Genomic DNA, 72,089 nt, shown 5'->3' on the forward strand with positions numbered 1-72,089 from the left:
CTCGTTTTGGAGGTAGGTCCATAGGGATATCATCGATGAAAACATCTTGGAATCCATTTAGAAAAGTAGACAAGTCTAACTCTTCTTGATTCCTACCATTTTCATTTGATAAATTATTAGCATCATTAGTGGATTCTTTGACAAAAATTATGTACGCAAAAATCGAGCTTTTCATTGACTTATCAAAAGCTGGTGAATTTACAAGTGGTGTAATACGACCAGACTCATTAGCATCTATATACATGCTCTTTTCCCTGTAGGTGAAGTAGATTCTCCTTTCAGGGAACTTCATGTTGGCAGCCATGCGATTAAAATATGGCGCCCCTAGGATAGAATCCTCATGTTGGAGAGGAGAGATGAAAAAGTCTTCTTTGTCGAAATAGCTTTGGACATGAAGCCTCAACTTCCCAATCAAGGGAGAAACGGAGGCTTGTTGTCCCTTGAAAGCCGTGTCAACCATTACAATATCTCCCATCTGGAAATCTTGAATGCTCAGCTTGGTGGCCAACTCCATTGATATGAAGTTGTGAGTAGAGTCTGGGTCAAACAAGATGAACACATCATGCTCCCTTACCTTTCCCCAAACATAGGAGAGAGATGATCCTTTACAATGAGCATCCTCTTTTGGAGCTTCGATGGTGGAAGCCCTAGGAGTCTCATTGTGAGCAGTTTTCTTGGGGCAAGAACAATAGCCATGTCCTTGCTCCCCACACTTAAAACACTTATGGTCCTTGCGAAAAGCTTCAAGCTCTTCATGAGAGAGTTTTTTTTTACCTTTGTAAACTTCCTTCTCCTTGGACCTATTGTTGTTGTTGTTGTAGGAAGTGCCTTGGGAAGAATTTTGGGCATTGGTTTTTCCCTTTGCATCATTTTTGTCTTTGTTTTCCATGGGTTTGACATTCCGTCTAGCCCCTTGTTGGAAATTGATGCGGGAAGCAACCATGGTGTGGTGGATTACTTCGGTGATAGAACCAAGCTGTTGGGAGTTGACATACTCGGCCATTTCTTTAGGTAATCCCGCACAGAATTGTTGCTTTTTCTCGGCAAAGTGTATCTTTTGGAAGATGAGATGTAAATCCAAAAACTTGTCCACATATTTGTGAATAGACTCATGTGAGAGAAGCTTCAAATTGTGCCTTTCGATAATTACTTTGTCCTTTGCATTGCTTGCAAGGAGTTGCTTCATGATGGAAACTCGTAGAGTTTCCATGTCTTTGGGGCTTCACCGTTGCCACGAAGGCTAGACCACCATTGACGAGCCAATTTTTGGAAGTGCATAGCTACATGGCGTAGCTTGGAGGACTCTGTGAAGCCCTCATCTCCAAAGGCCACATCAAATTGTTGGATGAAGGCCAATACTTTGTCGGTGGCATCAAAGGTGCCATGATAGGTGAGAAAAGAGATACTCTTTCCTCCCTCTTTGAACTTCTTGAGCTTTTGTGATATTTGCCATGCAGGGTATGATTTGCGATGTCCTCCCCTCTTGTATTCTCTAGGAGAATAGCCATAGCTTTCGTCGGGAGAGGAGGAAGGTGAAGAAGAAGGAGAAGAGGGTGAACTCTTTCTTGACCTTTTCTTCCTCTGTTTCCTCTCTTCTCTTCCAGAGTGACAAGGAGAAGGAATGCGTGTTGACCGTTTCCTCATGGGAGGAGTTGGCGATCGTCTAGACCGTCGTCTTCGTGCAACCACATCTTCAGAGGAACTTAGGGATTCATTAATTTCTTGTTCTTTGGATTCTTCCTCTCGTATGGGAGAGATTCTTCTTTTGGGGGTCTCATCAAGAGGCCTCCTAATCTCTCTCTCCTCTTGGAGAGGAAGCGAAATCCCATAAGCATGAAGTTGTTGAGTAACTTAGGCTTGCAAAGTAGGGTTGCCCATAGCTTGATGCAATGTAGTAACAAGATAATTGATAAACATGGGGGCATCATCATTAGCACCTTCATGTGCAAAATCAAAGTTATCAATGTTCATTCTACTCTCTTGGTTATTGTCAGCCATGCTATTTATACTTATGTGTTTACTTAGTGTATTCTTTGGCAATTCAAAACCTTAGTTGCTACTCCTCTTAGCCTTTGAAAATAAGCACTTAAGTATCTACACCCACGGATCGAATTGGTTAATGGTAAATCCGTAGGCAAGTCTAAAAAGACCCCATTACTAAGACCAAAGCTCTTGCGGTGTGCACCATATCCCACATAGTGGGCTCAACAAAATCGATAATAGATCCCAATCACACTTAACCTAATATAATTAACAAAATAAACCATTAATAGGCTACTTAAGGACCTCTCTTCTTAAGCAAGAAAAAAGAAACCAAATGCTTTGATACCAATGTAATGTAAATGGCCTATGAACTTTGAGAATAACAAAATTAAGAGAATTAGAGTGAGCATTTTTGTGAGATTACTTTGAGAACATAGAGGGTGAACTTAGTTGATGGTAGAAACATAAACATAGTACTTAATTAACTTGGCATGAACAATACTTTTGCAAGAGCGAGAGTATTAGAGAACATGACAATAGTTGAGGACCGGATTTACTTGGAGCCGGTCCCCCCTCCAAAAGGCATTTGTATTATAGATTCTCCCATCAAGAGAGACTTGGTACAATACAATATTTGTGTTCCTTGTGACCTAGGTGATGCAATGAAGATGGAAATCTTCATGCATCACAAACATAACATAAACTTTGAAATATGAATTAACTACTAGTCCCAAGGCCTCAAACACCTTCGAAGGTGGAGAGAGCTAGTGGGGAATGAGGGTAGGGAAGAGGAAGAAGAATCATCCATAGGAGAAAGAAATAGTCCCTCACTTATCATCACTCTTCTTGCTTAGCATAGCATAATAGCATAGTAATGAAGATGAAGAAGATGGCAAGCTTAAGCATTGAAGCATGGCTCTTGGTTGGATTTGCATTCCATAGCCAAGAGTGTTGGTGTAGGCTCTCCACTTCTCAACAAGCTTGGAGAAGGAGATGGAGCTCTTGCACTTTGCACTCCACACAATGAGAAAATGTGTGTGTGTGTGGGAGAGTATACCCTCCCTCTCATGCTTGGTCCACCTCTCTCTCTCTCTAATTATTTATTTTTATGCGTCTAAATTCTCATTGGACCCCTTTTAAATCCTATCCCATAGGATTCAAGCACATCATGAGGGCCACATGATGTGGAGGATTTTGACATGTGTCTTCTATACTTCTTAAGTCATTTGTTTGAATTGAACACTTCAAGCACTTAGTCAATTAAGCATGGAAACCGTTTATGCCTCTTGAGAGTTTATCTTTGAATTGAACACTTCAAGAACCTTAGTCGTTTAAGCATGTAAGAAGCACCTCAAGCTTGGGCAAGGTTCCCACAAACACTTAGCAAGCCGACAAGAACCTCATGCTTGGGTAGGATTCCCACCTCAAGGTCAGCCCTAGCTTGCGTAAGGTCAAAGGACTTTTTAACACTAACTTTTGGAGGTCTTTAATGAAGATAACCCTAAGGTCTTTAAGCTCCATTAGGTAGCATTTCTCTTTAACATACCATCTCTCATTTGGACCCCTTTAACCTTGGCCCCATGTTGAGACAGATCCATAAGCACATGTCTATATTCTAGCCCTTGTTCCCGTTTATTCTCCCACATTAAATGATCAATTTAATATGAGAAAATCATTTGGATTGGTTAGATATTAGATTTTATGATATATTTAGCTTTTGTGTGTGTGTGTGTGTGTGTGTGTGTGTTTGTATTTGGGGGATCATAGGTTGTCTCGCAATAACCGTCATTTTGCAACTGTAGCATGTTGGAGACGGGCTGCTCCCAATGGTGCAAGTAGCTAAATGGGGGGTCGTAGGTTGTCTTGCATCAACCATCTCTACAATTGTAGCATGTTGGAGACAGGCTGCTACTAGTGATGCAAGTGGTTTCCATGACTACCTACACGTTGCGAGGCTCACCTTTAGGAGGAGCAATACAAAGTCAACAACCCTTCCACAACAACGCATCCTCCTCCTTTTCATATGCACCTTCATCAACTTGCATTTTTTTTAGTGGAGGCCTCTATATGCTTGGAGGCTCCCCGCCCCCCGCCCCGCCTCGCGACATGGAGACCACCTACCCAACATGGCTGAAAGACTAGCTAGTGAGGCACTTCAGGTCACTGCCACATGACATTTTGCACAAATTAGAGAGAGACGGCATCGACATAGGTGATGGAAGCTCACGTGGCTGCTACATCCAGATGAAGATGAAGCGCTTGCATACACGGTACGGTCACTGCCCAAAAGGCACTGAGAAGGGACTGAGAGAGGTAGGCACGGAGTTCAATCTTACTTGGCTGCTTGAGAGAGAGAGCTGCCCCAAGCGTAGATTGTCTCACCCTTCTCGAGTTTGAAAAAGGCTTTCCCTAAATGGCCCGAGTGTAGTCTGTCCCAACCTTCACAAAGTCTGTAGCAAGTCTCTCTCTCCCCCCCCCCCCCCCCCCCCCCCCCAGGCCCATGATTACATTGGTCTCATGGCATTGCTTTACAACATAAAAAATTCCAACATGGTTCATCAAGGAATGGTGATAAAAGTTACTTATATAAGGCATTCTTTCATGTGTGCATTGGGATTGATTTGCTAACAAGTAAATTACTATAAAGATGCTATGTCAATAGTATCCACTTTTAGGTGTTGTATGCTCTTGGATACTTAGGTGAAGCATGTATCCTTACTTGACTGAGCTTTGATTTTCCTTGAAGATAAAAATGCAAAAAATTGGGTAATATTTAATTATATAAGCTAGCGCGACTCGCCTACAATGGGTCTCATGGCATTGCTTTACAACATAAAAAATTCCAACATGGTTCATCAAGGAATGGTGATAAAAGTTACTTATATATGGCATTCTTTCATGTGTGCATTGGGATTGATTTGCTAACAAGTAAATTACTATAAAGATGCTATGTCAATAGTATCCACTTTTAGGTGTTGTATGCTCTTGGATACTTAGGTGAAGCATGTATCCTTACTTGACTGAGCTTTGATTTTCCTTGAAGATAAAAACGCAAAAAATCGGGTAATCTTTAATTATATAAGCTAGCGCGACTCGCCTACAATGGGTCTCACTCACTCTTATCAATGGGGGAATTCTATACACTTTCTCAAGCTCACTCATGAGCACACATAGAAACACTCACATTATAACTCTCTCATGTCTTTATTCTCGCCTTCAAATGTCTCTATGTACCTATGTATGCATGTAGGTCATAGGCTTGGGCTCCAATTAGCAAGCATGCTTAAGTGGCTACTCTCAAGCTCCTCAAGTGAAATCAAAACTTGAAAATTAGGTCAACCTTGCTCATTTTTTGCGACAGAATGACAATGATATGCACTAATATAAGTGGCTGCTTTCAAGCTCCTCAGAGAAACGATAACTTAAAAATTAGGTCGACCATGCTCATTTTTCTTGACAAAATGAGATTTATGTGCACTTAAACACCACCTTGCCCCTTTTGAGCATCTCCTACAACACCAATATATGCAGTTCAAGAGGTAACATTCTTGATAGGAATCTCATGAATGATTTCTCATGCTTTTGAAAGGGCATTACATTTAGCATATAGTTCCACCAATGCATTGCAATGTACCACATTTTGCAACATACACTAAAGTGACAGTACAAAGCTTTATAAAATTGAGCCGTTGTCTATTATCAACACATTCTAATGTAATTTGAATGTCCAGTTGGGATGAGTTTCTAATAGATTTAGGGTTAATAGCTTGTAGATGGGGTAGTGCTATGGGTTTTGGGGTATGCCAACAACATTGGTAGGCGGCGTGAAGGGTTCACAGTTTGATGGGAAGGTGTTGTGAAGCTAGAGTTAGAGAGGGGGTTGGGGGGTTTCGATGCGATAAGCACCACTATGGGCCAAGTGCATTGGTGTCTAGGGATTATTCAATTTCGATGTAAACTTTCAACAGATGAAGCAAGGTCCATGGTGCTCAAGAGAAGGGGACGCCATAGCAAAAGGTACAAGCGACAAAGAAGGAAAATATCTTGGTATCTATGGCGAGGTTGCTACAGACTTGCAAGAAAGATTGTTTAAGGCACCATCAGCAATAGAGGACATGATGGCTTTGGGAAAGAAGCAACTATCAGAGCATACATGCAACATGGCACAAAAGGTGAAGCAAGGGATCCTCTCCAAATGCTATCGACATCTTGATGGCACGAAGTTGACATGAGGAACAAATGTATGATGAGAGGGTTAATCCATTGCTCTTGGTGGTACTTTGCAATGCTTTGGTTGACCTATATGCTAAACGTAATTCCCTTTCAAAAGAATAAGAAGTTATTCACGAGATTTCTATGGAGAATGTTGCCTCTTGGACCACATATATTGGTGTTTTAGGAAAAGGGGTAAGGTCAAGATGTTAGGTGTATTAGTGCACATAATTCTTATTCTGTAAAAAAATATGAGCAAGGTTGATCTAATTTTCAACTTATCATTTCTCATGAGGAGCTTGAAAGTAGCCAATTATATTAGTGCACATCATTGTCATTTTGTCACAAGAAATGAGCAATGTGGATCCTATTTCCAAGTTATGATTTCACTTGAGGAGCTTGACAATAGCACTTAAGCATACTTGCTAATCGGAGTCCAAGCATATGACTTACATGCATACATAAATACATAGAGACATTCTAAAAAGAAACATAGATATGAGAGATCTATGTGTGTTCATGAGTGAACTTGAGAAAGTGTATACGACTGGCCTATTCGTAAGAGCGAGCAAGACTTGGGTGACGAACTTTGCAGATACGGCCGGGAGTGCAGCCGATTTTGTAATGCAGGCTTCCGTCTGAAGGGAGGCTCGGCCTAGACGTTATGCTCCAGCTGAGTAGAGGCATCTTGTCGAGGTTTCAAGCGCCCATCAGGTACGACACGCAACTTCAAGTTTGAGAGAGAGAGAGAGAGAGAGAGAGAGAGAGAGCAATCCCGGGCACGAAACACTGCGACCCAGACAGAGAGGCACACACACAGAACTAGGGGAAAGACATGGAGCATAGAGGTGACTTGTGATCAGAGTTGACCTTCCATTTAAAATTGAAGTTAATGCAGAGAGGGGGTGCGAAACTGGCGAGTCACCTGACAAGACGGCAAAACTGACAGAAAAACACAGCAAACTGATCTGAAAGAGAACATTTGTGTCAAGACACAATGGGACAAATTTCCCTACTGAGAGATGGGCCCCTTAATAGGTGCCCTTTGTGGTATTTAAAAAAAATGAACAAGCAGTTCTAATTGTAGAACTACAGCTGCTATGTCGATGGTAACAACCTGTAGGAGGATTACATGAGAAGATGTGCCGAAGCGCACAAAGAATCTCCGGACTGGAACAAACGGCCTTCCAAGAGCAAGGGCCAAGAAAAAGAACTCTCTCTCATATCTTTCATGAAGATCTCCGACGATGAAAAGATGCGGAAATTCGAAGCAGGCCTTCAACCACCACTTCGAAAGAGCATGAAGGTGTATCTCTACGATACCCTTTAGTGGATGATCGAGTCGGCAATCATTGCCGATGATCTACATTCCACTGGTACCCCTAGACGGATGGAACATAGCATGTACCGTATAAGGCAAAATGTGTCTCCCTAAGAAGCTAGAGGGTACCGGTTCAAGTATCTCACGCCGAACCAAGTACAAACCTTCAAAGAGCAAGGAAGGTGTTTCTACTGTGGCGAGAAAGAACACCTGAAGACCGACTGCCCTGTTAGACAGTAACGACAAGAACAAACATCTTCGAAGAAGGAACAATTGTAGAAGGAACTTGCTCCACCGAGCTTGAATTCTATTCCTGATGTGCAAGGAAATACGGAAACAGAAAAAGAGGAAGCATCAGCTCCTAAAAGGCTGGGGATTTGTGAATAAACAACGGGTATTGATCCTCTATGATCTTGGATCAACGGATAACTTTATCTCATTGAGACTGCGAAACATTTGGGCATCACACCGGCTCAACTTGAAACTGCGGTCACTTCCGGATTGGCATTCGAGAGGTTGACCACCAATGCAACTCTCGTGCAAGGACAACTCAATCTTCGGATTTGCAAGTACAAGGACCGCGAATTATTTCGAAAAGACCCTTGCTTTTTAGCATGAGGACAAGAACATTAAAATATTTGCCGACGCAGGGGATTGGCTATTCTCTTTTGTAAGCCATATCTCCATTAAAAAGTTTGTAAGCTCTATCAAAGAAAAGAGAGTGAGCTCCTTATGTTTCTGCTTACTTGATTTTCGCACGGGAAAAGGATAACACTAATGAGGGCTTGCTCTCTAGTTTGGAAATTAAACGTTTTCAATTTATTGAAAGCTATAAGGATTACTTGCCGTTTCCTTGAGGTGCATCCCCACATGGCGTAATTTGGATCACATATTGTCAAGTTTGGTTCTTTGCTCTTCATAGGTTTGTAGTAGTATTCATTTTTCGATTTCATATTTAGCTTACTTGAGGACTTAAGAATGTTTTCCGTTATAGGTTGTTGTGTGAAGTTTGATTTCTAGGATTAAGTTTTTAAGATGTCTTATCCTTTTTTTTTTTTTTTCCCTTAAAGTTGAGTACTTGTTTTAAGCCAAGTAAGTTGCGTCAACTTATTTTACACATGCCTTTTCTGAAAATATTTTTAAGTTAATAATGTTTTGTTTTATCTAGTTTTGTTTCGAAGCAATCAAAGTGATTTAGTTAGTTAGTTTGTTTGTTTTTGTTTTTCTTTTCTTTTCGTGTGTCCCTTGCTTTTATAGTTTTATGAGTGCTTTATTCCCTCTTATAATTCGTGAGTTTAGACTATTCTGAACTTATGAAGGTATATAAGGATTGTTTTAGAGACACTCTTGCAGAGACTGGAGGTGCAGATTTCCGACTCTTTTCTCGAGGGTGTACTTTAGAGTTGGAAAATGATCCGGATACCAATAGTTTATGCTTTTATGTAACAGACTTGGACACTCCAAGTCCAGAATCTACCGCTACACCACAAGAGTTTACTTCAAAACAGTTCACAGTTCACAATTGATTCGACACTGCCCGGCGGAGTTCCGTGTCTAGAGATATTGGCCCCAAAGATTGGCGCCCCTTTCGGTATTTCTTTTTATATTAATCTATGTTCAAAGTATAAGAGAGTAGGCAGGCACTCACTCTCAGACTCTGCGTCTAGATGCTCTGCAGAGTGGGAGGCCTGCCCACTTATTTAAAGGGTTTACAAGGGATGCCAAAAGCAGAGCCCCAAAAGCTGAAAATCAAAAGCCTTGCCACAATAAAGCAAAAACTATTGTCTCTCACAAGCTCTCTCTCTCTCTCTCTCTCTTTTATTGTAAATTAAGCAGAGCTTTTTAGCTCTCTCTCTCTCTCTCTCTCTCTCTCTCTCTCTCTCTCTCTCTCTCTCTCCTCTTTTGCGTAGAAAAAGCAAGGCTGAATTGCGTAGCCAAAAACAGCCAGAAAAAGCAAACTGCTGCAATTTTTGCTTTTTGCCGTACGCTGCTGCCATGTTAGCACTCCGCAATCTGCACCGTGATTTCCGGACAGGCCTGCTACGTCATCATTTTTGCAGTCGGCAGTTCAGCTAGCCCTAGCCAGAGAGTGTGTACCATGGGCAGCCACGTCACCAGTTTGTGACATACCCCCCTCTTGAAAGCATTGTAATCGTCCTCGATTACGCTTGCAAAACAGACAGAAGCCATCAATTGTCTTAGCAGACACTGATTGTTAGTACCGACGCACTAGGAACACACATCTAGCACATGTACTAATCGACAGTCACATCACACGACATTACAGGACATCACTTGACATCACAGGACACACATCTAGCACATGTACTAATCGACAGTCACATCACACGACATCACTGGACATCACTTGACATCACAGGACATCACATGACAAATCACATTCAACATTCATTCGGATCTCAGACCATGATTTATCGGCAATGCAATTAGCAATCGCATCTAGATCCACTCAGGACCTCATAGATGCCCGATTGTCACTTCTGTGGATCCCCACGAGAAAAGGACTCCTTTCCATGTCGATAAATGCAAAGGGGTAAACAACCTTTGCAAACTTTCTGATGAACCGCCGGTAGGAAGAACATAAGCCCAAGAAGCTTTCAACTTCATGGACATTCCCTAAATCGGGCCAATCACGGATAATCTCTATCTTGGCAGGGTCCATCTGCACTCGTGCTGTTGAGACAGTGTCCCGAACATGTGTATCTCTGGCATAGCAGCCACGGTGTGGGACAGGACGTTCAATACGCGGTGTACAATACGTGTACTAAATGTATTTTTGAAAATCAAAAATAAAATACGTCAACTTTTTTAGATATGATACTTTAATAAGGACAAATGAAGCGGGTCATGCATGTCCTCAATGACTCTTCAATGTTTAGTCATGGCATACATAAACAAGCACCATGAAGCTCTAAAACACACTTAATCAACTAGCAAAAAGACACTAGAATAGAATATGTTTTGAGCAAAAGAACGCTAGAATAGAAAACGTTATGAGACGTACTATACGTTTCAATACGGGACGTCCCGTATTCTAAATAAAGTACGTATATTATAGCTGCTATGATCTCTGGGCTCGGCTCACACGGTAAGGTGGCCGGTTCGGTGGTGTGATTCCAAGTAAACTCGCTTGGTAGGGCCTCTGAAAAGCAATGAGTGTGGAGAAAAATCTTGGCGTTCTTTGTTCAGGTCAAAACATATTCGATCTTCATTCATCGTTCAGTTCTCTTCCCCCCCAAAAGTGAATAAAGAAACTGAAGTTCATCAAGTACAATCTCTGAGCCCTTCTTTTGTCAAAGTTGTTTTCTCGGACCGTTAGTCAACCACGGCGTTGTTCTTGTGGTACCAAGGGATTTCGAGTAGGACGTCACAATCTCCAAAGGAAATTACGTAGAAATCCTGGTGCCCTAAACACCCCTATCATTGCAAACGAAGTTTGCCAATGACCGTGTAATGGCAACATCCCGTCCGGGTGCCACTCAACTACCTCCGCTTGTGGCCTCAACCTGTCGAGCGTAATTCCAAATCGAGGCGCCAATTCCAAGTGGAAAGAAGTTGGCCTTAGCTCCTTCATCAAAGAAAAAGAGGGCTTCCTGATACTTCACTTTGCCCTAAAAGCGGCAAAGTTTGTACTTTCATTCATTTGATTCGGTTCAGGCCCCACGCAATGTGGTACCAATTCTGCTTTTTATCTGCCTTTTCTTCCATGTCCCTCAGCTGCTTTGGAACTTTCTGGCCTTTCTTCATCCTGTTCATTCGGTGCCTTGTTAGGGCACTTTGCGGAGATATGCCCAATTTCCCCGCATTCAAAACACTTCCCCTCTTTGATATAGTTGATCCTCTCTCGACGAGTGAGCTGGGGTCGTGCATCCTTTTCTTTCGTTTCTGGGGTGCTCTTCTTCTTTCTACTTTCATTTCCGGAAGTTTGTTTAGTTCTCTGCGTCATGATCTCATCTGTGGGGTAAGTCAAACTGCCTAAGTGAATGGCAAAACCCCGTTTCGCGTGACTCATCAGCTCTTGAATGGAAGCTGACTTTTGTTCTAAGGAGTGATCTCGGATCTCTGTAGGAAGACCCAAGGTAAACCGCTCAATCTGTTCTTTGAACAAGATCTTCTTAAATGAAGAGGCGAGTAGAAAAGAGCTCCAAAATCTCTTGCAATAAGCATCCACTGTATCTGTTGCTAAATTGGCTTTATCTGACAGAAAAATAATTCTAAATGAATTATTGGATTTATAAGTGAGAGGGTTTTCTCGCTTGGAACATCAAGGAAAAATAATTCTAAATGAATTATCGGAATTTTAAGTGAGGGTTTTTCTCACTGGAGACATCCGAGTACAGAATATTCCTAGTGCGTCATTCAGAGTAATGACGGGAGCACTGTGAAAGGGAATATTTGTAAGGCCACCAAGAACGGGTACTTCTGATGCGTCACATCGGATGGGTGACAGGGAGCATCGGGAAGAAGTATCCGACCATCCGGGAACGGACATCTCTGATGTGTCATAGGATGGGTGACATAGAGCATCGTGAAGGGGATTGTACCGTAAGTTCGGTAGGAAAGGACTAGGTGATGGGTATTCCTGATGCGTCACAAGGTGGGTGACGGGTGCATCAGAAAGGGGATATCCATAGTCGAGAGGAAATCCGAACTGAAAGAGGAATACGCGTAAAGACGCAAGCACAAGAATAAAGATGGGTTCTGAGAAGCTTTTCTTAAAAAGCGGAAAATTTGAACGAGTTTTCCGAGAAGAGCAAACGCTTTCTCGTGAGGAATCTATGTTTGCATTGCATTCGTGCATGTGGTTGCGTCCAGGGACGCCTGGGAAGTGCTGTGAAAGCATTGATTTTAACTTATAAGGTTTTATTGAGTTTTTGGGCAGGTTCAGACCAATTTTAAAAATATGCCGGCCGTCCACTTAATAAGTGGGCAGCCACTTAGAAAATAAAGCAACAAAACCAGCCAGCGAATTCTCTCTCCCTATTTCGGGTATTAAAAAATGAAAAAAAAAAAAAAAAAAAAAAACGGCCGTGATCTCTCCGCGAGTAGCTATTCGTGCCGTGGTGAAGGAGCTATAAAAGCACCACATGCCCTCACCGAAGGGAGGTTGCCAGCGCCAGTAAGAGAAGACTCTGCCGCCAGAAGACGCGAGAGATCGCGAGACTACGAAGCACTGAAGTCGCTTTTCTCGCGCAAGAGCGACAGGTACCTATTGTGGATTCGCCATACGAATTGTTGTCGTGTGTTTGCGTGTGTGTTTGCAGGTACTTCATCGCGAAGGAGAAGCGAGAAGGCTTCGGCCTGGGAATTCCTGAAACGGAATTCGGAAATTGTCTGCGAAGTCTCAACTCTGAGTACAGACGGAAAAAGGATTGAGAGCTTGTCTCTCGGATTTCCCTTACGGGAAGGAACGACCATCGAGTCAGAGATTTAGAACGGAGGGGTTTTCTCCGGTTCTTGTGCTTGTAAAAAGATTCTCCCTAATAAAGAATTCTCTTTAAGGGGGGGGACCAGCCCATCTTCTGGGCCCCAGTACTGTGTCGATCTTCTCACTCTCTCTCTCGCTCTATCTATTTCTCTCTATATCCTTTGGCTTCAATAATAAGAAATCTGAGTATATTTTATATTGTTATGCGCTCCCGTTTGTGACAGTGGTATCAGAGCATGGTCTCCTCTCTTTCTCTGTAAAGGAGGACGACTCTGGGAAGATACGGGAAGAAGCCATGACAAGCCAAGAGAGAAGTAAGCAGTCCTGCAGGAGAAAGCTTGCAGAGTTGGAATTTTTTTTCTCTCTGCAAGAAGTCGACACAAGACTTGGGATTCTTTGAGAAGGCAACAAGAGCATGATGCTGAAGAACCTAGAGAATCCAAGGAGCGGAATGCTCAAGATCCTTCAGAATTCAGAAGATATCCATGAACATCAATCCAGAACCATAGCCAAGAAATCCCGTCATCTCGGGAAGGATATGAAGAAGGTCTTTAGACCTCAGAACCCTTCGATCAAGTTTGATACATTTGACGGAAGAGAATATGCCCCGAAAGCTACCGCTTTCATTTGACAGTATGAAGTTGCCTTTGCAAACGGCAATTTCCGAGAAGCGTCAAAGGTAAGGCATGTGACCAAACACCTCAAGGGGATTGCAAGTACTTGGTGGTATACCAAAGCTTTGCAAGGAACTTACAACAAGACTTGGATTCAATTCAAGGCTGAATTTTTTTCCTCTACGCTTTGAGGAAGGCATCCAAGAAGATTGGGATCGGTTTGCCCAATAGAAATACGAGCAAGTCCAAGCAAGTAGTGGTTCACTCTTGCCAAGGTAGCTCCACTCTTGACCCTCTTTGAGGAAGGAAAGATGAAGAAATTCAACGAAGTACTTTTGCCGAATTTTGTAAACCCATCTGCAAGATACTTTGCAGCAGATGGTGGAGTCAACCATGAAAGCTGAAAGTGTACACCTTGATGTACATAGAATACAATCCCCACAGTGGGACGAGAACCATTGAACACAGAAACAACGAATTTTTGTTACCTCTCCTCGAAGGATACATTGCTAGCCTGAGAAAGTTTGGAGTAAGGGAATTCAATCTAACTCCCGAGTTTTTGACCCTCAAACTTTAAGTGAGAGGGCAGGTCTTGGATCAAAGTTAAATCTTTGAGGAACTCATAAAATGCGTATTGCTTTTATGCACGAGATATGCATGTGTCTGACCAGGACAATCACTCTCGCGTATTTATGAGAGTAGGATCAATTTGAAACATTGTTTTCTGAGATGAATTGGTTTGCTCAACTATCCGAAAGGTCAACTATTGATCTCGTATCCGGTAGCTCACAAACAAATTACCTGCTATTGCGGGTAGGATTGCAGAAAGGAAGGAACCATTCAGATCTTTCAACCAAGAAAAGCTTTCACTAAGCTTGAATACTCTTTAAGCCCACACCCCCTACCCGGTAAGGGAAGATATGGTAGTGCTTTTCGCACAAGTGAATGAACACTCTTTACGAGGGAAGGAACAAGCGACGACTACGGCCTGTGCTCGAGGAATCCAAGGATTGAAATCCTAGATTATTTGATGAGCGGGTTTTGCTCTAAGATCGAGCCAAGGGATCGTCAAGTTGAGCGTCTTTGCTCTAAGGATCTTCCGAAGGGAAGGTAATTTCCCAGGTTCACTGAAACTTTAACACAGCTTAAGAATTATGTACACTTTTGAGTACATGGATAACACACGAAGATGCAGACCTATGCCAAGGAACTGGACGAGAGTTTGTTATACTCTCTTGAGCGCCTTTTTGCGCGCAAGAATATTCTGACACGAGAATCTCTATTTGAGATGTGTTTGGTAGAAGGAATTTGAGTTTCTCTACGGAGAAGAGGTTTTTCGATGGTCGTTGATCATTGAGTACGCTATGTGCTTTTACCATTACAGTAGCAACTTTTGGTTGCGGTATATGTTTCTCCATGAGCAGGTCAAGTAGCATTTACACGTTGCTGGAATAAATTCGAACTATTATGTTCGTAAGAATATAGTTCGCAAACCGTTTCAAAATGGTAAGAATTACATATGGGAGAACATCCCTGAGAATCAAAGAGGGTTCGCTCTATTGTGAACCGGGTTTGAACGTACGTTCAGAAAATGCTATGGCTAGAATCCTATATGCCTGAGATTTTGCAAGTCGTCATTGATGCTCGCAAGGTGAATCATTTTTTATGATTTCGTAAGCAAGAGACGCTAATGGGCGTCGGGAAATCACTGTTGGTGGTAATAACTCGCAGGAGGAAACGATTGGAAGGAAGTGTTGTCGTGCACAAGGAATCTTCGGCCCGGAACCGTCCGCCTACGTTGAGCGACGGCCTGGAACAAGAACCTTCTTTAAGGTGATCGCAAATTGTGGAAGAAAGACATCGAGCTTATATGACTTGAGCATTCCCTATGTGGGAGGACACAAGAGGTTTAATACCCTCTAGACTAACAGCGCAGGATTATGCGCAAAGACAGACACCTAGATTGATTTCTAGGAGGATTATTCTTCTCGGGATTGAGAAGGTGGAATTGAGTTAACAGATTCTCGGATGAGGAAACTTCCAATCTGTTGGAAAGACGCGAATGACGAGTTCTTACATGGCTCGTAAGTTTGATGAATGGTGAAGGATATCCTCGAGGTACTAGAGGAAGGACATGAAGCCGTAAGGTAAGTATTGAATTCTTGAATTTTTGTTTAATTTAATTTTTAAGTTCTCTTTTGAGAAAGGACTAGCTCAACTCACCATTGAGCAAGATTTGGAATCTTTCCGGTTTCTCCCCGGCAGTTCAGTTGGACCTCTACAGTTGAGGACAACTGTTTATAAGTGAGAGGGATGTTGCTAAATTGGCTTTATCTGACAGAAAAATAATTCTAAATGAATTATTGGATTTATAAGTGAGAGGGTTTTCTTGCTTGGAACATCAAGGAAAAATAATTCTAAATGAATTATTGGAATTTTAAGTGAGGGTTTTTCTCACTGGAGACATCCGAGTACAGAATATTCCTAGTGCGTCATTCAGAGTAATGACGGGAGCACTGTGAAAGGGAATATCTGTAAGGCCACCAGGAACGGGTACTTCTGATGCGTCACATCGGATGGGTGACAGGGAGCATCGGGAAGAAGTATCCGACCATCCGGGAACGGACATCTCTGATGCGTCATAGGATGGGTGACATAGAGCATCGTGAAGGGGATTGTACCGTAAGTTCGGTAGGAAAGGACTAGGTGATGGGTATTCCTGATGCGTCACAAGGTGGGTGACGGGTGCATCAGAAAGGGGATATCCATAGTCGAGAGGAAATCCGAACTGGAAAGAGGAATACGCGTAAAGACGCAAGCACAAGAATAAAGATGGGTTCTGAGAAGCTTTTCTTAAAAAGCGGAAATTTGAACGAGTTTTCCGGGAAGAGCAAACGCTTTCCCGCGAGGAATCTATGTTTGCATTGCATTCGTAAATGTGGTTGCGTCCAGGGACACGCCTGGGAAGTGCTGTGAAAGCATTGATTTTAACTTATAAGGTTTTATTGAGTTTTTGGGCAGGTTCAGACCAATTTTAAAAATATGCCGGCCGTCCACTTAATAAGTGGGTAGCCACTTAGAAAATAAAGCAACAAAACCAGCCAATGAATTCTCTCTCTCTATTTCGGGTATTAAAAAATGAAAAAAAAAAGAAAAAAAAAGAAAAAAAAAAGGCCGCGATCTCTCCGCGAGCAGCTACCGTGGTGAAGGAGCTATAAAAGCACCACATGCCCTCACCGAAGGGAGGTTGCCAGCTCCAGCAAGAGAAGACTCTGCCGCCAGAAGACGCGAGAGATCGCGAGACTACGAAGCACGGAAGTTGCTTTTCTCGCGCAAGAGCGACAGGTACCTATTGTGGATTCACCATACGAATTGTTGTCGTGTGTTTGCGTGTGTGTTTGCAGGTACTTCATCGCGAAGGAGAAGCGAGAAGGCTTCAGCCTACGCTTGGGAATTCCGGAAACGGAATTCGGAAATTGTCTGCGGAGTCTCAACTCCGAGTACAGACGGAAAAACGATTGAGAGCTTGTCTCTCAGATTTCCCTTACGGGAAGGAACGACCATCGAGTCAAAGATTTAGAACGGAGGGGTTTTCTCCGGTTCTTGTGCTTGTAAAAAGATTCTCCCTAATAAAGAATTCTCTTTAAGGGGGGGGGGACCAGCCCATCTTCTGGTCCCAGTACTGTGTCGATCTTCTCACTCTCTCTCTCTCTCTATCTATTTCTCTCTATATCCTTTGGCTTCAATAATAAGAGATAAATTCTATTTATCTGAGTATATTTTATATTGTTATGCGCTCCCGTTTGTGACAGTATCCTTCTTGGTCATCCGAAGATGGTTCCAAGTAGTTCGTATGTCGCGTTCATACTCTCGAGTTAGCCAAGAAGAAATAAAAAGCCTTTTAAATTTCAGCCATTTAACTGGAGCTGTCTTGTGCAATAGAAGCGTGGACCACCAAGTGCGAGCATTTCCCTGGAAGTAAGAAGCAGCTCTCCGGATCTTGGAGTGCTCTGAGTAACTTCCTCCAGAGAAAGGTATGTCAAAGTGCTGTATGAAAGACAGCCTTCGAAGCATCTCGATATCCAGAATGTTACCATATACATGTGGTAGTGATGTGTGTGAACACACTAGGACCGCCGGGGCATTTTTTCCCTCTTTAGGAGGTTTTTTTCCCCGTGCATTGTATATACGCCCATCACTCTAGGGCTATCTATCTTTCCATTGCACACTAAGTAATACACTCTCTATTGTGTGCCTTGAGCTTCCTTCGTCTTCTCCAAGCTGTGTGTGTTTCTCTGCAACCCTAATTCCAACAATTGGTATCAAAGCAGGTCACGTCCTCCCGGGGTTAGTCGCCAGCTGCTCCAGCACACGTCTGCTCACTTTCTCCGATTTCAGTGAGCTTTGGCGAGCGTTCGCAGGTCGACAAATATTTTGGGATAGCTCGAAGAGTTTGGTCTGCTCAGAATTTTGATTTAGGCTCATTTCGGCCTCCGTTTCCACTACAGGCAGTACTGCACAGGCTATTTCGTCATTTTGTACAGAATTTCTGTCAGTGCCGTTTTCTGCATAACAGGTGCCTTATAATCTTCTACGGTTTGTGCTATATAGCACAGGTTGTTCTCGCTCCATTTCTCCTATTTTCGGGCAGTTTTCACATCAGGTGCAACATTTACCATGGCTGACAACAACAACACAGATGTGTTCAAGATGTTTGCTGTTGAGGACAGGTTGGATGGGGACAACTACCCTATGTGGGCTTATATGATGCAACATGTTCTTGTGTCAAAAGGTGTTTGGAACATTGTGCAGGGCATTGATGTACGTCCTGGTTCTGAGGATGTAGGCGATGTTGAGGATGTTGCAGGTCTTGCTGCAAGGATTGCAGCTGTTAGAGTTGTTTTGCCTACGGCAGAACAAGCTCGTTGGGATGTTAAGGATGCGCAGGCTCATGCATTGATTGCGTTGTCTGTGAAGCGCACCATTGTTCCTCACATCCGTTCAGCAAAATCTGCAAAACAGGCTTGGGATATTCTAGCAGGTCTTTATGCAAGCCACAATGAGGCTAAAAATGGTTTGCTGCTTAAAGAGCTGGAGTCGAAGATTATGCATGAGGAGGATGATATGGACACTTTTTGTTGAGGTATAGGCGCCTGTGCCTTGCCCGGCCGCCCAGAGTCTGGGCGTCCACTGACTTGTATACCTTATACATAGCATAAGTGTATAGGGGGCTGTTCACTCTTTGAGTCTCCCCACCCATATCTGTGTGTCGTGTGTCTCCTTCTCTCGCTCACTCTCCGTCTGTGGTGCTCCCCGATTCCCTTCAATTGGTATCAGATCTATGGTGACCGCGGAGAGCACGACGGCTTTGAGAGCTTCGAGGCGATAGCTCGCTCGCTCTCGACGGTAGAGAGATTAAGAAAGCTTGGAAGCTTTGTGAGAATGCAATGGGAGCTTGTGAGCTCAGTTGAGAGTGATGTATGCTCTTGTGGAAGCTCAGAAAGGAGTGTGGAAGATTGTGTGTAAGTGAAGGTGCTTCCCTAAAACTGTGTGCGCAGCAACACAGTTTTCAGATTCGTTTTTCTCCTTGTAGAATGCAGATCTGAGAATTCTGTCAACAAAGCCCATTCGTTTCGACGTGGTCTACAACTTTGCAGAAGAAACTTTTTGCAAATTCCTCACCGTTTTGTTGATATTCAACTCAGACTGACTGTATACAGAAAATTCCAGATTTTCTGTTGTCGCATTGTGTGCGAGTTTGATGCACTTTTGGAAGCACGCGAGATGCTTGAAATTGAGTGCATAAATTGTGAGCTGAAGATGCAATTGCAGCTTGTGTTAAGCTTGTGGTTTGAGGGTTTTTGGTAGACTTGGGCAACGAAGTACGGAGGCGTTTACACACCACCGAGGCGGTCTCTTGAGAGACGCAGTTTTTTGGAGCACACAGGTAGAGCTTCTTTCACTGGTTTTCACAGGAGACTTTGGCAGTGATTTTGTGCTTGGATTCATGGTCTTTGCGGATGGTTTGCATATGGTTATGGCGCATGGTTGATGCCCATTATATATGCATTTTGGCGAGCACTTTCAAGTGCCGGTGAGCTCTCTTGCGAGCATTGTTTTCGCATTGATCAAGTTTCCGGATTGCAAATCTTTTGGCGTTTGCTTATGCGCAGTCACTCCGTTGATGTACGTTGAGTGCGGATTGCCATTGTATGTGAAAATGTGGAGCCATTTTGGCATTTCTACTCATTGGCATTGAGTAGTGTTATGGTTTATGGTAGAGATTGTACTTGAGTTTTTGCTCAGTTTTCAGGGGAAATTTTGTCCGATTTTTCCCAGATTCTTGCCATAGTTTGTGATCGAGTGTTTACTCTCACTTCGACAGGTTTTGTCAGTTTGGACACAGTTTTGTGTTTTTTGTATCCACTCTCGCAAGAGTGAGGAGTTGTGTATCTTTCTTTGCTTGAGACAGTGGTTTGATCTCGGGTGGGAGAGTCTTGTGATCTCAAGCATTGTTTGCCATAGTTTTGCAGAGCTTATGCATGTATGTTGAGTGTAGTTTGATGCGCATTGATTGCTCATTGTATTGATCTTGCAGGACAATGGTTATTTTGTGTTGATAGCCATTGTGCGTCGAAACTCTGGCGAAATTTTCCCAGGAGTTTTATGCGTATCATTTATGCGATCTAGGTAGAGATTGTGGGTTGCACTCAGCATTTGCGTGCGGTGTTCTCTGCAGGTGGGAGACTTGTGCGTGTGTATGCATCGATACCGCACAGTGTGGGCTTGGTGATTAGCTCACAGATGCAGTGTGATACTAGAGCAGGCGAGGCTTGTATTGACATTGCGGGAGCTCTATTTTGGAGTGTGTCTCACAGGTTTTACATTGTGTTTCTGGCCATATTTGTAGACAGTTTCCAGGTGTTGTTGGTGAGGTGGTTTTGCTTTCTAGTTTGCTACATTCTGCTCATGGCAGAGACAGGTGATCGCTCAGATTATGATCTCTCCGAAATGTGTATGTTTGATGGGTCAGACTTTGCGGCATGGAGAGAGTATGCTTGATGCATTGACACAGCGAGGGTTGCATCGACCATTGAGTGGTGATGCAGGTAGACCTTCAAACATGTTTGACGATCAGTGGCAGGAGCTAGAGGAGATGGCACTATCTACACTCTCTTTGCACCTTGCGGAATCTGTATATGCTCTTGTTATGTATGAGACTATTTCGAGAGCACTTTGGCGTAGATTACATGATATGTATGATAGATCTGAGTCATCACGGACTCGTGTGAGACATGTACATTCACGAGTACGCCGACTGGTGACATGTTGGTATTGTGGTCATTCTGGACACGTTAGACGGCGCTGTTTTCGTCGTATGCGACATCGTAGGAGACATGGTAGTCTCAGAGATGCATGTAGTGATGCCATGGACTCAGTTGCTTTGACAGTTGAGGCAGATGTAGTGTCGGAGTATACTAGTGACGGGGATGTCACTTTTACCTCGAGCTATGCACGAGATGCTATACATGTGGATAGTGCACTCCCTTCGCAGTGGTTGCTAGACGCAGATGCTATGTTTCATGTCACGCCGCATCGTGAATGCTTTTGTAGCTATTCTAGCAGGATGCTTGGCAGTGTACGTTTGACCGATGGATCGGTGCATACGATAGCAGGTGCAGGAGATGTGAGACTGTCATTATCGAGTGGTGCATCTTACTTGTTATGACATGTGCTCTATGTACCAGATTTGACAGTGAGTTTGATCTCGATTGGTCAGCTTAGAGATTGTGGATGTCAGATTTCGCTGCGAGAGCGAGATTTTGTGATGCATTTGGGTTCGCTAGTGATTGCGAGAGGTTCCAGGAGTGGTACAGGTTACCCATTGCATGTGGATCACGGGAGAGACGGTGTTGTCTCTGTGATCATGTAGCCAGGTAGAGAGCGAGAGAGCAGGCGAGTCTTTTGCTTGTGGGTTGCAGGATACTTTGCATGGAGTGCAGAGCAATGACCTTGTTGTGCAGGTTGCGTCTACGGATGCATAGGTAGAGCGGGACAGCTCTAGTGAGTCACAGCAGGATGAGTCATCAGAGGTGATGACAGAGATGACTCACATGGATGCTGAGATGTCGGCTATTGTGGAGTCATTTCTTGATATGCTTATGCCAGAGCTTGATGCAGATTCAGGACATATGGATACTCTTGGTACACATGTGATATGTGGTGGGCACGAGGAGTCACTCCAGAGCTCGGAGTCAGAGTGCCATGGTCTCTATGATAGGGGACAGGATTGCCATGAGTTGAGTTCTGAGTTGGAGGTGGCAGAGGTTGCCAGGGTTGCATCAACGTTCGGTGTCCTTATGTACGAGATGCTGATCTCGAGGCCCGACATAGCAGCTGCAGTGGGAGCATTTGCAGCAGGGTTGATCAGTCGTTCGATGATTGATCTCGGCATAGAGCATAGGGGAGGTTTGCAGGTATTGGACCGATACTTGCAGGAGTGCATGAGCTCTTATAGACTATTTGCAGAGCTTGGAGCTAGCTCTGTGTGGCTTCCGCAGCGGGATGTTTGTCTATCAGTAGAGCCGGATGCACACGATCACAGCCAGCCAGTGGGCATCGGTTGAGAGCGGTTTTCTCTCGCCTTTTGTAGTCTTTAGACTAGGTTCCCTTGCTTAAAGGCACAGTTGCCTTTAAGTGGGAGGTTGTTGGGGTATAGGCGCCTGTGCCTTGCCCGGCCGCACAGAGTCTGGGCGCCCACTGACTTGTATACCTTATACATAGCATAAGTGTATAGGGGGCTGCTCACTCTTCGAGTCTCCCCACCCATATCTATGTGTCGTGTGTCTCCTTCTCTCGCTCACTCTCTGTCTGTGGTGCTCCCCGATCCCCTTCACTTTCCTTGCTAGTGTCGAGGATATCAATGAGCAGCTTATTTCTGCAGGTGAAGTCATTTCAGACAGTTCCCTTGTGCAGACTGTTCTTGATGCCTTACCAGATTCCTACCAGACTTTTGCTAGTACTTGGAGACTGATGACCCAAGGAAATCCAGAAGTTGTCAAGTTTGATGCATTATGCACATTGCTGTTGCAAGAGTCACTGTCCAGAAAAAACAGGACTAGACAGCGTGCAATTGAACAGGCTTTTATTGCTTCTCAAAGAAAGGGTGGTAACAGCAATGCAGCCACTTCTTATGGTTCTGTTGCGAGTGACAAAAATTATGTTCCTAATGCTTATGCTGGCAGCAATTCGTCTGGAAATTCTGGTGATAAGGGCAAAAAGAAGATGCGTTGCCATTATTGTAAAGCCAATGATCACTTGATCAAGTTGTGTCCTAAGTTGGAGGCCAAAGAGGCTAAGAAGAAAGAGGGTGGTTCCACTGCAAATGCTGGTTCCACTACAAATGCAGCCATTGTTGAGTCTTCTGTGAAAGGAGACTGTGTTGCTGATGTTGATGCAGAATGGGATTTTAGCGCAGAGTGCACTTACAATCCTGCTGTCCATGATGCATGCTTGTCAGTTGCTGCAGATTCACATGTGTGGTATTTCGACAGTGGTGCTACAAAGCACATTACCTCACATCGTGAATTGTTTACCTCTCTCGAGTCTGTCCCTCATGGGAATTCAGTCACTTGTGCCAACAACGCCTCTTATCCAGTTCAGGGAGTTGGAAAGATTGTGCTCACTGTTGCTAATGGCAGTTCCTTCACACTTGTTGATGCACTTTATGTACCTGGGATCAAGAAGAATCTCTTGTCTGTATCCGCACTTGCTAGACTTGGACTTGTAGTCAAATTTGTGGATGACAGATGTACAGTTCATGATCTCAGTTTTGGTGATGAAATTGTTGCATTTGGGCTTTTGTGCCGTGGGTTGTATAAGCTCACTTTGTATGACAAGTGTGGACAAAATTTTGCAAATACTGTTGCAGATTCAAGGGCTATTTCAGATGCAAAACTTTGGTATGCACGTTTTGGTCATCTGAATTTTGCCAGTTTGCTGCGTTTGCAGAAATCTGATATGGTTGCTTTTTTGCCACCTCTTGAAGCACCTGTCAAACATGTTTGTGAAGGTTGTATTTTGGGTAAGATGCAGCGTTCTAAATTTCCAAAGGATGGTTCAGTTCGGGCCACATGTAGGTTGCAGCTTGTGCATGGTGATGTTTGTGGGCCCATGCAAACTCCGTCCTTGGGCAAGTACCTGTACTTCGTGACTTTCATTGATGATTACTCCAGGCATGCATGGGTATTTCCGCTTAAAGCGAAGTCCGAAGTTTTTATGTGCTTCAAACAATTTCTGGCTATGGCTGAAAATGTCTCGAAATGTACTATGGGCACCCTCCGTTCCGATCGAGGGGGGAAGTATATGTCTCATGAATTTAATGCATTTCTGGCTAGTCGTGGGATAAAACACCAATGTACAGTGCCTTATACGCCTCAGCAAAATGGTGTTGCTGAGAGGAAAAACAGGTCACTAACGGAAATGGCACGATGTATGGTCAAAAGTCAAGTCTTACCGCATTCTTTTTGGCTTGAGGCCATCATGTGTGCCACTTATGTTACTTAACAGGTGTCCTACGAAAGCTTTGCAGTCTATTACTCCATATGAAGCATGGCATGATAGAAAGCCTTCTATTGAGCACATGCGTGTTTTTGGCTGTTTGGCATATGCTTTGGTGCCACAAGTGCAGCGCAGAAAATTGTATGATAAGGCTGTCAAATGTATTTTTGTTGGTTATAGTGCTGAAAGCAAAGGTTACAGGTTGTATCATCCGCAAACAAAACGTATTCTGGTTTCTCGGGATGTAGTGTTTGTGGAAGATTCTGTTTAGCCCTTGCTGTCATGTACTAGAGACAGTAATGTAAGCTCACAGGACATTTATGACACTTTGTTGCCTCTTTTCAGTGGTGGAAATACGAATGTAAGTTCCAATGAGGCAAATGTACAGCCTATGGGGGTTTCTGAAAATGTTTTAGATTAGCCTATTACTGATGTAGATGTACATGATGTACTTGATGAGAAAAGGGCTGAAAATGAGCAGGCTAGAGGTATGCCAAAATGGCTGGTGCACACTTTGCGTGACAGTAAATTGGATGCACCTTTGTCTAGTCGTACTCGTTCAAGCTCTCGCCATGCATCTTATGCATCAGATTGTTATGCTTTGGCTGTGTCTAGTTTACATGATGTTGAGGAGCCTCTGTCTTTTGATGAAGCACAGAATTCAGAAAATTGGATGGGTGCCATGCAATCAGAATATGATGCACTTATAGAAAATGACACATGGACTTTATGTGATTTGCCTCCTGGCAAAAAGGCCATTGGTACGAAGTGGGTTTACAAGTTGAAACGCAAGCCGGATGGTGAGATCGATCGCCATAAGGCTCGACTTGTTGCAAAGGGTTATGCACAACAAAAAGGCATAGATTATGAAGAGACTTTTTCTCCCACTTGTCGTATGACTACTGTGCGTTTTCTATGTGCATTGACAGCTCATTTTGGTTGGGATGTACATCAATCAGACATTGTTACTGCTTTCTTGAATGGTGACATATTTGAGGAAGTTTATGTAACGCAGCCTCGCGGTTTTGTCATAAAAGGGCAAGAGGACAAAGTGTGCAAATGTAACAAGGCTTTGTATGGGTTGAAGCAATCTCCTCGTGCTTGGTATGAGAAGGCTGACACTCGTTTGGTCAAACAAGGCTTTCGTAACAGTCCAACAGAAAGCACATTGTATGTAAAGCGTGAGGGTGATGTACTTCTCATTATGGTTCTTTATGTCGATGATTTGCTGATCACTGGACCAAATGAGAGACATATTGCTGAATTTAAGGCTGATTTGAATGCTACTTTCAAGATGAAAGATTTGGGGCTGTTGCATCATTACTTGGGTATACAGTTTAAGCAGTGTGATGGTGGTATTGCCTTGTGTCAGAAAAGTTACATAGAGACATTGCTATGTAAGTTTGGACTTGAGGATTGCAAACCTATTGCCACTCCCATGGAAACAGGTTTGAAGTTGAGTCTACATGATGCTGGTGATCCTGCTGATGTCACTCTTTACCAAACTGCTGTTGGCTGCCTCATTTATGTATGCAACACGAGGCCGGATATTCAGTTTGCAGTCTCGCAGGTCAGTAGATTTATGCATAGCCCAGGGTCTAAGCATTGGCAGGTTGTCAAGAGGATTTTCCGCTACCTTAGTGGCACTTTACATCTTGGCTTGTTTTATCCCAAGGGGGGATCATTGCCGCCAGACTTACATGCTTTTTCGGACTCAGATTGGGCTGGTTGTTTTGACACGAGAGTGTCCACAAGTGGTTTTTGTTTCATGCTTGGCAGTTCATGTATATCATGGTTGAGCAAGAAGCAACCTACTCTGGCCACTTCGAGTTGTGAGGCTGAGTACAGGGCAGTCTTCACAGCTACGGTTGAGTGTGTATGGCTCAGACGCCTTATGGCTGATTTGGGTGTTGGACAGGACACTGCTAACACTATCTACACTGACAGTCAGAGCGCATTGGCAGTTGCGAGGAACCCAGTTTTTCATGCTCGCACAAAGCACATTGAGGTGCATTACCACTATGTTAGGGAGAGGCTCTCAGCAGGAGAGATTAGCTTGGCTTATGTGCCAACACAGGACAACCTTGCAAATCTTTTCACAAAGGCATTGTCTCGTGAGAAGCTTGAAGCTTTCCGCAAAGCTCTGGGCTTACTCCCCTTTGTGGACTGATCCTGTCCTCAGGGCATGGCACTTCCCTTTACTCATGTGCCAGCTCTCGTTCACCGCATCACTCCATGGGGGGATTTGTTACCATATACATGTGGTAGTGATGTGTGTGAACACACTAGGACCGCCGGGGTATTTTTTCCCTCTTTAGGAGGTTTTTTCCCCCGTGCATTGTATATACGCCCATCACTTTAGGGCTATCTATCTTTCCATTGCACACTAAGTAATACACTCTCTATTGTGTGCCTTGAGCTTCCTTTGTCTTCTCCAAGCTGTGTGTGTTTCTCTGCAACCCTAATTCCAACACAGAAAACGTGTCAAATTTAATTGACTGTCCACCTTCTTTAAACTTTCGGACTTTCTTGCTTTTATCTTCCAGAAAGTCATACTGGTTGGCTTTATAAAAATTCTTCTTCTTTGCGTAAAAGTTGCTGTCGTCAGAGTCTAAACTATCTGAAGACGAGTCTTGTGTAGAACTGTCAACCACGGGGCGAGATTTCGGCTTCTTTGCCTTTTTGTTGCCCTTTCCGAAGCTTTGCTTTTTGCTTCGCTTTTTGCCTTTTCTGTCTTCTTCACTCGAGTCAGAGGAGCTAGAAGAACACTTAGAAGAAGAACTGGGTACTCCTTCAAATCGAACACGCTTCTTCTGCTTTGTTGCCGATTCAAATGTAGACTGACGACCCAAATAACCCGGGAAGTGAGTTTCTTTCTTCTGCTTTTTGTCTTGCTTTTAAGCTTTGTTCTGCGCGTCAAAAAAGCTGAGCAATTCATGCATCAACCACCTCTTCGAATTCTTGCTCTGTGAACATCCTCGGCGTAGGAGGTTTCTTCAGGGCCGATTTGAGGGGTGGTTCTTTGGTTTGCCGCCATTGTGAGTGCACTGCATCGAAAGAAGTCTGGACTCTGGCTCATATATTTTGCAAATTTTGGGTCCTTCGCAAAATTTAGCATCATCTTTGTTGCATCGCCGATCAATCGTCGACACTCCATCTCTTCGATCTTTGCCTGAGTAGGCCGAGACGGGCCATACTCCTCGTGTGAATCTTCGTTGTGATCTCTTCCCGCATCTCCGAATGCAGAGGAAGTCGACTGATCTCTGTCTGAAGCCATAAGTGCCGCGTAAAAGGGATCGGATTTCCCGTAGAAGAGAAATCGGCCGTGCTCTGATCATAGTAACAGGGAATGGCTGTTTTCAGGTCTCCGTTCCCCGTTTCCATTCCACCCGTTCCGTGTTTCAAACGTGAGTACTCGTAACAGGGAATGGCATTTAGTTCCGTGTTCCCGTTCCGGTTTCCCGTTCCTGGTAACTATGGCTCTGATACCATTGTAACAGACTTGGACACTCCAAGTCGAGAATCTACCGCAACACCACAAGAGTTTACTTCAAAACAGTTCACAGTTTACAATTGATTCGATAGTGGCCCGACGGAGTTCCGTGCCTAGAGATATTGGCCCCAAAGACTGGTGCCCCTTTCGGTATTTCTTTTTATATTAATTTGTGTTCAAAGTACAAGAGAGTAGGCAGACACTCACTCTCAGACTCTGCGTCCAGATGCTCTGCAGCGTGGCAGGCCTGCCCACTTATTTAAAGGGTTTACAAGGGATGCCAAAAGCAGAGCCCCAAAAGCTGAAAATCAAAAGCCTTGCCACAATAAAGCAAAACTCTTGTCTCTGACAAGCTCTCTCTCTCTCTCTCTCTCTCTCTCTCTCTCTCTCTCTCTCTTTTATTGTAAATAAAGCAGAACTTTTTAGCTCTCTTTTGCGTAGAAAAAGCACGGCTGAATTGCGTAGCCAAAAACCAAGGTGGAAAGGTACGTAGTGTACGGCATGTTTTAGGTACGTATGGAACGTACTTCCGTACATAACTATCTTTCAGGTACGTAATAGGTACGTACCATTTGTAAAAAACACATGTTTTAGTGAAAAACCCATAGACTCATAAACAAATTTACATTACAAATTACAATGCTGAAAATGAACATATTGACAATTGGGCATAAAACTCAAATGCCTCAAGCCTCAACGATAAATCATAAAACCAAGTTCAACTACAAGTCTACTGTCTCTGGCGTCAGCCAAAAGCCGGCACTGCAAATCCCATACAAACTAAAACAAAACAATGAAACATAGGTACAACCGTCCAAACTCAACTACAAGCATAATGTCTATGGCATCAGCCACAAGCCGGCATTGTATATGCCATACAAACTGAAATAATGAAACACAATAAAAGTCTGCTGCTCTCCAAAGCATGCACATAGGCTATTAGGCGGCATGCCTATAGCCTCAAAAGTCTGTGTCAGATGCTGAAGATGAATCGTCACATTGCGAACTCTTGAGTCCTGTCTGTGAACTTCTCTGCAATCTCTCTTGCTCTCTGGAAAGTTACGTGCAGTGAGTATAAGACGTACAGCCTTGGGCTATTAGCCTATTAGCATTCCAGACCACCAAAAGGCCCCAAATCGGCTCGCGTTCTAGGTCCGCACATTAACGTTGCACTTTCGGATTTTTTTAAATTGTAGCACCGTACGGTACCGTACCTTACGTACCTTACTGTACCGTACGAAAGGTAAGGTACGTACGTACCTATGCAACCTTGCCAAAAACAGCCAGAAAAAGAAAACTGCCGCAATTTCTGCTTTTTGTCGTACGCTGTAACTAAGTCAGACTTTGTAAATAATTAATTTATTTACGAGAAAAGAATTATCTAATTAGTTGTGTGCACACCAGAATAGACCTAGCAGTTCTAAGGCCTCAGGTGAGCCTAAATGCGGGCCACAACACCTCAGAGGGACCTTAGCAGAAATTACCCTGAAGCCCTAGTGATTGGGAAATCGGGTCTTCAGAAAGGGGTAAGCAGTACCTCAGATTTTAGGCTCAGGAAAAATACGCGCGTCAGTACAAGCACATGAATGAGATGGGGTCCTTAGAACAGTGACCCTAAGGGTAATAAAGCTAATAAAGCCTTAGGGTAAGTTTCGTTAAATTAAATTTAACGGTCCGTGCCCGGGCAGGCGGCCGGACAAGTGTGAACAGGTAAAGGCGGTGCAGTGCAAGTGCGGCATTGCGCCGGCAGACCTTTGGTGTTCTCATAAAAGAATCATTGGTAGCATTTGTTAGTTAGTTGCACATTTTTAATTAATGAGCTAGAAGTTTTTAAAGTCAAAAGTTGAATGGTTTTTAAGTTTTTAGAGTAAGTGTGCCAAGTGGCACACTTACCAATGCAAACTAACTCTCTCTCACTCACTCTCACCCTCTCTCTCTTCCTAGCGCCCCCTCTCCCTGATGGCTATTTAGGAGCCCCCCTCCCCCATTTTCAGGGCTGGCAGTGCACCTACCCCCCCTAATGTGAGCGTGCTCTATGCGGTGGAGCCCTCCATTGAAGCTTGAGAGCAGCCCCTTGCGACATATGTGGTAGCCTTGTGCTCCCATTGTCAAGAACAAGGGATCTCACAGTCATAGACACCTTCTGGTGAAGTTTCATCGCGAGAAGCTACAGTAGACGCTCTCTTAGCAGAGTGCGGCTGCTGTAATTCTCTGTTTTCAGCCCCTAATCACCTCGATTAGGGCTGTTTTCAGCACATCAGCCATAGAAATTCTCTTCTCTCTCCTTATCCTAAGTCTACATCAAGTTTGGCGCGATTCCATCGCGAAAAAGACCTCTGTTTCGGCATAGGGGTGTGCACAGGTAAGAATTTCAGGTTATGTGCAGAAAATTACAGCAAGCATGTGCGTGTGCATTTTGCTTGTTTCTCTTTTGTGTTCGATGCATGAATGAATGAGCATGAAGGCAACACATAACGGAAGATGGACTCTCCTCTGTGAGAGCTTCCGATGAGCTGTTTTGGAAGATAGACTCTCTTTTCGAGAGCTTCCAACCAGTCTCGCAGAAGATGGGAAATCCCCTAAGCAGAAAGAAAGTGGAAACACTTTCTCAGTCAGTAGTCAGAACAGAACAGAAGAAAGAATAGAGGACGGGCGTATGCCCCGTTCCTGTGCTTGTAAAGATTCTCCCTTAGTAATAAAGATATTCTCTTTATGGGGGGGGACCAACCCATCTTCTGGTCCCCAATGGAGTGTCAAGTTTTCTCTCTCCCTCTAATTCTCTTGAGTATTTGAAGTGCAATTAAACGTCAGTTTACGCTTCCGTATTTTTGTGACAGTGGTATCAGAGCAAGGTCCTCTCTCTCTTTCTGAAGGGATTGACGACTCTTGGCAGACTGCAAAAATGGGAGGACGCGAGATAGAGTTCTCTCTCCTTCAACAGCATGTGAAAGAGTTGGAGAAAGCTCTCTCCCATCCAGAAGTCCAAAAGATTCTCCATACTCTTGAAAAAGGGAAGGAGAAAATGCCGATGGGGTCGGGAGAAATTCCACAGAACCCAAAGGCGCCATAACCAGGAAAAGATCCTTTGATTGGAACTTCCCGCATGCACGAGAGGCAGAAGAAATCTCCAGAACGTCATGTGCGGTTTAATCCAAAAGTTCAAGAGCAGGATCCCCCTGATTCCCCTCGGTTCTCTTTCATGAAGAATCTGGAAGACATAGTTTCTCCGGAAGACATGTTTCTCGACGATCCGTCGCAGCAAGAAGTACATTCAAGGGAAAGGACTCCTGTCCCCAAGGAGTCTAAGCATAGAAAGAAGGAGCACCATAAGAAGAAGCACCACAGGTAGAAAACATTCAAGTCGGGAGATAGAGATGTGAAATTCGACACCTACAATGGATGGCGTGATAATGACAAAGCTTTGGCTTTCATCCGCCAATTTGAAGTTGCATTTGCTGAAGGGAATTTTAAAGAAAGATCCAAGCTTCGCCATGTTAGTTTGTACCTGAAAGGCACCGCCAGCAATTGGTGGTTAACCCTTATCCTGGAAGATCGCAAACCCCAAGATTGGACCGCTTTCAAGAAGGAGTTCTACGCACAGTTCCTTCCTCCAGACTATGAGGAAGAGGTAAAGAAAGAATGGGATCGACTTTCACAGTCATAGAACGAAACTGTTCCACGCTATGTGGATAGGTTTTGGGACGTTCTCTTGAAAGTCACTCCATTCAAGAAGATTGACGATTCGGAGAAGATGCGCAAGTTTGAAGCAGGTTTGCATGAAGCCTTGCAAAAGGCTATGAAGCTTTACCCTCGAGGTAACTTGCAGATACTTATGGAATCAGCCCGCATAGCTGATGGAATACATGACAAGGGTACTCCCAGGAAGATGGAGCAAAGCACTTACCATGCTAAGCAGAAGGCTCTCCATGAGCAGCCTACCTCTTCTACTTCTTTTCAAAAGAAGAAAAGAACCGCCTCCGAAGCAGAAGCAAAGCCAAATCAGCCCAAGAAAGGGAGATATCTCTCTCCTGTTGAGTTGCGAACATACATTAGTGAAGGAAGATGCTTCAAGTGCGGACAAGTTGGTCATATGAAGGGTGACTGTTCTACCAAACCTCCACAACCACCCTCTTCCAATGCAGTCCCAGATGTACAGGGAAATACAACCAAGGATGGAAAAGAAAGAGCTCTTCTCAAAGCATGGGGTAGTATCAACAACCAGCGGGCTCTTATTTTGTTTGACCCTGGTAGTACAGACAACTTCATCTCTACCAAGCTAGCTGACGACCTGAAATTGCAGCCAAATCGTTTTGGAGTCTCTATTCAAGCGCAATCTGCTTTCAAAGGGCAGAACTCAAACTCTACTCCAATCATAGGGAAGTTGAATCTAAAGGTCGACGACTACAAGGATCAAGAGTCTTTCTTACTAGCTTCACTTGAAGGATGCGATGTTATCTTGGGAATGCCTTGGCACTACAAGATGCATCCCATTCCTGACTATGTTCAGAAAACCTTATCTTTTGCTCATAAAGGAAAGGAGTATCTTGTACTTGCAGATGCAGGTGATTGGCGTATTCCTATCGCCAATCACATTGCCATCAAGAAAGAAATGAAAAAGTGTGTTTCAACGTACTTGATTTTTGCAAGAGAGAGAGATGTGTCTGTTTCACAACTTTCTTCCTCTTTAGAGCAAAAAAGACTTAAGTTAATAGAAAGATATAAAGATTGTTTTGCAGATGAACTTCCAAATGAACTCCCACCTTCGCGACCTGAGGATCATACAATTGATTTGATCCCAAGAAGTTCTCCTCCAAATCAGCCCCCTTATCGAGTTAGTCTAATGCAGCAAGAGGAAATTCTCAAGCAGGTTAACGAACTTTTGGAGAAGGGCTTAATAAGGCCTAGTACTTCTCCATATTGTTCACCTGTCTTGCTAGTACAGAAAAAGGATGGCACATTCCGCATGTGCATAGACTATAGATCTCTAAACAAGATCACAATCAAGAATCGATTTCCAATCCCTCGGATTGACGACATTCTTGATAAGTTACAAGGAGCTAGTGTCTTTAGTCGTATAGACTTTTTAGTCGTATAGACTTGAAGAGCGGTTATCATCAAATCCGCATAGCTCCTCAGGATGTGCATAAGACTTCATTTAGAACAACCTTCGGGTTGTATGAATTTCTAGTGATGCCTTTTGGGCTCACTAATGCACCAGCTACATTCAACAGAATGATGGATAGAATCTTCCACTCATACAGAAGCTTTACAGGCGTTTTCTTTGATGACGTCTTAATCTTCTCAGAGACGGAAGACGAACACTATAAGCATCTCGCCTTAGTGTTTGAAGAATTACGCAAACACAAATTATTTGTGAATGCTAAGAAGAGTGAGTTCTTTCTAAAAGAAATCCACTATTTGGGCCATATAGTATCTCACAACCAGGTGAGAATGGACCCTGATAAGATTCAAGCAGTTGTAGAATGGCCTACGCTAACTACAGTACATGATGTACGAAGTTTCCTTGGCCTCTGTTCTTATTATCGGCGTTTCATTCGAGCTTTTGCCGCGATAGCAGGTCCCCTCCATGACCTGACAAAGAAGCGGATTCCATTCCATTGGGGGTCTGGACAAAAACAAGCTTTCGAAAAGCTTAAGTATCTACTCAGTCACGGACCTGTTCTCACCGTCCCTGATCTTCGCAAACCTTTCGAGGTATACTGCGATGCATCTGGAGATTGTGTAGGAGCAGTTTTGAACCAAGAGGGTCACGCGATAGCCTATGAAAGTCGGCGCCTTAAAGATGTAGAGTTGCATGCCTCCATATACGAAAAAGAGCTAATGGCAGTAATTCATGCTCTTTCCATTTGGAAACACTATCTATTAGGAGCTGATTTTATTATCAAGACAGATAATCAAAGTCTTCGCTACTTTCTCACACAGAGAAAGTTATCAGAAAAGCAGATGAGATGGGCCAACTTTCTTTCAATGTTTCATTTTCAGATTTTACACACTTCTGGAACAAAGAATGCAGTTGCAGATGCTCTCTCCAGGCGTCCAAAGATCAATGCACTAACAACAATTTATCATGAGGAACTAGAATCTCTCAGCGAGATGTATCCTCAAGATCCAGACTTCGCCACAATTTGGGCAGATCTTCAAGCTGGTCACTCAAAGCCACCTTATTCTATCAGGGATAATACACTCTATCGTCAACAAGCAATATGCATAGCTCAGCCCTTACGACAAAAGGTGATGGATGAAGCACATAATTCTCCTTATGCCGGGCATCGGGGAATTGCTTCCACCACTAGTGCCCTCGAAAGGTATTTCTTTTGGCCAACACTCCGTGCGGACATTGAAAAATATGTACGTGAGTGTTTAGTCTGCCAAAAGGTAAAATATGACAGAAATAAAGTTTATGGCAAGCTTCAGCCGCTCCCTGTGCCTAACACGCCATGGGAAAGTATTGCCATGGATTTTATTACGGATCTTCCTCGATTCAAGAATGGAAATGATGCAATCTGGACTATAGTAGACAGATTCAGTAAGCAAGCCCATTTTCTTTCAGTAAAGAAGACGATCAAAGCTGATCACATGGCTAGAATATTTCTAGCTCAGATTTTTAAACACCATGGATTGCCAAAGACTATTGTCAGCGATAGAGATCCCCGCATGACTAGTCTATTTTGGCAGGCATTGTTTGAAAACGTGGGAACTAAGCTCGATTTTTCATCAGCCTATCACCCTCAAACAGATGGTCAAAGCGAAATCGCTAATGCCACTGTTTTAGATCTCCTCAAGTGCTATGTTTCGGAACGACAATCCGAATGGGAACAGTACTTACCAATAGTTGAGTTTGCGTATAATAATACCATACATTCCTCAACTGGTAAAGCCCCCTTCGAAATTATTTACGGGAAGCCACTCTTACTTCCTATTATGGTGACCAAAGAAAACATCTTCGCCGTAGATGAATTTGTGTGCAATATTGATATTTCCCATCAACAAGTAAAGCAAGCGATTCTTCGTACTCAAGAGCAACAGAAGAGAAAAGCAGAAAAGCACAAAAGGAATCTCAATCTTGAAAAAGGACAATATGTCCTGCTTTGGTTTGAGAAAGCTAGATTGAAAAAGCGGGTCGGCAAAGGGAAAGTTGTCAAACTTTCCCATAGATTCTACGGCCCTTTCAAAATTACAGATAAAGTCAATGATGTGACTTTCAGATTGGATTTACCTTATAATTGGCGAATCCATAATGCTTTTCATGTCAGTCTCCTCCGACCCTATGTTGGACCTCCTCCAGTGGCGCCCGTACAAGAAGATCCTCCAGAAGTCGAAGAGACTGAGGAAATCCTTCAACCTGAACAGATAATACACCACTCGGAGAGACAACTCAAGTCGGGGAGTCTACATCGAAAGTATTTAGTCAAGTTCAAGAATTACACTCCTTTAGATGCAAAGTGGATGACTGAGTCCGATCTCAAGGACTACCCTGACATCTTGCACAGTTATGTTGACGCTCTACAGTTGAGGTCAACTGTTTAGAACCAAGAGGGATGTAACGAAGTCAGACTTTGTAAATAATTAATTTATTTACGAGAAAAGAATTATCTAATTAGTTGTGTGCACACCAGAATAGACCTAGCAGTTCTAAGGCCTCAGGTGAGCCTAAATGCGGGCCACAACACCTCAGAGGGACCTTAGCAGAAATTACCCTGAAGCCCTAGTGATTGGGAAATCGGGTCTTCAGAAAGGGGTAAGCAGTAGCCTCAGATTTTAGGCTCAGGAAAAATACGCGCGTCAGTACAAGCACATGAATGAGATGGGGTCCTTAGAACAGTGACGCTAAGGGTAATAAAGCTAATAAAGCCTTAGGGTAAGTTTCGTTAAATTAAATTTAACGGTCCGTGCCCGGGCAAGCGGCCGGACAAGTGTGAACAGGTAAAGGCGGTGCAGTGCAAGTGCGGCATTGCGCCGGCAGACCTTTGGTGTTCTCATAAAAGAATCATTGGTATCATTTGTTAGTTAGTTGCACATTTTTAATTAATGAGCTAGAAGTTTTTAAAGTCAAAAGTTGAATGGTTTTTAAGTTTTTAAAGTAAGTGTGCCAAGTGGCACACTTACCAATGCAAACTAACTCTCTCTCACTCACTCTCACCCTCTCTCTCTTCCTAGCGCCCCCTCTCCCTGATGGCTATTTAGGAGCCTCCCTCCCCCATTTTCAAGGCTGGCAGTGCACCTACCCCCCCTAATGTGAGCGTGCTCTATGCGGTGGAGCCCTTCATTGAAGCTTGAGAGCAGCCCCTTGCGACATATGTGGTAGCCTTGTGCTCCCATTGTCAAGAACAAGGGATCTCACAGTCATAGACACCTTCTGGTGAAGTTTCATCGCGAGGAGCTGCCGTAGATGTTCTCTTAGCAGAGTGCGGCTGCTGTAATTCTCTGTTTTCAGCCCCTAATCACCTCGATTAGGGCTGTTTTCAGCAGATCAGCCATAGAAATTCTCTTCTCTCTCCTTATCCTAAGTCTACATCAAGTTTGGCGCGATTCCATCGCGAAGAAGACCTCTGTTTCGGCATAGGGGTGTGCACAGGTAAGAATTTCAGGTTATGTGCAGAAAATTACAGCAAGCATGTGCGTGTGCATTTTGCTTGTTTCTCTTTTGTGTTCGATGCATGAATGAATGAGCATGAAGGCAACACATAACGGAAGATGGACTCTCCTCTGTGAGAGCTTCCGATGAGCTGTTTTGGAAGATAAGACTCTCTTTTCGAGAGCTTCCAACCAGTCTCGCAGAAGATGGGAAATCCCCTAAGCAGAAAGAAAGTGGAAACACTTTCTCAGTCAGTAGTCAGAACAGAACAGAAGAAAGAATAGAGGACGGGCGTATGCCCCGTTCCTGTGCTTGTAAAGATTCTCCCTTAGTAATAAAGATATTCTCTTTATGGGGGGGGACCAGCCCATCTTCTGGTCCCCAATGGAGTGTCAAGTTTTCTCTCTCCCTCTAATTCTCTTGAGTATTTGAAGTGCAATTAAACGTCAGTTTACGCTTTCGTATTTTTGTGACATACGCTGCTGCCACGTCAACACTCCGCAATTTGCACCGTGATTTCCGGACAAGCCTGCCACGTCATCATTTCTGCAGTCGACAGTTCAGCCAACCCTAGCTAGAGTGTGTGTGTATCATGGGCAACCACATCACCAGTTTGTGACACTTTACCCTCAGTTTTGATGCATTCTCTGGGAGTGGTCAACAACAGTGTCTTCTGCAGATGCTAGTTGTGCGTTGATTGGCTAGAGGAGATTCGTGATAGAGCTGGATTTACTTTCAGCGGACAACATTTTACTTCTCGGACGTCTTTCGGGGATAGCATTTGGATTGTATTTATTGCAGGATACTTTTCCATTGCGGATTTTGTAGCAGGTATCCTCGTCCATGAAACCCTCTCTTTACAGTTGCAGATTGCTCACTCCAACTTCCCGATCCCGACTTCCTTTCCAAGAGTTGAGAGGGGGTGTTAGGGTTCAGACATCTCTCTTGGTTTGTCCAGTCGGTCCTAGTTTCTCCCAAGGACAGGTGCTAAGGAGTGAGGGTTGTTTTGTGGCTGTGCTCGGTCAGTGTGAGGTAGGGTTCTCATGTCGTGTTGTGTCTAGCCATGTTTAGACTTGGGTTTTGGCTCAGTTTCATGGCAAGTAGGCTCTTGCAAGCTGGGGGTATTTTTCCAAGCCTTGGATTTTATTATGGTTCTTCCAAAGATTGAAACTGGAATTGATGTGATCTGGACATTGTGGACAGATTAAGCAAGCAAGCTCACTGTATTCGAGTCAAGAAAACGATCAAAGCAGATTATATGGCTATGATTTTTCTAGCACAGATCTTTAAGCATCATGGGATGTCCAAGTCTGTTTTGAGTGATCGAGATCCTCGCATGACAGGAAAATTTTGACGTGTGTCTTGTTTGATAACCTTGGCACAAAGTTGAATTTTTCTTCTGCATACCATCCCCAAATGGATGGGCAGAGTGACATTGCCAATTCCACAATGTTGGCTATGTTGAAATCCTATGTGTCGGACATATAGTCTAACTGTGAGAAGTATTTGCCCTTGTCTAGTATGCGTATAACAATACCGTACATTTGTCCACGAGGAAGGTATCCTTTGAGATTCTTTATGGTAAGTCTTTGCTTCCATCGATCCTTTTAACAAGATATTTGTAGTAGATGCGTTTGTTGGGGATATGGATCCTTTTAAAAAGATATTTGCAGTAGATGAGTTTGTTGGGGATATGGATACGGCCTATGGGCAAGTTAAGAGAGCAATTTTATGCTCTCAAGAAAAACACAAGAAAGCTATAGACAAGCACATAAGGAATTTGGACTTAAGAGTCGGTCAATTGATCTTATTCAAGTTTGAGAAGGCAAGACTAAAGAAACAAGCGACTCACAAAGAGAAAGTTGTACTTTCCAATTGTTATTACGGGCTGTTCAAGATAATTGACCAAGTGAACGATGTAACATTCTGATTAGGACTCCTACCTAATTTGAGGCCGGCCATATATGGGACCGCCTCCAAGTCAGCCTATTGTTGAGAAACCTCTCGAGGTTGAGGAAACAAAAGAAATACTCCAATCGGAGCACATCATTCATTATCAGGAGCGGCCATTAAAGTCCGAAAAGATTACACAAAAGTATTTGGTAAAGCTCAAAAATTATTCTACTTTAGATGCTCAGTGGATGTCCGAGCAAGAATTAGCATCTTATCCCGAGATTCTGGAAGGATATGTACAAGCATTACAGTTGAGGACAATTGTAGTGGATGACCGAGCAGGAATTAGCATCTTATCTCGAGATTCTGGAACGATATGTACAAGCATTTTATCTCAAGATTGTGGAACGATATGTACAAGCCAGAGGGATGTTGCTAAATGGACTATTTTCTTATTTTTTTGAGTAATTTCTATTTATTGAAATTAGGATATTTAAATGTGTACACTTGAACTGTAAAGCTAGGAACTGCAGATCTATTGGAATTGATAAAAGCCATCAGGAACGGACGACTCCGATGTGTCATATGATGGGTGACATTAAGCATCGCGAAGGGGTTGTATCGGTAGTTTGGTGGGAGAGATTGGGAAGTGGATCTTGATGTGTCACATGATGGTTGACGAGAACATCGAAAAGGGAATATTCCATTGATACGGCAGGAAATCCGAATTGGAAAAAGGAATACGCGTAAAGACATAGGCACAAGAATAAAGATGGGTTTTGAGTAGCTTTTTCTAAAAAGTGGAATATTTTTAAGTGCTTTCTAGGAAAAGCAGATGCTTTTTGCACTAGGAATGTGTGTTTGCATTGCATCTGTGCTTGAGAACTGCATCTAGGGACTCCTGGGAACTGTTGTGTAGCATCCGTTTTGAGCTCATTGAGTTTTATTGAGTTTTTAAACAGGTCCACACATTCTTAAAAATTGACCGGCTGCCTAGGCTACCCACTTAATAAGTGGGTAGCCAATAATAAAAAAATAAAGCAAGCCTCTTAAAAAATAACCCAGCACTGCCTTGGCTTAAAATGATCTCTCTCTCTCTCTCTCTCTCTCTCTCTCTCTCTCTCTCTCTGCCGTCTCGCCAAAAACAGTTGCTAGCTTCCTCCCTCTTCTAGCGCTACCTCTACTGCTATTATGGCCGGCACCGCACCGGCTATTCCTGCCGGTCCCAGGTGCCTATAAAATCAGCCGGCTCTCTTCCTTTGTCTCCCAATTTTGCCAGCGCTAGCTCTTGGAGACTCTACCGGCAGAACTATGCAAGTGATTGAATGAAGGCAGTGTGCGGAGGTCGTTTTGCCGCACTTGGAGAGACGGGTACCGATTTTGGATATGCTGTGAGTAGTAGTTTCGTGTTTTGTGCTTTTGCAGGTACTCCGTCACAGAGAAGGAGCAAGTAGGTCTTGGCCTACGCTCAAGGATTCTGGATACAGAATTAGGAAAGGTTTGCGGAGTTTCACACTTCGTGTGTAGATGGAATTGAGAGCTTGTCTCTTGGAATTTCCCGCATGGAAAGGAATTGACCATCGAGGTTGAGAATGGTGTTGGGTTAAAACCATTATCACGAGACGGGCACCGCGTGCGAACGGAAAAGAACAGACTAAACAGACTTTTAGCACTTCAATAACAATTGAACACGAAGATTCTTCGAGTAAAACTCTAGTAGCCTTTGGAAACGCCAATTTTCTTTGTCTGCTTTTTTGTTGGGCCGGTATGCTTTCAAAAAAGCACACGCCTAATGCTCTGGTACCACTGTCACGAGACAGGCACCGCGTGTCAATGGCAAAGAACAGACTAGACAGACTATTAGCACTTCAATGACAATTGAACACAAAGATTCTTCGAGTAAAGTTCCAGTAGCCTTTGGAAGCGCCGGTTTGTTCTGTCTGCTCTTTTGTAGGGCCGGTATGCTTTCAGAAAAGCACACGCCTGATGCTCTGGTACCACTGTCACGAGAGGGGCACCATGTGCCAATGGAAAAGTACAGACTGAACAAACTTTTAGCACTTCAATAACGACTGAATAGGAAGATTCTTTGAGTAAAATTCCTGTAGCCTTTGGAAGCGCCAGTTTGTGCTATCTGCTCTTTATGTAGGGCCGATATGCTTTCAGAAAAGCACATGCCTATTACTTTGATACGAGACGGGTTCCACGTGCCAATGTAAAAGAACAAATTGAATAGACTTTTAGCACTTCAAACACGAAGATTCTTCGAGTAGAATTCCTGTAGCCTTTTAAAGCGCTGGTTTGCCCTGTCTGCACTTTTGTAGGGCTGGTATGCTCTCAGAAAAGCACACGCCTGATGCTCTGGTACCACTGTCACGAGACGGGCACCACGTGCCAACGGAAAAGAACAGATTGAACAGACTTTTAGCACTTCAATAGAACTGAACACGAAGATTCTTAGAGTAAAAATCGAGTAGCCTTTGGAAGCGTCGGTTTTCTCTATCTGCTCTTTTGTTGGACCTGTATGCTTTCAGAAAAGCAGACGCCTGATGCTCTGGTACTCCACTGTCATGAGACGGGCACCATGTGCCAACGTAAAAGAACAGACTAAACACGACTTTCAGCACTTCAATAGAATTGAACACGAAGATTCTTAGAGTAAAATTTGAGTAGCCTTTGGAAGCGTCGGTTTTCTCTATCTGCTCTTTTATTGGACCCGTATGCTTTCAGAAAAGCACATGCGTGATGCTCTGATACCACTGTGACGAAACGGGCACCATGTGCCAATGGAAAAGAACAGACTGAGCAGTCTTTTAGCACTCCAATATTAACTGAACTGAAAGAGAGAGAGAGAGCACACGCGACACGGAGTGGCGGAATTCCACCCCAGAGAGTATTGGTTCCAAACCTTGGCGCTCCTTTCGATATTTCTTTATATTTCTTGAACTTAGTACAATGCCGGTACTCCACCCTCTGCACCTTCGTATTGAAGCATGCTAACGAGCCCTCCGTACAACAGCTGCCACATCATCAACTCGCAAATTAGCCTGTGTGTGTGTGTGTGTGTGTGTGTGTGTGTGTGTGTGTGTGTGTGTGTGTGTGTGTGTGCTGGTCCAACTTTATTTTAATGCCTTTATGTCACTTGGGCCCATCAGACGGGGTCCCATAAGTTCGTGGGAACTTCTTCCTCTTCTTCTTCTGCTACTGCTTCTGCTTCTTAGGGTTTAGGCCCCTCGGCCGGGATGTGTAGGTTGGCTCCGTTCTTTAGTGGCTTGACATGTCAACAATTTGTGATAGTGGTCCGGCTTTATTTTAATGTCTAGTGTCCCTAGGCCCCATCGGACATGGTCCCATAAGTTGGTGGGAACTGAACCTTAAAAATAGGCCACTCGGCAAGCCTTGTAAGTTTGGTTAAACTTCATCTGCCTCTCTCACTAGGGTTTTGAACCCCTCTTTGTCCGGAGTCGGTCCTTTAGGTCATGCCACGTCTTCACTTTGTGATAGCAGCTCTACCCACACACCTGCTTGATGTGGGTTTGGTGGTATGGGACACCAACCCTTGAGGTAGAGGCTAGCCCGCCAGCTACAGGCTCCCAAGCTTGGTGGTGAGCCCGTATAGGCTGAATGGCTGGGAGGTGAGTCTGATGTCGGCTCTCCATGCTTGTCTTTGTGTGAGTATGGCTTGTGTCATGTCATGTGTGTAGGAAGGATCTGGTGAGGGGCTAACAATAACCCTCATATTGGCTAGAAATTCCCAAAATGCCCTTCAGTTTTGTCAAAATTCCCAAAATACCCCTCAATAACCTTGCAAACATCTCTAAAGGCAATTTCTTGTTCTTCCTCGATACAAGATGATAGAGCTAGGATTTTAGAGGCTCTTAAGATGAAATTGTTCATCATTTTTAGACACGCTTGCCTTTCTATGTGAGCTCATTGGTGAAGAGTTTTGTCTAAGACAATTAAAGATTAGACTATGCAAAAATTGGGGCCAATTCATCCCAAAATGATACAAGGGTATATTGGGAATTTTTTAAATTTGAGGGGTATTTTGGGAATTTCCACAAATTACAAGGGTATCTTGGTAATTTTCCCCAATCTTTAACACGGTTCTGGTATTTCAACACTTCCACTTGCAGGGTCCTGGGAAGGCATCGAGCTAGGCTGGCTTGCCGAGGGTGTTTTCCTTGGTTTGATTGCGCACTCCTTGGCTAGTTTGACCACAGTGGGAGCATGTATTCCTACAGATGTACCACTAGTTGTGTCCAGTTCTTCCTGTTATCTTAGTTGATGGTCATGACATGACGTTTGGGAGTGTCAGGCCCAGATCTACTTCCACTAATGCTTGGGGATGTGATGGAAATTCCATTGTGTTCTTCCTCCTAGGGCTCTGCCAGCTAGAGAGGCAACAGACTTTAGGTGCACATGATACTGAAAAGGGAGATTCCACCAGTATGGGATATGGGAACTCTTTGGGGTTGACCATTGAAAAATATATACTAATGGGGAGGTGCTAAACATCCATTAACCTGCTTCTAGTACAGCAGCTGCCATTCCCACCACTTTTCTATCTTTGGGGTTGAAATCAGATAACCAGCAAAAAACATATAGTAATCAGGAGTTTCTAAACATCCTTTAACCTGCTTCTAGCACAGCAACTGCCATTCCCACCACTTTGAAGAGGAAAGAATAATGATTGGGAGGTAGAGCTTGAATAGTTTGAAGCTCTGTTCTCAACAGCGACCAGTCGGAATCAACCCCCAAGCGGATTGGATGTAGTGGTTGGTGTATGACTCCTCTAGATATGTGATCTTCCTCGTGCTTCTTGTTGACAGGCATAGTGAGGCTGGTGGAAAGATTCTCTCTAGGGTGTGGAATGCTTCAGGAGAATATAGTGTGATCTCCTTGTCATGAAAAAACATCTCGGAAGACCTTGCAGATTTGGGACTGCAGAGCAGTATTGATGCTGCGAGGTTGTGCCATGCTTGAGAGTGTTGTATACCTCTGTGAGATCCTCCAAGGGGTGCTGAGTTGGTGGTCCACTGTGTTACATGGTCCCCAATCTCTCTGGCATGAACGTTGACATTTTCGTGTATGTGCTGTAGCAGTTAATTGAATCATGAGAATGTGATTATTTCAGATTATTCCCCTCATGAGAGAGTAGGGGAGGCAGATAGCGTGAGGTGGAAAAAAGCACTAACAGGGACATACGGCGACGGTGGAGGGGAGCTGACAAGACAGCCCTTGTTACCATGAGGAAGGGATCCAGCTTACACTGCCCCATCGCTTTTCTCCTGCAGTTGTATTATTGATCGGCACATAATGCTGATTGTCAAAGAGTGTCTGCTTAAGCCTGGAGATCATTGTGTCTGTGGTGAGAGAAACCGCAATTGTAAAGTTACCACCAGAAAAACATTTCTTAAAAGAATTCTTGCGGCTTTGAAGGATAAAGTGCCCTTTGATTGCCTCATATTTCTCTTCTAGTGTCTATATAGGTTATCTAATTGCTCAAGTCAAAGCTGCTATATTTGGGACCTGTATAGATTTATTAAAGAGAGTGTAATGTCAGTAGTTAACATGCATTGAAGACAAACTTTAACGCTGAAGCAGGTTTTGGGGCTTCCATTCAGCTTTTCAATCTTTTCTTTTGAAGAATACAAGTAGTCAAGGTATCAACAAAAGCTGTACATATAATGCATGATAAGATACTTTTGGTTGCACATGCGCCTCACTGCTTTACTTTTCTAACAGCCAGCAGTACTGAACAAATGCAAGGTGGTAAAGGCTCACATTTCGAGCCTGTGACGCACAAGGGTGCAAATGTCAGTAAAGATGTATCAGGTAGATGCTCTCTTTACAATAATTATGCAATTTGTATCATTATATCCAGCTAATTATAGCTAGCTTTAGGAATCAGAGTCAGGAGGCCAAATAGCTTGTTTGTTCAAGACTAGATTCTTGGTGTCCATGTTTGAAGAGCATCAAAAATCGCTCCCATGCTTGCTTATTTTGCCTTGTGAGGTAAAGGCTTGTTGCAATCCTCTTCTGTAGTTTCTAATTGTTTATAGTGAATTATTATTCTTAATGTACCTCTCTTAGTGTGCTTTCAAGGTTTTTTGCCAAGGTGTCCTGTGTAGGGAAACACTTGAGAAATGTCTTTTCTTTGCTGTAGTCTTATCTATGATTCTTGTCTCATCTTATCCTTAATTAATCAATGTTTGGTATCTTGTGTGTATATGGGCTGCTGATTAAAGCAAGTCCAGATGCTTCATTTGTAATTTACACTGTTCTGACCTTGTGAAGCCCTGTTCTATACGAAATGAAGCATTTGAATAACCACCTTATGATATGCTAAATGGGGACCTGAGTTTTTCTCATTTGTAGGTTTGAACCACAAGAACTGGTATGGATGGGCAGAAGAATTGAGAAAATTGGCAATGCACCCGGAACAGCATGGTGACACTATTCTACAAGTCACACAAGAAGCAATTGTCATTGCTGATAAGTTTCCAAAGGTACTTGACTATCTATGTAGACCTTTTTATGTTTAGTGTATTCAAGCTAATAACGTAAACAATCACGAAACTTTAATGTAGGGACGAAAACACTTGCTTGTGGTATCAAGACAAGAGGGCCTTGATAGCCTAGAGGACTTGAATAGCTCACATATACAGCTTGTGAAGAACTTGCACGCCTTGGGTGAAGCATGGGTACAAAAACTATTAGAGGAGGATCAATCCTTGGTGTTCAGAATAGGTTATCATTCGGTAAGATTTAAGGCCTTCATTTTACATGCTTCGCAATCCCCTAAGGATATATCACAATCAACACAAATGGAAAGCCATTCTGGTCGTTTACCTTGTTGATGTTGGCAGGAACCATCAATGAGACAGCTGCACATGCATGTGATTAGCCAGGACTTTGACTCACCTTCCTTGAAGAACAAGAAGCATTGGAATTCTTTTACGACAACCTTCTTTCGCGATTCCAAGGCTGTGATCGAGGAGCTTGAGGCCACGGGAAGAGTGAAACCATGTGGTGATGAGAATTCTCTTCTTAAGCTAGAACTTCGATGTCACAGGTGTCTTTTTGTACAGCCCAACATTCCAAGGCTAAAGCAGCACATACAGACATGCAGGGCTCCCTTCCCTCCGGACTCGTGTCTGCAAGGCTACATTATCATGAAAAACTAGGGCTTACAAACATGACTATTGTGTTTTGAAAGAACGACTAGCTGAGTAGGCTGGAATGGTGGTACAACATGAACGAACGTACATAGAAAAATGTGCAGTTTTGTCAGGAAGAGTCTAAGAAAGTTGGGTGTTTCTAGGCTGAACAAAATCTCAAAATCTTTTGTAGCATACTGGAACATTAAAGGACTTCTGCATAATCATTTTGATACCTATCTTTATATTGTATATTGTTAGTCCTTCAAGCATCCAAGGCACAAAAGATTTCAATAACTGTTTTTGGCTTATTGTTAATGGAGGTCTGTCGTTGGAGATTGGCCGCCCTTTTCTAAGAACTATATTTTTTACTTGTCTATATTATCTGCATTACTTTCAGAATTCAAGACATGGCAGTTTTCAAGACCCTTGTAGCAAGGATGGTGTACCCCTGCACAGGAGAATAACAGTGTGCCGAGGTAACTCAATGCGGCTGACCAATTGAGGTTGTATTGTTGAGAAGTGGTTGCCTCTGCTAGTAAACTTACCCTATTTGAAATTACCAGCAAATAAATAATAGGCAGGTTATAAATGAGCTCCAGCCTGTGACAACAAAAGTATATATACATGAGCTGCCAAAAAAAATTCAACTTCATGTATGAGAACGTCGGTGGTTTGTGGGTTTATCTAATTAGCAATGATCACTTGGTGCTTGCTAGTGAAAGCACCCATTCTAGAGTATGAACCTGGCAGTTAGTAGCTGAAAATAGATGCCAATTGTCACCTACTTCCATGCACATGGGCTATGGGTTAGGCTTGAAATTTGTGCAATTTGTGCACGAATTATTGTTTGAAGTCTATTGTGAGGTGTTTCACTAGGTGTCTTGTGGAGATTTGGAGTAGAAAAAGATAAGTTGGGATAGAAAATGAGCATATAGGTTAGAAGTCTACAATGCTTATAGGACCCTCAATGACATGTGCTTTTTGCCTACAAAGGGCCTTAGTAGACTCTGGAACTCTTTGGAGTAGCCATTTTTTGGCTTGCTACAAGCCTTAGTACCCAAAGGGTGAAGGTCGTTCAAATTTCTTTGGAAGACAAGTGTCCCCAAGGGTCTCAAAAGTCTTATGAGTAGAAAGCTGAACTTTTTAATAGAAAGCTATTCTCCAAAGGTGCGTTTACTTTTCTTGCATGCTTGAAAAAGACTTCAAAGATCAAAAGATTAAACAAATATGTTCATAGGAGTTTGATCCTATTGAAAATCAAGATTAGCTAGTTGCAAAGGGCGGTAAAGGGGAAAAAAACCTAATAAAATATACTAGAAAATAGTTTAAACGTCTTGCAAATTTGATTTTTTTTGATAGTATTTCCAGTTTGCATCTCTATAAGCAAGAAGCTCGTCGCCTAGGCAAAAAGACTTTCCCGAACACTATGTGAGGTATTGATAAACGGTCCTCTTATTTAAGGATTCAAAAACAATCATCGCACTGAATTGTTTTATTATTTTCTATGCTTATTAAATCTAACTTTTTTTATGATATGAAAGCATGAAAATATTTTTGTCTTAATTTTTAATGTATTTTTTCATTTTACTTTCTTTTTATTTTATTTCGTTTCAAAATGATGAGGTGCAATATGCACCATTTATCTTATTATTTAAGTGGGGCCCTTCGTAATACATAAGCCATTTGCGAGTAGGGAGTACCGACTATAAGAAAATCAAAACATGGCCCATTAGTGGAGATGATGAGAAAATGCCTGAGGAGATTTAGAGGTGGAGGATTGAGAAGGGGGAGGTAGGCCACATGGAGACCCTGCCTCCCAATTAGGGACCTCTCTCTCTCTCTCTCTCTCTCTCTCTCTCTCTCTCTCTCTCTCATTCATAATTAGCTACATTTTTGAACCATCAACTAGTGATATGCATTTTTTCGACCGGCTATCATTATAAAAAAGTGTTTTATATCCATTGGCCAATCGATGTAGTGAAACCTCTTGCTTTTAGCACTAGATTATGAAGCCTAGTCTTACTTGAATTTGCACATATGTACGTGTTAGTTATCCATCTTATCTCTAGTATTGCTTTCTCAAACTATCTCACTCTTAATCTTGAAGCTATTGACTATTGAAACAACCTCTTGTATTTCGTGAATAAAATCTTATAAGTTTTTGGCATATGCAATTGAATAATAAGTTGCAACATATATGGGGCTTGGAGATTAAGTGAATTTATGTTGGAGATAGGGTTGTAGACAAGCTAGTCTCGTATGGTCTCGTACGTTTTGTACACGTACTAAGATATGCGATCCTAAGCGAACTACAAAAAATTGAGATGTAGGATGACGTCATGTACGTTCAAAAATAAAAATAAAAAAATTTATTAAGCCTAAGGCTTAGGCTCTTGGGTTTAAACTTTACTCTTAAAGAAACTTGACATTTGTACAAATAACAATACTACGATGTAAAGAGTCAAGAGAATGAGCATTACATAAACCAAAATGATAACTAGAGAATCGTCGAATTGAGAGTTTGTAAGTGTTGGAGAACATGATGGAGAGGCATTGCTTAAATAGGAAGAGGCTAGAGCATGAGAGAAGTGGTATCCAATGCCACATGGGCTTCATGTGGAAGGAGGAGCATCCAAAGCTCAAGGAGCTTCAATAATGGAATACAATGAGGACAAAACTGCCTAAATTCGGGCCTCAAAATTACCTAAAAAGGTGTGTTCAATAGTCAAAAGGGCCAACGGTTAAAAACAGTCGCCATAAAAACTACCGAACGGAACGTACTAGTCGTATGGAATGGTACACGATAGAACGAGACATTTCGTTCGACATACGAGAACTACCCTGGCTGTACAAAATGCACACGAAGGTGGAGAAGTAGAAGGAGAAGCAAAGTAAGTGTTCTAATACAAAGATAAGGCATGCCCTAGGATAAGAGATGCATATACATACTAAGGGAAAAAACCTCCTAGCGAGGAAAGAGTGCTTCATGGGTCTAAGTGCCTTCACACACATTACGACCATGATAAGGTAGCAAATTCTCATTAGGACCGACACGGTGAACATGGGCTGACACTCATGTAAAAGGAACTGTCGACCTTATACGATCAGTCTATCAAGGAGAGCGAGTCTCAAGATTTGCAAAAAGCTAGGAACTTCTCTTGAGGCAAAGTCTTTTTGAAAAGATCAGTTAGGTTGTTGTATGTAGGCAAACAAGCCAAGCTTACCTCTTTTGCAGAGAGTCTCTCCCTAACATAATGATAAAGCACCTCAATGTTCTTTGTGATAGCATGAAAAAAATGATATTTTGTAACTAATCATAAGGTGTTTATGCCAAGCTTACTTAGTTGTAGCTGTGAAATTTGCCTTGTATATAACTTCACAACCGAGGTGGCCTTTAAAGGTCTCTTCCCACTCAACCAAGATATGCATGAGCTGTTGAGCATGAACAAAAACCACTAGTTGACACTCGTGTGTCATAGCGACCATCCCAATCTCACCCCAAAATAGCATGTAAAATTGGTGACGATGACCCCCCTTGGAATAAACAACCTATGATGTGTTCTGCCATCCAAGTAGTGAAAAATTCACTTACATGCCTTCCAATGTTTGGGCATTCATCTATGCTCTTTGCACCTACGAGATTGCATATTGAACATCTGGCCTTGAAGTGCACATAAATTAGGGAACCAACAGTCCTTGGGGATCGACCATGAGAAACTTACCATACCACGTAAGTGGAATGGAGGTCTTTTTTTTTGAAAGGCTACGCAATCGTATAAGCTTAGGGTAGACTCCCAATTATTACCCCTCTAAAGTTGAAAATAAGGAAGGGAGTGGTTAAACTTAGAGATGGGGGGGGGGGGGGGGGGAGGAAAGGAACTGTTGTGTCTCGTAAGAATGGCTTTTCATGTGAGAAACATCTCTGTCCTCTAGCTTGGAGACAATATTTGTTTCTTCTTGGAAATCATGCCTTTGTTTAAAAAAATGGTTATAAATATTTTATTGGAATGAGGCCCCATCCAATGGTGGGTTACTAGAAAAGTTTGCATGGGGGTCCATGAATGAGAGGTGTCAAGTAGCATCGAGTGATCCGACGGAACATTGGATTGCATGGACAAGGTTTGGTGGAGCTGTCCTTGACAATTGAAAGATGCAAAAAGGGGGGTTGGAGAGGAAGATCAACAAGTTATGTGAAGAGTACGGATTCATTAATAGAGAACCATCTATCTATGATGGAGCCTTACCATCAATATCAACAATGTCACGACAAGCAAGCTACAGCCACGCGAGGTAGTGGAGAAGTCGATGTATATTTAGCTAGTACTGGGCATGGTAGAGGGAATCAATGCCAAGGAGGATGATCTACAAAATCTATTGGCCGAGGTGAAAGTGTAGCTGCATGAAAAGAGGGACTTGTGGCTCAAAAATGAAGGGTTGTTCTCTGCTTATAGTCGCTTCTACACTAAATTGGAGCAACTAAACAAGGAGTTGGAGGTGCTCAAGAACTCACCGAATTTCGATCTATGAGAGGTTGGATGCAGGGAGGTAGAGATCAAAGCAATCACAAAAATGCTGTCCAAAGCAATTGCCATCACTAATTTGGTATGACTAAAAGGAGATTTGAACTTCTTGCATGTGAGATTGTTGCTTAAAGTGCAAGAAAAGTGCTTGTATTGCTCTGAAATTACTGAGAAACTAATTGAGCTATGCATAAGTGGTTATCATGCTAAATAAAGTACTTATGAAGTGCTTGAAAAGTGCACATGGAGCATTAGGAAATGCTTGAAACATGCTCAAAGGTGCTTAGAGATAGCTTCATAGTGCTTAGAAATAGCTTAGGGATATCTTCATAATGCTTATAAGGTTTAAAAAGTATTGAGAATTCCTTCATAGTGCTCAATGGAACTTAGAAAGTTCTTAGAAGTGCTTAGACACAACTCAAAAGTGCTTACAATGGAGAAACTCCTTAGAAGTGCTTCAGAGTGCTCAACGGTGCTTAGGAAGTGCTTAGAAGTGTATAGAAAGAGCTTCAAAGTGCGTACAAGGTCATTAGAAATTGATTAAGAAGTGGTTAGAAAGTTGTTTAGCAATTTATTTAGAAGAGCTTCATAGTGCTCAATGGTGCTCAAAAAGTGCTCAAAAGTGCCTAGAAAGAGCTCCAAACTGTTATGAGGTGATTAGAAATGCTTAGCAAGTGGTAGGAAACCAGTGTAGAGATTTCTTAGAAGTGATTCATAGTGCTCACTGCTCAACGATGCTTAGAAGTGCTTAGAAAGAGCTTCAAAGTGATACGGGGTTATTAGAAAGTGCTTAGCAAGATGTAAGAAAGTAGTGTAGCAATTGCTAAAGAAGTACATCGCAGTTGTCAATGGATCTTAACAAGTATAACAAGTGCTTCATAGTGCTCAATGGTGCCTAGAAAGTACTTAGAAGTTCTTCAAAATAGCTTCAAACTGCTTACTAGCTAATTAGAAAGTGATAATCAAGTGGTTAGAAAGCAGTTTAGCAACAACTGCTTAGAAGTGATTCATAGTGCTCAATGGTGCATTCAAGCATCAAATGATCTTATTCTATGCTATTGTCTACGCTATGGTTGGCAAGAGATAAATAATGCTTTGGAATTTGAATTAGGGTTCTTGATGTCTTGAAAAGCATTCATGGATACAAAAATCCAATAAATCCAGCAGGAGAGTAGAGCCTTCATGGTGCCTTCACCTTCTACAAGGGTCTCTGTTTTGAAACTGGTTGCGTATATTGGTGGTGACTGTGTTGCATGTGGGAAACCCCTCTCAACTAACCACATGGCATAGATTTTCTTGCTAGAATGTTAACATAAGTATCACTCATTTTGCTTTACAGTAATGTGTGGCACTAGGTTAGAGTGCACTTACCCAATGTGCAAGGTGAAGATTCCACATATTTCCATGTGCTAGGCGCTCAAAATTGCATACACATAGCCCATGGGTGAGTACACTAAACATAGCTTAATTCCATATGCCATGAGATTAGTCCTCAAGAGTCTGACATGATCATTTTCTTTACAAAAACCAATGCTGAGAGTTCTTAAATTCTTGCAATTGATGAGAACAACAAAAAAATATCTAATGGTTTCCACTTGTTCAAGGACACAACCATAACAACATAGCCATGGATGACAACCCTCCTTGCAAAATGGATCCTACATCAATAGTGGTTGTTGAGGAGAACCATGGTAAGGCTACTATTGTGGATGACTCCAACAAGCTCTCAACCCACAAGTAGGAAGGTAAAGAAGAACATTGATGTAACGTTTCATTTTGTTGGAACAACTTTCTATTGTTTTACCCTAAACCTTTTTGTTATCCCAGAATCAAAAACTATGGATAAAGTGGAGGACCTCGAGGCTGAACCAATAGTGGTTGTGGAGAACTATGGCAAGGCTACCATTGTGGATGACTCCAAAAAGCTCTCAACCGACAACAAGGAAGGTCAAAAATAACATTGATGTAGCGTTTCATTTTGTTGGACCAGCTTTCTATTGTTTTATGCTAAACCTTGCTGTGATCCTAGAATCGAAAATTGTGGATAAAGTGGAGGACCCCCAGGACATGGAAATGTTACAAGTGATTGAAAAAACATTGAAGAAGAAGGGTAAGTGATAGATGGAGGAAGGAATGTACTCTCTAGATCCAAAGAAAAGTAGTAACCATGACCCCCCCAAAAAAAAACCGTGCACATCGAAAACTTTAAGTTGTGCTATTTGTGCTATTTACATTTTTAAAATATAAGATTTTTTTTTTCTCATGGAGTTAATCTCCACTTGAATTTACTGGGTGGTTTTATGGGTGCTGTAGTAAAAGTAAGAGTCATTTGTAATATTGGGCATTGACAGTGTAGTGAAGAAAACTTGGGGCATTTTGATTGGGAGACACTTCGGGTAGTTCAAATCCATGATCGCCACCTTGGTCATGAAAATAGGTATGAATTGATAATTAATGTTAATGATCTGCTTCTTGTCACTCATGACAAGAATGAGGGACCAACCCCACCGAATCTTGACACACTGCACTTTGGGATTGTGAAGCAGGACAACTTTGTGAAGCACTATGTGCACCACTTTGCAGAATGGTTTGTTCTTGAGGCTTGCCAGATTGTTGAATTGCACATTTTTTTAGGTGCTTGAGTGGGTGGATTCCAAGAGAGGCATGCATTAAAAGCTCATGGGATGTCAATCATTCCGAACATATGCTCTTTTAGACAAAAGAGCGATGGAGTAATTTCTTGCATCATGAAGGCTTTCCATTCGTCTACAAATGGAAGATATCACAAAATTGATCGGAGACAGTCACAACATGTGCAATGGATGTAAGAAGAAAGAAAAGACCAGTTTTAGTTTGATGAAATAGTGAGGAAAAACATGTCACGTTGGGGCAAAGTTCTACCTCTAGCACCATGTTACAAGAGGCCTTCTTGAGGTGTAGGACCTGTGATTCTCATCAAAATTCTTAAGAGCTAGATACCTGTGACTATGTATGATATAAGAACATACATGATGGGTTTGATAGTGTAACTCATGATGGGGACTTCTTATGTTTTGTAAAATGTAAATAATGCTGACATTGTATTGTGGAATTATACCCTAATTTCTAATGTGAAACCCGATTTTCTCTTCAATCAACTATTCCCTTCCGTTCCTTGCAAGTTGTCTGGTTATAAGTTGGTTTTAAATTGTTTTAGCTGTTTGTCTTTGGGATTTTGTAGGTGATTAAGACCATCTATAAGTGGGGACCACTTGTAAGTGGTTGAGAACCAATTTCAAGTGGTTGAGAAAGATTTTGCAAGTGGTCTATGATATCAAAACTATGTGTATAAGAGTGTTCTGACAACCACTTATAAAGTGGGGACCACTTGCAAGAGGTTGAGAACCCATTGCAAGTGGTTCAGAACCAATTGCAAGTGGTTGAGAAGAACTTGCATGTGGTTGAGAAAGTTTTTGCAAGTGTTCTATGAGATTAGAACTATGTGTATAAGAGTGTTCTGGCAACCACTTCTAGGTGGTTTCAAGGAAAAATTACAACTTGTATGAACCACTTGCAAGTAGTTCAAAGCACTTTCAAGTGGATGGAAATTTTGGTATCAACCACTTGTAAGTGGTCCAACCATCTGAAGTGGTTGACATAAGTTGTGAGTGGCTATAAGTACTTGGAAAAATTAAAAAGATTCAACTATAGGGTCAAGAACATAAGTTTTTGTGAGGAAAAGATACAACAAAAGGGTACCCAACTATACCTCAAGTGTATAATTTTTTCTAAAAAGGCATGGTATCGGAAGGCATGCTATTCTATATTTGCTCATACATAGTATCACTCAAGGTGTAGACAAGACGCTCATCTTTCTCACGATACAAGGGGGACTTAAGGCATCTAACCAGGTGCGAGTACATGGAAGGAGGAGTTCTATCATCTAATAACATGTATCATGATTGGATCATCCCTTGACTTTAGCATAAAAGCAACCATGAAGTTGTTGTCACTATGTACCTCAAGGGGACAAGATATGAGTAGTTTAGCACCACACTAATCGCATTCTCCCATCAAGTAGTTGTGTAAATGAAACATGGAATTTTCTTGTTTGGGACAAAATAAGTGTGTTGTGAGGCTCTCAAATGTGAAATTCGGAGCCACACAAATACTACCACTTACTACAGGGTCACAAACCTCACATCTACATTAACAAGAACCTCAAGGTACTCCACACCTTCCTTGCCGCATTTGATTGAAAGCCTCTTTGATGTACACAGTGTCTGCACATGATACTCGCAACATCATGTATTACTGTCCTTCAATTTTCAATCAAAGAAATGCTTCATACTCTCAAAGCATCTAAGAGAGATGTTCATGGTAGGATGCATGTCCTAAAACTTTTATACAATTCTACCTGCACAAGAACAGAGGCACTGATGAGATAATGTGAGCTGCCAATGTTGTATTTCAAAGATAGCAGCAATGTACAAAAACTTAAAATGGTTCAAAATGCTTGACAGGTGGTTAAACCGGCCAAAAGTGGTTAAGATGATTGAAACCATCACCTACAAGTTGTTATAACCACTTTCAGGCTTGTGAAAACACTAAAGAGGAACTTATTAGCACATGGTAAAATTTCAGCCAAACTGGAGGAAGAAATTCACCACTTTCACCACCTCAAAGTGGTGAAAGTGGTGACGGTAGCTTTTGAGGTCGTTAGTACCACTTAGAAGTGGTTTTGTATAATTGAAAGTGGGTTTTAGTTGTTTCCAAGCGGTGAAAACCACCTCGAAATGGTATGAACTAGTGTTTGGCTTTTGAAACCACTCCGAGGTGGTTAAAACCACCTCAAAGTGGTTGGAACCACTTTTCGGCTTTTGAAACTACTTGGAAGTGTTGAGAAGAACCTAAAAGAACTTGGAAAATTTCAGCCACCTCAAAGTGGTTAAAAGCGGTCATCAAACTACTTGAAAAAGATAAGAATCTATTTAAGAACTTGGCAAATTTCCAACCACCTGAAGAGGGTTGAAAGTGGTCATCAAAATTCTTGAAAGTGGTGAGAAACTATATAAGCACTTGGAAAATTTCCAACAACCTGAAGGTGGTTGAAAGTGGTCATCAAACTACTTGAAAGTGGTGAGGACCTATATAAGCACTTAGCAAATTCCAAGTTCCACCAGAAGGTGGTTGAAAATGGTCATTAAATTACTTAAAAGTGGTACTTAAGAAGAATCTATGCACATAGACAAAGTTTCGGCCACCTGAAAGAGCATCCTCATTTTATTTGAAAGTAATTCAAACACCACAAAAATGCGTTGATTTGGTATGTGAGGTCGCTAAAACCACTTTCAAGTGGTTTTTCTGATTATCAATGGTTGTGAAAGTGGTCAAGATCACCTAAGAGTGTCTATAACCACTTGTAGGTTTCTGAAGCCACTTCAAAGTGTTACGATGCACCTTCAGAAGCTTGTCAAAATCAAACCCTAGAAAAGTGGTTAACAACAATCAACAATTACTTGAAAGTGGTTTTTAAGTGTAGTTTACAAGCTTTTAATCGCATTTTACACGTTGTTAAGTGCTATTAAGAGAAATAGCCACATAAAGTGGTTGAAAGCACTTAACCTTTTGCTTCAAAGTGGTGGTTGAAAGCACTTTACCTATTGTCTATTCTTACTATGCAAGGAAACAAACTTTTATTGCATGGTTCATAATACTTGAGGTTGGTTTAGCAAGTGCAATGGACACTTAACAACAACCTTTCTATCGATAGGCCTTTGGCATATTCCATTCTCATTTGGAGAGACTATGTCTTTGCTATCCATAAATCAAACACATATCCTTAATGTCCTATGTGATGCATGTAGAATGATGAACTTTTTGTTGGCATGCTATAGACGGAAAAGGATTGTTCTCATCCTCAAAGTGTAGTTGTGCATTTGCAAAACCGATCTTCTTCTATCTATACCTAGTGACTTTGTAAGTGCTCTATTGGTAAAGGGCATTGTATCTACTTCATCCCTAGAATTAATGCATACCATCACTATTGCCCTCTTAAAAAGTATTTCTGTAGCTGAGTGTGGGACCTTGACTTCTGACAAGGTGCTGCAAATGTTTGAAAGCACTGTTCTCACTTTATAATGTGCCTAGTTCTGCAGGTTGTTGTTGGAATAACTAATCAAATATCTCTTCTTGGAGTTTGTTTTTCAATCCTTGTGTCTGTGCTTGCCGACACTTTGACACATCACGAAGAATCTTCTTTTATGCTTCTCATCAAGGTGGACATCCTTCTGCTTTTCAACATTGAGAGTGTGCCTTTTCCTCTCTCTTTGTTCCCTTTTTTGTGAAGCCCAATACTCTCGTAAGCATCTTGTGACTCTTTTGAGGAAACTCTACTCGTGTCTGCACTAGTGGGAACGGATCCGGGTCAGGAAAACCTGCATAGAAAGAGCTCAAGGCATGAACATACATCCATAAAAACCATGAAGAAGAGCTCAAGGCATAAACACAACAAAACATATATCTCTCTCTCTCTCTCTCTCACACACACACACACACACACACACACACACACACACACACACACACACACACACACACACACACACACACACACACACACACCTAGCTCAAGAGAAGGCTCCATCCTGTGTGCATAGAGAGAGAGAGAGAGAGAGAGAGAGAGAGAGAGAGAGAGAGAGAGAGAGAGAGAGAGAGAGAGAGAGAGAGAGAGAGAGAGAGAGAGAGAGAGAGAGAGAGAGAGATGATTTCTCTCTCCCCAAAATCATTATTGACTCAATGAGTTCCCTTCCCCCAAAATCAATTGAAAAAGGAGCGTCCAAGACATCCTTTCGGGACCACCAATACATTCTTTGTACTTACAACAAACCAATGTTTAAAACATTTATCCTACAAAGTTTCTTCCTCATCATACATACTGAACTTAGCTAAAACATATCAATTTTATGATAAGAGAAATGTTCAAAATTTGAACAATTGGACAAGGTTGCACCCAATTGACGACGTTTAATGTGCTGATAGGGTTCAAGTTTACACTTTCGACATGGATCTTGACTCTCTTTTGGCGACTTTTTTGGACAATATCTAGTGCTCAGTGCTCAAAGGACCTTGACTTTTGACAAGGTGCTGCAAATTTTTGAAAGCACTGCTCTTTCTATACAATGTGCTGAGTTCTGCAGGTTATAGAACACTGGTTTCTGGAGTAGCTGATCACATGTCTCTTCTTGGAGTTTGTTTGTGAATTCTTATGTCTGCTCTCCACTATAAAGGAAAACTCTAGAACCGCTAGTATTGTCATGGCTTAACAAAGAAAAATGGAGAGAGAATTTTTTGCATGTGCGGTAATAGAGGTGGTAATCGGTGCACGAATGGATATTTGGTAATAAGAACGGTAATATCTATGGTAATATATCTACGACTATTACCACCTCCACTAGGGCGTCATTACCACACTTATTACTGTTAAGTGTGGAGCCTGATTTACCCTTGTAATTTTCTGTGGTAAAAGCGCACATTTGTAAGGCCCCCATTATAAGGAGAAGCCATCGTGCATGAAGGAAAATCACTCACCGGAAACCAAAATTTTCACGGACAAGAATCAGGGGCAACTTTAAAGGCCTCGGGGATGGAGGCCCCCGGAGACTTTTTTTCGCCGGAATATTCTTTTTCGTCGGAATATTATGACCGGATGGCGGCCGGAAAGTGGTCGGAAAACAACCGGTCGGTTGGCCAGTGGCCGGTAGTCAATGGCCGATGGACGGTGGTCGGAAGTCAATGGCCGGTGGCCGGTGGTCAGAAGTCAATGGCCGGTGGCCGGTGGCCGAATTCAAAAGCGGACTTGTCTTCTCAAGGGCGGCCACACATGGGCGGATTGGAGGGTCCGATTTGGACTTATTCGCACAAGGGCGGCTACACATGGCTGTCTCTCATAAGAGAGGACAGCCCTTTTGGCCTATAAAAGGAGGCCATTTCTACACACATTATATAGTGTGAAGTTGATACAACAAGGTGAGTGTGAGGTGGTGAGAGTGAAGCAAGGCGGGAGCTCCATTAAGGGTATAATCCCTTTGTAAACTACTTCTTGTTTTGAAGTACTAAAGCCATTGAGTGGCTGCTTTCCCGTGGACGTAGTCCACATTGGGTGAACCACGTAAATCATGTGTACTCTCTCTATCTCTCTCTCTCTACTCTATAATCTCGTGTATATAAATCTGTCTCTCTCCATTAAGTAATCTACTCAATTATCTATTTAGCTACATCTTATTTCCTAACAACTGGTATCCGAGCAAGGTTTGCTCGTAGCTAAATTATCTCAAGGAAAGGATTCCTTGAATTGAGTGGGAGTTATGGCGGAGGAAGGGAAGCTCAAGATTGAGAAGTTCAACGGCAAAAACTACCAACATTGGAAGATGCAGATTGAAGACTATCTCTACCAGAAGGACCTCTATTTGCCACTAGGCGGTCTTGCGAAGAAGCCCGCAACAATGGCAGATGAAGCATGGATTGTCCTTGATCGAAAGGCACTGGGAACAATCCGGTTAAGCTTGGCGTCAACGGTGGCCTTCAATGTTTCGGAGATGAAGACCACGGAGGACTTGATAAAGTCACTTGACGACTTCTACGAGAAACCATTGGCATCCAATAAGGTATTTCTTATGAAGCGCTTGTTCAATCTAAAGATGGCAGAGAATGGTTCAGTTGCAGAACACCTAAATGACTTTAACACAAACATAAGTCAACTTCGATCAGTGAAAATCAATTTCGATGACGAAGTGCGAGCTCTCCTTATACTATCATCTCTACCGGATAGTTGGGACAGCCTTGTGATGGCTGTAAGTAATTCTATCTCTGGCACAAATACTCTTAAGTTTGATGATGTTGTGGGTGTTCTCCTAAGCGAGGAAATGCGAAGGAGAAGCACAGGAGAATCATCAAGTGCTGCACTATCAGTGGAAACAAGAGGAAGGCTTAAGGAGAGGTTCAAAAACCAAAAGGGTCATGATCGCTCAAGGCGGAGCAAGTCACGCACAAAGTCAGTTCTTGAATGTTGGAACTGCGGCAAGAAGGGCCACGTCAAGAAGGATTGCTGGTCCAAGAAGAAGAAGGAGACAGAGTCTCAAGACAACAAGCCAACATCGGAGGCCAATGTGGCAGGTAAAGTAGATCAAGATGCTCTAATTCTCTCATTAGACAATGTGTCTAATTCTTGGATAGTAGATTCCGGGGCTTCATTCCATGCGACACCACACAAGCAACATTTCCAAGACTACACCAAAGGTAATTTTGGGTATGTATACTTGGGAGATGATGAAGCTTGTGAGATTGTCGGCAAAGGTACAATTTCTGTCAAAACTGCTAACGGAAATGAATGGAAGCTTAAAGATGTTAGCCATGTTCCTTCTCTTCGCAAAAATTTGATCTCTACAGGACAATTGGACGATGAAGGTCACAACATTGCATTCGGAAACAAATCGTGGAAGATCTCAAAGGGATCTTTGGTGGTTGCCAAGGGTGAAAAAGTCGGTACACTTTACTTGTGTACTGTTAACACGCAACCTTCAGCTTGTGCAGCAACTACAAAAGTTGATAGTGCGGTGTGGCACTACCGACTTGGGCATATGAGTGCCAAAGGAATGCAAATCCTTCAAACAAAGAAGCTTCTACTAGGTTTGAAAGAAGTGGACTTGGAGTTCTGTGAAGATTGTGTTTATGGTAAACAAAAGAGGGTAAAATTTCAAAAATCAGGAAATGAAAGAAAAAATAAAAAACTTGAGTTGGTTCATTCTGATGTTTGGGGTCCTACAAGTACACCATCACTTGGTGGCTCATTGTACTATGTAACATTCATAGACGATGCGACTAGAAAAACACGGGTTTATGTCATGAAGAATAAATCCGATGTATTTTCCATATTTCAAAGGTGGAAAGCCTTTGTGGAGAATGGAACAGGTACCAAGGTTAAATGCCTCAGATCCGACAATGGAGGCGAATATTGCAGCCAAGCTTTTGAAAGCTTTTGTGCTAGCAATGGCATTCGGAGGCAAAGGACAACCCCAAGGACACCTCAACAAAATGGGATTTTGGAAAGGATGAATAGGACAATCATGGAACGAGCACGAAGCATGCGGCTACATGCAGGCCTACCGCTTGAGCTTTGGGCGGAAACTGTAAGTACGTCTGTGTACTTAATCAATCGGTCACCCTCAACGGCATTGGATGGGGGAGTTCCAGAAGAGGCATGGACAGGTAAAACGGTGAATTATGCATTTTTCAAAGTGTTTGGGTGTGAGGCTTTCATGCACATAGATAGAAGCCTAAGATCAAAGTTAGATACAAAGTCCAAAAAGTGTTTCTTCATTGGCTATGGAGAAGGAGACTTTGGGTATCGCCTATGGAATCCTGAAGATGGTAAAATCTTAAGGAGTAGGGATGTAATTTTTAACGAACAAAATATGTACAAAGATTACTTGGAAAGAAAACAAACAAAAGAAATAGGTGATGAGTACATGGAGCTTGAGGACGGTGAAGACTCAAGGACTGCAAACGGTGACAATGTGCAACAACGTCAACCAAATGAGGAGCCTCAACCTATTCCCCGAAGATCTACAAGAGCAAGTAGACCTCCAGAAAGGTTTGTTCCTTCCTTCAACCATCTCTTGATCTCAGATTCTGGAGAGCCGGAATCATATGAAGAAGCTATGAAACATGAATCCAAAGAAGAATGGACGAAGAGCATGCAAGTGGAGATGGACTCACTACATCGCAACCAAACATGGGAGTTGGTTGAGTTGCCTAAAGGTAAGCGGGCACTTCAAAACAAATGGGTGTACAAGCTAAAGGAAGAAGAAGGTGGGAAGAAAAGGTACAAGTCTAGGCTTGTGGAAAGCAGTCACAGGTTTGGTTTGGAGATCAGTCTCCAAGTGGGAGATTGTTAAGTATGGAGCCTGATTTACCCTTGTAATTTTCTGTGGTAAAAGCGCACATTTGTAAGGCCCCCATTATGAGGAGAAGCCATCGTGCGTGAAGGAAAATCACTCACCGGAAACCAAAATTTTCATGGACAAGAATCAGGGGCAACTTTAAAGGCCGGAATATTCTTTTTCGCCGGAATATTATGGCCAGACGGCGGCCGAAAAGTGGTCGGAAAACAACCGGTCGGTTGGCCGGTGGCCGGTAGTCAATGGCCGATGGCCGGTGGTCGGAAGTCAATGGCTGGTGGCCGGTGGTCGGAAGTCAATGGCCGGTGGCCGGTGGCCGAATTCAAAAGCGGACTTGTCTTCTCAAGGGCGGCCACACATGGGCGGATTGGAGGGTCCGATTTGGACTTATTCGCACAAGGGCGGCTACACATGGTTGTCTCTCATAAGAGAGGGCAACCCTTTTGGCCTATAAAAGGAGGCCATTTCTACACACATTATATAGTGTGAAGTTGATGCAACAAGGTGAGTGTGAGGTGGTGAGAGTGAAGCAAGGCGGGAGCTCCATTAAGGGTATAATCCCTTTGTAAACTACTTCTTGTTTTGAAGTACTAAAGCCATTGAGTGGCTGCTTTCCCATGGACGTAGCCCACATTGGGTGAACCACGTATATCGTGTGTACTCTCTCTCTCTCTCTCTCTCTCTCTCTCTCTACTCTATAATCTCGTGTATATAAATCTGTCTCTGTCCATTAAGTAATCTACTCAATTATCTATTTAGCTACGTCTTATTTCCTAACAATTACCGCCATACAATTTTTCAAAAATAAAGATGCTAATTTGGACCACCCAAAATTGGGTGGCCCAAATGATTATCTTTATTTGGACATGCATAAAACATATAAAATATCTTTTTTTTAAATTATAAGAAAAGTTCAATTATAACTCATACTTACCTTTATAGATTGAGGCAAAATATAACAATACTTTGGAAAAATTGCAAATAAAGTCAAATTACTAAGGTGGAGCATAACAATACTTTGAAAAAATTACAAATAAAATCAATTTGACAAAGGAATTTTATATACAAAGTATGATGGTTTTTATGTGTCACATCTGCACTTGTAAAAAAGGATTACATAACAAGTTTCTATCTATCCTAATCCTCCTCCTCCTCACCCTCACCCTCATCCTAAGCTACATACATTGGATCGCCATGGCTCTACACCAACCAAAGACAATTTACATAAATCAATAACCCAAATTAGATTTGAATATAATAATCATTGTCTTATACACTCATTGCTTATAGAGTTTCGACTGCTGAGTCGAATTTCTCTTGAGAGATATGATGGTTTTTAAACAACCATTGTCAAGTATCGAACTTTGTGTCTCTCTTTTGTTACGTGACCATCTCTCTAGTAGGATGGGTCAAAGTGATATTTCCTTAAGTTAACGCCAACCAAAAAGGTCTAACAAGCTAAAACACTTTGTTATCCAAACTTGCACAATTTAAAAAAACTTACGTATTTATCTTTCCAAACCGCTTTTCTTCCCGAACCATAGTGCGTGGGAGTTTGTCTAACCTGAGCTTTGTGCTGTTGAGTGTGGGATGAGCCCATTGCAGCTTGCTCAGAGAGTTTTTTAATTGTAAAAACCTCTTGATTAATCCCACTATGGAAGTTCCTTCACAAAAGTTTATTGCTTTGATGTTTTGAAGCCGTTGGTCAAATCTTGCTTCACTCTTACAATTGGGGAAAAACATGATTTTTTGATGTAGGGGTTTTCTAGTAGCTTCAGAATTGGAATTTAAGGTTAGGGGTGTGAAGGCAACAAAGACATTATGTAGGTGTTTGTAAGGGTGTAGTTGAGCCAACAAGATTGTTTGTTGTGCAGCTCGAGTTTGAGTTTGCATTGCCTTTTGTGAGGGCCGTGGTGAGGTTTTTTGAACTCAATCAGTGGAGGCTGGGCTACCCAATGTGAGTATAGGACATGTATCTTGGACATATGGTATTTGTCCTATGCACCAAGTTGTGGTGTGCACTATCCCTTGTCCAATAAAAGCCTCAATTGCATAAACAATGTGATAGAATGTGTATCTTTCCACCTAAGATGATAATGTATATGGTAAAGTTTCACTCCATGATGTACCCATGATGTCACCCTCTATGGTGCTTGTATAAGACGCTTGGAATCTCTCTTTTCTAATACATAATCAAGAGTTATTTTAAAGTCTACCTTGTTTATCTATACTCTCTTTGAACATGGACACACACACACACACACACACACACACACACACACACACACACACACACACATGTGCACACACACATTGAGACTACTCATAGTGCACACAACACAATATTATCGTTTTTCCTAACAACTTTCCAATATCATAATGAAGTGTCCTCATCTTAGGGCTCTGCTTCCTTTTAAGTACCTATTAAGGGCTCACTTGGCACCTACCTATGCTCATAAGCCTTTAACTATTTGATATCTACTTCATAGACATTGCTTTACATTGGTGGTTTTACCAAGTTTGGTGTTGTAGCTGAACTCAATGGCCCCACTTGCTTGTTTGTATGGGATAAGCCCCTGAATGAAAATTTCTTATGAAGGCCCAACTACCTTGAAGTTTGGGCACTTGGAAGGTTAGAGTGCTCTTATTAACCCTTAAAAATTGTTACCTCTTGGTGAGTTGCTCCCCTACAAAATTAATTGATGGATAATTGGAAGCTAGGAAGGCTTTTGCTGCCCCAAATGATTTCACTACTCCTTATGATTTGAAGTACTTCTCAAACATAAGAGTGGGTGCGTACCTCTACCTATCCCTTCATTATATCTTGAGTGTGACTAACCCATTTGGCACCTTCTTACTCTCTTCAATCTTGAATCAATGTGGTGGGATCCTCCCCTACAAAGAATGGGAGGTTGCATGGTAATTTAAGTAGCATTTATTGCTTCTCTCCCTCTTTCCACCCTTATTCTTAATGATTTTGGCTCCTCACGATGCTTTGTGTAGGGAATTGAATCTCGAGCACAAATTTTATAACTTAACCACTTTTGCATTACATTTTCCCTGCTTATGGAAGCCTAGAACTATAGAGCTTCTCATCCACAATTAAGTTGATCATAACTTGATCAAATTAAATAAAATTCGAGCACTACAAAGCACTCCACGTAACTTGCATTAATAACTATAATCTTAAAATATGGCAAATTGAGATAAATTACTTTGCACGTTTCTTGAGGCCGACCCCAAAACTGTAGCCCTCAAAAAATAACTTCTCCATTCAAAGTCCGATTAGCCAACCATAAAGACAAGCATGTGAACATTGCATAATCAAGTCATAAAATTGCACTTCAGCAATTTCTAAGCATCCCAACTTACAAGCATCAATAGTGCAATTACTGGTCCAAGAATCCATAGATGTGATACATTCACCTTTACATTACCGTGTCATTGTCCCCCATCACTGCACTAATAACATATACATCTCAAGAAAGATTAATTTGCATCTTTTATCCATGTTTTTCATCATGGAAGATAAGCAACATGAAAACACTTTGTAGCATGTGTGGCATAGTTTGTGTGACTTGAGTAGCGTATGTAGCATTATAGTCTCTATGCAAGTGATCATCAGTCCAAATCCCAATGGAAGATTTGTTAGGCTTGTGGTCTTTGTCTTATGCATGAACTTGTGGTGTGCACCATCCCTTCTCCAATCACGTGTAGATTTCCACCTAGGATGATGATATATATATGGTGAGGCTTCACTCCATGATGTACCCATGATGTCATTCTTTATGATCCCTATATAACAAGCTTGTAATATCTCTTTTCTAATGAATAATCAAGAATAAGGTGCTACCCTAAAGTGGCTATTCCCCCCACATGGGTCCCTCAATGAACACATGTGAGCCTATTTATAAATTTTGGAACTTTTACAACAATAGATAGAGACCTTATAAATATAGATAAAGTAGAACCTTATTTGTAAGCCTTTGACAACCACGATTGGACTTTACAAGGTAATTCAACATTGTTTTTATTCTATCACCCATTCAATAAATATATGCTAATGTATCTTAAGTAAATACCATTGTAGAGAAGATTAATGAGAGTTATTAGGTTTTGTGAGAGGTTTGTATTGATCCTATTTTATGTTATGTTAATAGATTATGGTGAGACCTCTTGCTATGATGAGGCTATGTTATAGGATGGAAAGCTTAAGTGGAGAGTGCGATGATATCAAAGATGGATTCTTTGAATAAGAATCCAGCTTGAGACCAAGTACCTTTGCCAAGAGGGAAGAATACTTTGCTATGTAAATGGGTTTAAAAGTTAAAAGTCACACCCAATGGTGGGAATTTGAAGTACAATGCTAGACTGGTTGTCAAAGGTTACAAATAGAAGCAAGACATACACTTTGATAAAAAAAAATCACCACTTTCCACATGAATACCTTGCAATAGTACTTGCTTCAATTTCAAAAGAGGACATGGAGTTGGTCCAAAGGAATGTTTAGAAAACCTTCTCACATGGTGATCTTTAGGATTAAATTTATTTACAACACCTAGAGGATTTTGTTGAGAATGGAAAAGAGAAGGCTTAGGAGAACCTTTATGGTTTGAAGCAAGTACAACAAAAGCTACATATGAAAATCTTTTGGTTTTTACCCTATATGTGGATGATATGCTCTTTAGTGGAAAGAACTCTACATGTCAAAGTTACATGGAAATTTTGACATGAAGGATATGGGTGAAGTAAAACATCTCTCTCCATACATGCCTTGCAAGTGCATCAGATTGTGCATCCCCATACTATATCATTTGTAGAAAACAAATTAAAATGTCAACTAGGCAAACAAGGAAGTTAACTCAACCTTAGAGCACAAAAAATACGCACACCTACCACTAGATTGGTGGTCTTTAGAGATACATCTTGTGCACACTGCAAGCTATACCATTTTTCATTGTAAAATCTACCATTTCTACTCAATGACCTACTCCAATTTGGAACACAAGGAATACCATTTCCTACCAATGCATTACACTTGTCGATATAAATGCTCCATGTACTCTCACTCAAAACATCAAGGGGGGATGTAGAAACTCTTTATATGCAAGAGGAGACAATGTGTGTGCTCAAATGAACCACACTGCTTTCCTTCTACTCTACAATGAATGACTCTACTTGGAACAAAAGGAATGCCATTTCTTACCAATGTAATCCACTTATTGACCTAAATGTTCAATGTACTCTCACTCAATGCAACAAAAGGAGGGATATAGCTACTCTTTGTATCGAGAGGAGACAATGTGTGTGCTCAAATGAACCACAATGTTGCCATCTATTCTACACCTCTTATTATGCCCATCCTTCACTACCAACTAGAGAGTCAATAGTCACCACACATGCATTCATTCCAATAAAAAGAATATGCTTGATTATCTACTTCAAACACATTGTACAATGGAAATGTATAGAAAGGACTAATTAGTTCTATTCAAAATCTCAAACAACATGCATAATGGAGCATATGGGAGGAAAGGAATACAAGTAGGTGGAATCTATGGAGCTCACCTTCCAAAAATACCTATAGAACATTGTCAAGAAGTAGGCAGTGCATCAAGGAAAGCAGGGTCCCTAACTATGAGAGTTCACAGGAAAATCAACTAAGTTGTGGAACCTTCAAAGCAAAAGACACTTTAAAAAATAACAAAACTCCATCCATTAAAGATTCGATCTAAAAAAGAACCAATATCAACTCAAAATTCTTGTGTGTGCGATAATTTGGTGTAGCCTCAACCCCTATTGCATAGTTACATTGCCTATTTGCCCTATCAAAAACCCTTTCTTCTTCCTTCAATTCTTCATCAAGGCCATTTCATGGAAGATTCAACACTTTCATAGAAAAACCCACACACCTTTTTGAAGAGAGAAAACCCTAATTGGAACCCTTACACACTTGAATACAATGTAGAAACAATGCAGGACTGCACATCACACCATAGAAGTAGCTTGTGGATCCCTTCTCAGAGAGGCTTAAAGTTCCGATCTTCTTCTTCAAATAGCTCCCTACTTACTCATAGTTATGGAGCCGTGGCTCATATGGAATTTTTCACCATATTTTGTTATTTTAAATTATTTTTTAATCATTTTATGGCCTTTTTGGTCATTTTTATAGCCCAAAAATTCTCCTTTTTTGTCCATAAAAAGCCCAAACGAGCTCAATAAAACCTAATTTGTGGAAATACTCCCTTGAGATCAATTTATGCTAAACCTCATTGTCCCACTTGACAAGCACTTTGCATACATATTTTACAACTACTCATGAAACTTGCTAGTTTTGGATGAGATCGTTCACATTGAGCTTTCTAGGAAAAATGAGTATGCCATATGCATGCACTTGCTATATGTACATTTCTAAAGAAAATTAAGAGTATTTTATTATGAGAAAAACATGCCATAGTGCCATGTCCATGGCCTCACCTCCATGGTAAGATATGTATATTACTGTAGCCATGGCAATTGTTTTCACACATATGACACTATGTACATTCCGTGTGGTAAGGAGCACATCCTTCCCAATCCCAAAGGTGTCTTCATTGATGTCAAATTCCTACTTTCAATAGATAGCTAAAATTGGTCATACCCTGAATAGAGATCTTACATTGAGTAAATCGCCCTTCCTACAAATGCCTCTGTAAATTCATCCACAATTAGTCTTATACCTACATTTTTGATAGTAACCTTGTTTACAGATTTTCTGTAAAACAATTCTTCTCTTCTTGTGCTAAACAAACCTCCCAACCAACCTTTAGTTCTTTTAGACATTCCATTGTGAACTTGTGTCCTGTTCTTTTTGGATCCCTGAGATTTGACCGCAAAGGGACTTTTTCTAGCTTTTCTCTAGAATTTGATGGTAAAGGCAATGCCACTGGTCTTACTTTCTTTGCCACAATTTGTACTTGGTCTCTACTCGAACTTTTGGCCCTTCATTGACATTGAATCTTTCTTCATTTCAAAAGCCTCAATCATTTCATACATTTCCAGAGTGCACACTTTCACAACATGGCTTCCATATTGCATCTTAGAATCCATTATAGCCTCAAGCTCAAACATAGAATCAATATTAGAAACCTGATCAAAGAAGCTTGAAATACATTCATTATCGTCTATAAATCCCGTTTTTCTCATCTCATTCTAGAAATTATATACATGTTGATGTTGAGTTCTCTTCATATTTTCAGGCTTCATGAAACATATTGACCCATGCTCTGTTAGCCCTTGAAAACCTGTAGAGAAAGATTCTTCTTTGTTTGGGACAGAGGACAACCTTCTTCTTTACATATCATTGCAATCCCATTTCATAATGATAGATGGCGAGAACCCCTCATCTCTTTGAAGTCCTCAAACTCTTTGTTTGCCTTTGATAGAGGATACTCCCTTCTATACTCCCAAATAATATCATGGTTTCTCTCATGATTCACACATACTGTCAAGAAGTAGATAGCATGATTTCCATATCTACTCTTTATCTTGGCATAAGCAGAACCATCATTCAAGACCTTTGTTTCCATGTGAAAGCTGTGATACATGTCTACCCAAGGATAAGAGAATAAGTAGATATCTCTTGCACAAAGAAGGTTTGCTCATCTTTGACATTATCAATAGTCACCTTCACATTTGGACACGCCCCAAAGAGATCTCCTGATGAGTTGTTGGAAGCTCTAATCATCCAACCATGGTCTATTTCTATCGGCCACTTGCCACTCATGTAAAGACTCTTGGGACATAAGATTGGTTTTGGAGCCATTATCTATCAACAATGAAACATATGGCTCCTCAAGATCACCCACTTTGACCAAATTTTCCGTTATAGCTCTTGCCTCATGAATTTTAGAGTAGTGGATTTTATGTGAGGCTTCATGTTCATCATCAACATTCAAAAATCTAACATTAATATCTCTCCTAGAATATTGGTAGCATCCTACCACAATGATGTCACATTTCTTCTCTTGTACATGTATGCCTTGTGCCTTCAATGACTCTCCTTTACCTAGTGATTATGGAGGAATAGACTCAATGAGAGTTCACCTCTTTCTTTTATGATATCTATAATCTCCTAATGGAACTCATGCTTAGCTATGAAAATAAATTCACCCAGAGTAAATTCAACTTTAATATTTAAGACCCTTTCCTCCAATACTTGTTTTAAGGTTGTAGCAGTTCCAATGGAGCTTCAATGTCAGATTGCAACATATAATTAGGACCTTTTTCCTTTGCTTTTTTGTGATCTTTCTTCTTTCATGTAGATACCTTATTCATTGGACCCTTAGGAGGAGGGACTTGCGGTGAAGCCTCAAGGTCCTTGATCCTTCCTTCCTCCAACTCTTGTCGTTCTCTTTGAAATAGAGGGTCCTTTCTCCCCACTCTCATGTCGCCGCTTCTCTTCTACAATTTCTTCCATTATATAGCATTTTTGAAGATAATAATGCACCAACAAAGAGTCCATAGGATCATCCTAACTTATTGTACGGCATATGAAATCACTAGCTTCATGTAGCACTTGTTTAGTTACCTTCCCTTTCTCAACTGACACCACTACATATGGCCATAAGCCATTGACATCCTCCAAAATATCTTGAAAATTATTTGACCATTTATTTGGGATGGGATCTATCTTTGCCCCATAGGTAGCAATCTCCACTATAGAGATGGCATGGCTAGCCACCATATCCTCTAGTAACTTTTGCATAACCCCTTTCCACAGTTAGTGACTAATAGAATACATGTCTCTCACAAGTGGATCTTCCCATCCTTGACAAACACAAGATCCATTTCCAAATCATCATTGAAGCTATCACATTCCTTCTTCCATGGTCTGTGCTATCACATCATATACATCTATGCACAAACTCTTATTTACTTTGGGATTTATGTCCAAAAGGTTGCCCTTTCTCTTCAAGAATGGCCAATGTTCTTAACAAGCTCATCAAGCATAGAATTGTCACATTTTGGAGATAATAGAAGGTTTTGTTGGGATTTTAGGAATGCTAGAGGAAAGAGTAGCACCATTCACTTCCATCTTGTCTGTGCATTGTTGCCTCTTAGTAAGCAATGAGACTGCATCCTCAACCTCTTTCCACTCTACACTATGTTCTTGTATTCTAATATTAGCCCTTACTTTTCTTGAAGTTTGGGTCCCATGGATTGAAGAAAAAATTCAATCTTTTCACTATCCAAAGTACCTTGCTCTATTCTTGACAGCTAAACACAATGTCACTCAAACTTTCTAAAAAATTTAGAAAGCCCTTATTTTGGCATTGAAACCCACTCTAAGAAATTTTGTTTTGTAACCCTCTCAAAGTATTGCATGAGTATTCTTCCTTTAAGGCCAATTTGAATTGCTCCCAATCTCTTCCATGATGTTCTTTGATTCCCCTTACATGCTCTCTAATCTTAGGGACCACAACAAGCTCAAAACTTTTAATCATCTCTACCTCTCGTACTTGTTGTAATTCCATCTCCTTTGCATAACCACATGGTACTTTGTGACATATTTTGCTTAGAATTGATCCATTTATTCATAATATGTTGAAGGTCTTTGGTTGGTGACATAGAAATTCTTAAAACATTTGCATTGTTCCTTGATTAAAATGCATCCCTTGCTGCTCTTGTTTATTCATAGATTTAAAGATTTGTGCTGAGACCTTTGTAAAAGATTTTGAACACTCACCCTAGCTTGTTGCACATCGAGTTTACCAAATTTATGTCAAGAAGCAGATAGTACAGTTAGGAAAGCGCCATGCCTTTGATAGCAGTAAAATCAGGCAAATTGTGGAATCTTTGAAGCAAAAGACACACACTAAAAAAGAACAAATCACCAACCATGCATTAGGAGGAGAATGGGGTCTAGGAGGGCCTCTTTATTTGGTAGTTTAAGGAAGTCAAACCTTTTCTAATAAGAAAGTAATCAAAGGAAAATATTTGAATTCAATCAAACATGCAAAATGGCCACTTTATTTGAATTCAAAGTTTCCTCCCAAAATGGAACTTAAAATTTAGCGAGTAAAACCATATCATGTATCATATCTATGGAAAGAGCTTGATGCGTAGATTGTAGATCTATTATCTCCGCTCAAATTGGAGATCATATGTGGGAGTTATGGAAGGCCGAAAATCATAAAATTTTCCACCTCCTTTTTGGGGGGAAAAGTGCATCCTTTGACCACTCTTACACATCTCTTACATACCCATCATTCTTGCACACATGATGTATACCTATTTGTCAAAATGTTAATCACCTCCATAAACTCATGGCGAATAAAGAGGCCCTCCTACACCCCATCCTCTTCCTAATGGAAAGATTTAGTCTAAAAAAGAACCAAGATCAACTGAAAACTCTTGTATATGTGATGATTTGATATAGCCTCAACCCCAATTGCACAGTTGCAATGCCTGTTTGCCCTTTCAAAAACACTTCCTTCCTCCTTGAAGTATTTGTCGAGACCATTTCATGGAAGCTTCAACACTTCCACAGATAATACCACACACTTTTTGACAAGAGAAAACCTTGATTGGAACCTGTATGGATCTCAAGCTAGGGAGGATGGTGCTGAGGACCCATGGTGGCTGTGGAGAGCATGCAGAGCTTTATGCAAGCATGAAAAACTGGGTTCCAATGCGCTCTGACTTTCAATGTAGAAAGTGTTGGAAGTGTCGTGTCTAGCACCCAAATCATCCATAAGGCGTCTAAGCCATACACACTCAACCATAGCTATTGTGAATACTGGCCTGTACTCAACCTCACAACTAGAAGTGGCCACAGTAGGTTGCTTCTTCCTCAACCATGAGATACATGAACTGCTGAGCATGAAACAAAAACCACTTGTGGACACTTGCATGTCAAAACAACCAGCCCAATCTGAGTCCGAAAAAGCATATAAGTATGGCGGCAATGATCCCCTCTTGGGATAAAACAAGCCAAGATGTATAGTTCCACTCAAGTAGCAAAAAATCCTCTTGATAACCTGGCAATGTTTAGACCAGACCCTGGGCTATGCATGAATCTGCTGACTTGTGAGATTGCAAACTGAATATCCAGCATTGTATTGCATACAATAGTTTGGTAAAGAGTGACATTGGTAGGATCACCAAAATCATGAAGACTCAACTTCAAACCTGTTTCCATGGGAGTGGCAATAGGTTTGCAATCCTCAAGTCCAAACTTACATAGCAATGTCTCTATGTAACTTTTCTGACACAAGGCAATATTACCATCACACTGCTGAAACTGTATACCCAAGTAATGATGCAACAACCCCAAATATTTCATCTTGAAAGTACATTCAAAT

General features: G+C 41.9%; 1 protein-coding gene across 2 annotated transcripts; it reads left to right on the top strand.

Moving 5' to 3' along the window:
- The first annotated feature begins 6,721 nt into the window (after positions 1-6,721).
- Positions 6,722-45,625, top strand: LOC147454289 (transcription factor bHLH140-like). 2 transcript variants are annotated; one of them, XM_086516310.1, is made up of 6 exons: positions 6,722-6,909; positions 43,729-43,787; positions 43,870-43,959; positions 44,503-44,633; positions 44,715-44,885; positions 44,994-45,625. In XM_086516310.1, the coding sequence occupies exons 1-6, from the start codon at positions 6,860-6,862 to the stop codon at positions 45,309-45,311; spliced, it is 819 nt and encodes a 272-aa protein (XP_086372436.1). In that variant the 5' UTR covers positions 6,722-6,859; the 3' UTR covers positions 45,312-45,625. The 2 variants fall into 2 exon arrangements, with proteins under 2 accessions (XP_086372436.1, XP_086372437.1); XM_086516311.1 differs by lacking the exon at positions 43,729-43,787 and having other exon boundaries at positions 6,753-6,909.
- The last annotated feature ends 26,464 nt before the right edge of the window (positions 45,626-72,089 follow it).

The sequence above is a fragment of the Adiantum capillus-veneris genome, chromosome 7 (assembly GCF_014529385.1).
Source record: "Adiantum capillus-veneris isolate H3 chromosome 7, ASM1452938v2, whole genome shotgun sequence".
In the NCBI taxonomy this organism is placed as follows: Eukaryota; Viridiplantae; Streptophyta; class Polypodiopsida; order Polypodiales; family Pteridaceae; genus Adiantum; species Adiantum capillus-veneris.

Coding starts and splice junctions, on each gene's coding strand:
- LOC147454289 (XM_086516310.1), top strand. CDS start 6,860: ATGCTCCAGCTGAGTAGAGGCATCTTGTCGAGGTTTCAAGCGCCCATC. Junction 6,910..43,728: donor AGGTTTCAAGCGCCCATCAG/GTACGACACGCA, acceptor ACGCTGAAGCAG/GTTTTGGGGCTTCCATTCAG. Junction 43,788..43,869: donor GAAGAATACAAGTAGTCAAG/GTATCAACAAAA, acceptor CTTTTCTAACAG/CCAGCAGTACTGAACAAATG.